This window comes from Synchiropus splendidus, chromosome 4, assembly GCF_027744825.2.
Source record: "Synchiropus splendidus isolate RoL2022-P1 chromosome 4, RoL_Sspl_1.0, whole genome shotgun sequence".
In the NCBI taxonomy this organism is placed as follows: domain Eukaryota; kingdom Metazoa; phylum Chordata; class Actinopteri; order Syngnathiformes; family Callionymidae; genus Synchiropus; species Synchiropus splendidus.
Genome location: NC_071337.1, coordinates 34,392,702 through 34,464,790, shown reverse-complemented (window position 1 = coordinate 34,464,790; position 72,089 = coordinate 34,392,702).

Here is a 72,089-nt window from a genome sequence, read left to right as displayed (position 1 = left end):
ACATTTTTATGTTTGGCGTTCCGGAACCCACCTTATCTTAAGCTGAAAACGCGTTTTCTGCATTGTGCCATAACTTTGCAGGGAGGCTTCAGAACATGAAATGTTCACCTCCCACTATAGCAGAAAGTGTCTTTCTAGTAGTTGCACATCAAATATAAGCTGTCTGAATTGTTTTTCGGAAGTTATCAACATTTTTATGTTTGGCGTTCCAGAATCGACCTTATCTCAGGCTGAAAACGCGTTGTCTGCATTGTGCCATAACTTTGCATGGAAGCTTCTGAACATGAAATTTTAACTTCCCACTATAGCAGAAAGGGTCTTTCTAGTAGTTGCACATCAAATCTAAGCTGTCTGAAGTGTTATTCGAATGTTATCAACATTTTTATGTTTGGCGTTCCAGAATCGACCTTATCTCAGGCTGAAAACGCGTTGTCTGCATTGTGCCATAACTTTGCATGGAAGCTTCAGAACATGAAATGTTCACCTCCCACTATAGCAGAAAGGGTCTTTCTAGTAGTTGCACATCAAATCTAAGCTGTCTGAAGTGTTTTTCGAAAGTTATCAACATTTTTATGTTTCGCGTTCCAGAATCGACCTTATCTCAGGCTGAAAACGCGTTTTCTGCATTGTGCCATAACTTTGCATGGAAGCTTCAGAACATGAAATGTTCACCTCCCACTATAGCAGAACGGGTCTTTCTAGTAGTTGCACATCAAATCTAAGCTGTCTGAAGTGTTTTTCGAAAGTTATCAACATTTTTATGTTTCGCGTTCCAGAATCGACCTTATCTCAGGCTGAAAACGCGTTTTCTGCATTGTGCCACACCTTTGCAGGGAAGCTCCAGAACATGAAATTTTCACGTCCCACTATAGCAGAAGGGGTCTTTCTAGTAGTTGCACATCAAATCTAATCTGTCTGAAGTGTTTTTCGAAAGTTATCAACATTTTTATGTTTGGCGTTCCGGAACCCACCTTATCTCAAGCTGAAAACGTGATTTCTGCATTGTGCCATTACTTTGCAGGGAGGCTTCAGAACATGAAATGTTCACCTCCCACTATAGCAGAAATGGTCTTTCTAGTAGTTGCACATCAAATCTAAGCTGTCTGATGTGTTTTTCCAAAGTTATAAACATTTTTATGTATGGCGTTCCAGAATCGACCTTATCTCAGGCTGAAAACGCGTTTTCTGCATTGTGCCATAACTTTGCATGGAAGCTTCAGAACATGAAATGTTCACCTCCCACTATAGCAGAAAGGGCCTTTCTAGTAGTTGCTCATCAAATCTAAGCTGTCTGAAGTGTTTTTCGAAAGTTATCTACATTTTTATGTTTGCCGTTCCAGAATCGACCTTACCTCAGGCTGAAAACGCATTTCTGCATTGTGCCATAACTTTGCATGGAAGCTTCAGAACATGAAATTTTCACGTCCCACTATAGCAGAAAGGGTCTTTCTAGTAGTTGCACATCAAATCTAAGCTGTCTGAAGTGTTTTTCCAAAGTTATCAACATTTTTATGTTTCGCGTTGCAGAATCGACCTTATCTCAGGCTGAAAACGCGTTTTCTGCATTGTGCCATAACTTTGCATGGAAGCTTCAGAACATGAAATGTTCACCTCCCACTATAGCAGAACGGGTCTTTCTAGTAGTTGCACATCAAATCTAAGCTGTCTGAAGCGTTTTTCGAAAGTTATCAACATTTTTATGTTTCGCGTTCCAGAATCGACCTTATCTCAGGCTGAAAACGCGTTTTCTGCATTGTGCCACACCTTTGCAGGGAAGCTCCAGAACATGAAATTTTCACGTCCCACTATAGCAGAAGGGGTCTTTCTAGTAGTTGCACATCAAATCTAATCTGTCTGAAGTGTTTTTCGAAAGTTATCAACATTTTTATGTTTGGCGTCCCAGAACCCACCTTATCTCAAGCTGAAAACGCGTTTTCTGCATTGTGCCATAACTTTGCAGGGAAGCTTCAGAACATGAAATTTTCACGTCCCACTATAGCAGAAAGGGTCTTTCTAGTAGTTGCACATCAAATCTAAGCTGTCTGAAGTGTTTTTCGAAAGTTATCAACATTTTTATGTTTGGCGTTCCGGAACCCACCTTATCTCAAGCTGAAAACGTGATTTCTGCATTGTGCCATTACTTTGCAGGGAGGCTTCAGAACATGAAATGTTCACCTCCCACTATAGCAGAAATGGTCTTTCTAGTAGTTGCACATCAAATCTAAGCTGTCTGAAGTGTTTTTCGGAAGTTATCAACATTTTTATGATTGGCGTTCCAGAATCGAACTTATCTCAGGCTGAAAACGCGTTGTCTGCATTGTGCCATAACTTTGCATGGAAGCTTCCGAACATGAAATTTTAACCTCCCACTATAGCAGAACGGGTCTTTCTAGTAGTTGCACATCAAATCTAAGCTGTCTGATGTGTTTTTCCAAAGTTATAAACATTTTTATGTATGGCGTTCCGGAATCTACCTTATCTTCGGCTGAAAACGCGTTTTCTGCATTGTGCCATAACTTTGCAAGGAAGCTTCAGAACATTAAAATTTCACCTCCCACTATAGCAGAAAGGGTCTTTCTAGTAGTTGCACATCAAATCTAAGCTGTCTGATGTGTTTTTCCAAAGTTATAAACATTTTTATGTATGGCGTTCCAGAATCGACCTTATCTCAGGCTGAAAACGCGTTTTCTGCATTGTGCCATAACTTTGCATGGAAGCTTCAGAACATGAAATGTTCACCTCCCACTATAGCAGAAAGGGCCTTTCTAGTAGTTGCTCATCAAATCTAAGCTGTCTGAAGTGTTTTTCGAAAGTTATCTACATTTTTATGTTTGCCGTTCCAGAATCGACCTTACCTCAGGCTGATAACGCATTTCTGCATTGTGCCATAACTTTGCATGGAAGCTTCAGAACATGAAATTTTCACGTCCCACTATAGCAGAAAGGGTCTTTCTAGTAGTTGCACATCAAATCTAAGCTGTCTGAAGTCTTTTTCGAAAGTTATCAACATTTTTATGTTTGGCGTTCCGGATTCGACCTTAACTCAGGATGAAAAATCGTTTTCTGCATTGTCCCATAACTTTGCAGGGAAGATTCAGAACATGAAATTTTCACGTCCCACTATAGCAGAAAGGGTCTTTCTAGTATTAGCACATCAAATCTAAGCCGACTGAAGTGTTTTTCGAAAGTTATCAACATTTTTATGTTTGGCGTTCCGGAACCCACCTTATCTTAAGCTGAAAACGCGTTTTCTGCATTGTGCCATAACTAAGCAGGGAGGCTTCAGAACATGAAATGTTCACCTCCCACTATAGCAGAAAGGGTCTTTCTAGTAGTTGCACATCAAATATAAGCTGTCTGAATTGTTTTTCGGAAGTTATCAACATTTTTATGTTTGGCGTTCCAGAATCGACTTTATCTCAGGCTGAAAACGCGTTGTCTGCATTGTGCCATAACTTTGCATGGAAGCTTCTGAACATGAAATTTTAACTTCCCACTATAGCAGAAAGGGTCTTTCTAGTAGTTGCACATCAAATCTAAGCTGTCTGAAGTGTTATTCGAAAGTTATCAACATTTTTATGTTTGGCGTTCCAGAATCGACCTTATCTCAGGCTGAAAACGCGTTGTCTGCATTGTGCCATAACTTTGCATGGAAGCTTCAGAACATGAAATGTTCACCTCCCACTATAGCAGAAAGGGTCTTTCTAGTAGTTGGACATCAAATCTAAGCTGTCTGAAGTCTTTTTCGAAAGTTATCAACATTTTTATGTTTGGCGTTCTGGAATCGACCTTAACTCAGGATGAAAAATCGTTTTCTGCATTGTCCCATAACTTTGCAGGGAAGATTCTGAACATGAAATTTTCACGTCCCACTATAGCAGAAAGGGTCTTTCTAGTATTTGCACATCAAATCTAAGCTGTCTGAAGTGTTTTTCGAAAGTTATCAACATTTTTATGTTTGGTGTTCCGGAACCCACCTTATCTCAAGCTGAAAACGCGTTTTCTGCATTGTGCCATAACTTTGCAGGGAAGCTTCAGAACATGAAATATTCACCTCCCACTATAGCAAAAATGGTCTTTCTAGTAGTTGCACATCAAATCTAAGCTGTCTGAAGTGTTTTTCGGAAGTTATCAACATTTTTATGATTGGCGTTCCAGAATCGAACTTATCTCAGGCTGAAAACGCGTTGTCTGCATTGTGCCATAACTTTGCATGGAAGCTTCCAAACATGAAATTTTAACCTCCCACTATAGCAGACAGGGTCTTTCTAGTAGTTGCACATCAAATCTAAGCTGTCTGAAGTGTTTTTCGAAAGTTATCAACATTTTTATGTTTCGCGTTCAAGAATCGACCTTATCTCAGGCTGAAAACGCGTTTTCTGCATTGTGCCACAACTTTGCAGTGAAGCTTCAGAACATGAAATTTTCACGTCCCACTATAGCAGAAAGGGTCTTTCTAGTAGTTGCACATCAAATCTAAGCTGTCTGAAGTGTTTTTCGAAAGTTATCAACATTTTTATGTTTGGCGTTCCGGAATCGACCTTATTTCAGGATGAAAAATCGTTTTCTGCATTGTCCCATAACTTTGCAGGGAAGATTCAGAACATGAAATTTTCCCCTCCCACTATAGTAGAAAGGGTCTTTCTAGTATTAGCACATCAAATCTAAGCTGTCTGAAGTGTTTTTCGAAAGTTATCAACATTTTTATGTTTGGCGTTCCGGAACCCACCTTATCTCAAGCTGAAAACGGGTTTTCTGCATTGTGACATAACTTTGCAGGGAACCTTCAGAACATGAAATTTTCCCGTCCAACTATAGCAGAAAGGGTCTTTCTCGTAGTTGCACATCAAATCTAAGCTGTCTGAAGTGTTTTTCGAAAGTTATCAACATTTTTATGTTTGGCGTTCCGGAATCAACCTTATCTCAGGCTGAAAACACGTTTTCTGCATTGTGCCATAACTTTGCTTGGAAGCTTCAGAACATGAAATGTTCACCTCCCACTATAGCAGAAAGGGTCTTTCTAGTAGTTGCACATCAAATCAAAGCTGTCTGAAGTGTTTTTCCAAAGTTATCAACATTTTTATATTTGGCGTTCCGGAAACCACCTTATCTCAGGGTGAAAACGCGTTTTCTGCATTGTGCCATAACTTTGCAGGGAAGCTTCAGAAAAAGAAATTTTCACCTCCCACTATAGCAGTAAGGGTTTTTCTAGTAGTTGCACATCAAATCTAAGCTGTCTGAAGTGTTTTTCCAAAGTTATCAACATTTTTATGTTTGGCGTTCCGGAATCAACCTTGTCTCAGGCTGAAAACGCATTTTCTGCATTGTCCCATAACTTTGCAGGGAAGATTCTGAACATGAAATTTTCACGTCCCACTATAGCAGAAAGGGTCTTTCTAGTATTTGCACATCAAATCTAAGCTGTCTGAAGTGTTTTTCGAAAGTTATCAACATTTTTATGTTTCGCGTTCAAGAATCGACCTTATCTCAGGCTGAAAACGCGTTTTCTGCATTGTGCCACAACTTTGCAGTGAAGCTTCAGAACATGAAATTTTCACGTCCCACTATAGCAGAAAGGGTCTTTCTAGTAGTTGCACATCAAATCTAAGCTGTCTGAAGTGTTTTTCGAAAGTTATCAACATTTTTACGTTTGGCGTTCCGGAATCGACCTTATCTCAAGCTGAAAACGCGTTTTCTGCATTGTGCCATAACTTTGCAGGGAAGCTTCAGAACATGAAATATTCACCTCCCACTATAGCAGAAATGGTCTTTCTAGTAGTTGCACATCAAATCTAAGCTGTCTGAAGTGTTTTTCCAAAGTTATCAACATTTTTATGTTTGGCGTTCCGGAATCAACCTTATCTCAGGCTGAAAACACGTTTTCTGCATTGTGCCATAACTTTGCAAGGAAGCTTCAGAACATGAAATTTTCACCTCCCACGATAGCAGAAAGGGTCTTTCTAGTAGTTGCACATCAAATCTAAGCTGTCTGAAGTGTTTTTCTAAAGTTATCAACATTTTTATGTTTGGCGTTCCGGAACCCACCTTATCTCAGGCTGAAAACGCATTTTCTGCATTGTCCCATAACTTTGCAGGGAAGATTCTGAACATGAAATTTTCACCTCCCACTATAGCAGAAAGGGTCTTTCTAGTAGTTGCACATCAAATCTAAGCTGTCTGAAGTGTTTTTCGAAAGTTATCAACATTTTTATGTTTCGCGTTCAAGAATCGACCTTATCTCAGGCTGAAAACGCGTTTTCTGCATTGTGCCACAACTTTGCAGTGAAGCTTCAGAACATGAAATTTTCACGTCCCACTATAGCAGAAAGGGTCTTTCTAGTAGTTGCACATCAAATCTAAGCTGTCTGAAGTGTTTTTCGAAAGTTATCAACATTTTTATGTTTGGCGTTCCGGAATCGACCTTATTTCAGGATGAAAAATCGTTTTCTGCATTGTCCCATAACTTTGCAGGGAAGATTCAGAACATGAAATTTTCCCCTCCCACTATAGTAGAAAGGGTCTTTCTAGTATTAGCACATCAAATCTAAGCTGTCTGAAGTGTTTTTCGAAAGTTATCAACATTTTTATGTTTGGCGTTCCGGAACCCACCTTATCTCAAGCTGAAAACGGGTTTTCTGCATTGTGCCATAACTTTGCATGGAAGCTTCAGAACATGAAATGTTCACCTCCCACTACAGCAGAAAGGGTCTTTCTAGTAGTTGCTCATCAAATCTAAGCTGTCTGAAGTGTTTTTCGAAAGTTATCTACATTTTTATGTTTGGCGTTCCGGAATCGACCTTAACTCAGGATGAAAAATCGTTTTCTGCATTGTCCCATAACTTTGCAGGGAAAATTCAGAACATGAAATTTTCACGTCCCACTATAGCAGAAAGGGTCTTTCTAGTATTAGCACATCAAATCTAAGCTGTCTGAAGTGTTTTTTGAAAGTTATCAACATTTTTATGTTTGGCGTTCCGGAACCCACCTTATCTTAAGCTGAAAACGCGTTTTCTACATTGTGCCATAACTTTGCAGGGAGGCTTCAGAACATGAAATGTTCACCTCACACTATAGCACAAAAGTTCTTTCTAGTAGCTGCACATCAAATCTAAGCTGTTCGAAGTGTTTTTCGGAAGTTATCAACATTTTTATGTTTGGCGTTCCGGAACCCACCTTATCTCAGGCTGAAAACAGGTTTTCTGCATTGTGACATAACTTTGCAGGGAACCTTCAGAACATGAAATTTTCCCGTCCAACTATAGCAGAAAGGGTCTTTCTAGTAGTTGCACATCAAATCTAAGCTGTCTGAAGTGTTTTTCGAAAGTTATCAACATTTTTATGTTTGGCGTTCCGGAATCGACCTTATCTCAAGCTGAAAACGCGTTTTCTGCATTGTGACATAACTTTGCAGGGAAGCTTCAGAACATGAAATTTTCCCGTCCCACTATAGCAGAAAGGGTCTTTCTCGTAGTTGCACATCAAATCTAAGCTGTCTGAAGTGTTTTTCGAAAGTTATCAACATTTTTATGTTTGGCGTTCCGGAATCAACCTTATCTCAGGCTGAAAACACGTTTTCTGCATTGTGCCATAACTTTGCTTGGAAGCTTCAGAACATGAAATGTTCACCTCCCACTATAGCAGAAAGGGTCTTTCTAGTAGTTGCACATCAAATCAAAGCTGTCTGAAGTGTTTTTCCAAAGTTATCAACATTTTTATATTTGGCGTTCCGGAAACCACCTTATCTCAGGGTGAAAACGCGTTTTCTGCATTGTGCCATAACTTTGCAGGGAAGCTTCAGAAAAAGAAATTTTCACCTCCCACTATAGCAGTAAGGGTTTTTCTAGTAGTTGCACATCAAATCTAAGCTGTCTGAAGTGTTTTTCCAAAGTTATCAACATTTTTATGTTTGGCGTTCCGGAATCAACCTTGTCTCAGGCTGAAAACGCATTTTCTGCATTGTCCCATAACTTTGCAGGGAAGATTCTGAACATGAAATTTTCACGTCCCACTATAGCAGAAAGGGTCTTTCTAGTATTTGCACATCAAATCTAAGCTGTCTGAAGTGTTTTTCGAAAGTTATCAACATTTTTATGTTTCGCGTTCAAGAATCGACCTTATCTCAGGCTGAAAACGCGTTTTCTGCATTGTGCCACAACTTTGCAGTGAAGCTTCAGAACATGAAATTTTCACGTCCCACTATAGCAGAAAGGGTCTTTCTAGTAGTTGCACATCAAATCTAAGCTGTCTGAAGTGTTTTTCGAAAGTTATCAACATTTTTACGTTTGGCGTTCCGGAATCGACCTTATCTCAAGCTGAAAACGCGTTTTCTGCATTGTGCCATAACTTTGCAGGGAAGCTTCAGAACATGAAATATTCACCTCCCACTATAGCAGAAATGGTCTTTCTAGTAGTTGCACATCAAATCTAAGCTGTCTGAAGTGTTTTTCCAAAGTTATCAACATTTTTATGTTTGGCGTTCCGGAATCAACCTTATCTCAGGCTGAAAACACGTTTTCTGCATTGTGCCATAACTTTGCAAGGAAGCTTCAGAACATGAAATTTTCACCTCCCACGATAGCAGAAAGGGTCTTTCTAGTAGTTGCACATCAAATCTAAGCTGTCTGAAGTGTTTTTCGAAAGTTATCAACATTTTTATGTTTGGCGTTCCGGAACCCACCTTATCTCAGGCTGAAAACGCATTTTCTGCATTGTCCCATAACTTTGCAGGGAAGATTCTGAACATGAAATTTTCACCTCCCACTATAGCAGAAAGGGTCTTTCTAGTAGTTGCACATCAAATCTAAGCTGTCTGAAGTGTTTTTCTAAAGTTATCAACATTTTTATGTTTGGCGTTCCGGAACCCACCTTATCTCAGGCTGAAAACGCGTTTTCTGCATTGTCCCATAACTTTGCAGGGAAGATTCTGAACATGAAATTTTCACGTCCCACTATAGCAGAAAGGGTCTTTCTAGTATTTGCACATCAAATCTAAGCTGTCTGAAGTGTTTTTCGAAAGTTATCAACATTTTTATGTTTGGCGTTCCGGAACCCACCTTATCTCAAGCTGAAAACGCGTTTTCTGCATTGTGCCATAACTTTGCAGGGAGGCTTCAGAACATGAAATGTTCACCTCCCACTATAGCAGAAAGGGTCTTTCTAGTAGTTGCACATCAAATCTAAGCTGTCTGAAGTGTTTTTCAAAAGTTATCAACATTTTTATGTTTGGCGTTCCGGAACCCACCTTATCTCAAGCTGAAAACGCGTTTTCTGCATTGTGCCATAACTTTGCTGGGAAGCTTCAGAACATGAAATGTTCACCTCCCACTATAGCAGAAAGGGTCTTTCTTGTAGTTGCACATCAAATCTAAGCTGTCTGAAGTGTTTTTCCAAAGTTATCAACATTTTTATGTTTGGCGTTCCGGAATCAACCTTATCTCAGGCTGAAAACGCGTTTTCTGCATTGTGCCATAACTTTGCAAGGAAGCTTCAGAACATGAAATTTTCACCTCCCACTATAGCAGAAAGGTTCTTTCTAGTAGTTGCACATCAAATCTAAGCTGTCTGAAGTGTTTTTCCAAAGTTATCAACATTTTTATGTTTGGCGTTCCGGAATCAACCTTATCTCAGGCTGAAAACACGTTTTCTGCATTGTGCCATAACTTTGCAAGGAAGCTTCAGAACATGAAATTTTCACCTCCCACTATAGCAGAAAGGGTTTTTCTAGTAGTTGCACATCAAATCTAAGCTGTCTGAAGTGTTTTTCCAAAGTTATCAACAATTTTATGTTTGGCGTTCGGGAATCAACCTTATCTCAGGCTGAAAACGCATTTTCTGCATTGTGCCATAACTTTGCATGGAAGCTTCAGAACATGAAATTTTCACCTCCCACTATAGCAGAAAGGGTCTTTCTAGTAGTTGCACATCAAATCTAAGCTGTCTGAAGTGTTTTTCGAAAGTTATCAACATTTTTATGTTTGGCGTTCCGGAATCGACCTAATCTCAGGATGAAAATGCGTTTTCTGCATTGTCCCATAACTTTCCAGGGAAGCTTCAGAACATGAAATTTTGACCTCCCACTATAGCAGAAAGGGTCTTTCTAGTAGTTGCACATCAAATCTAAGCTGTCTGAAGTGTTTTTCCAAAGTTATCAACATTTTTATGTTTGGCATTCCGGAATCAACCTTATCTCAGGCAGAAAACGTATTTTCTGCATTGTGCCATAACTTTACATGGAAGCTTCCGAACATGAAATTTTAACCTCCCACTGTAGCAGAAAGGGTCTTTCTAGTAGTTGCACATCAAATCTAAGCTGTCTGATGTGTTTTTCCAAAGTTATCAACATTTTTATGTATGGCGTTCCGGAATCGAGCTTATCTCAGGCTGAAAACGCGTTTTACGGATTGTGCCATAACTTTGCAGGGAAGCTTCAGAAGATGAAATTTTAACCTGCCACTATAGCAGAAAGGGTCTTTCTAGTAGTTGCACATAAAATCTTAGCTGTCTCAAGTGTTTTTCCAATGTTATCAACATTTTTATGTTTGGCGTTCCGGAATCTACCTTATCTCAGGCTGAAAACGCTTTTTGCTCTTTGCGCCATAAATTTGCAGGGAAGCTTCAGAAGATGAAATTTTCACCTCCCACTATAGCAGAAAGGGTTTTTCTAGTAGTTGCACATCAAATCTAAGCTGTCTGAAGTGTTTTTCCAAAGTTATCAACATTTTTATGTTTGGCGTTCCGGAATCAACCTTATCTCAGGCTGAAAACGAATTTTCTGCATTGTGCCATAACTTTGCATGGAAGCTTCAGAACATGAAATTTTCACCTCCCACTATAGCAGAAAGGGTATTTCTAGTAGTTGCACATCAAATCTGAGCTGTCTGAAGTGTTTTTCTATAGTTATCAACATTTTTACGTTTGGCGTTTCGGAACCCACCTTATCTCAGGCCTAAAACGCGTTTTCTGCATTGTGCCATAACTTCTCAGGGAAGCATCAGAAAATGAAATTTTCACCTCCCTCTATAGCAGAAAGGGTTTTTCTAGTAGTTGCACATCAAATCTAAGCTGTCTGAAGTGTTTTTCCAAAGTTATCAACATTTTTATGTTTGGCGTTCCGGAATCAACCTTATCTCAGGCTGAAAACGCGTTTTCTGCATTGTGCCATAACTTTGCAAGGAAACTTCAGAACATGAAATTTTCACCTCCCACTATAGCAGAAAGGTTCTTTCTAGTAGTTGCACATCAAATCTAAGCTGTCTGAATTGTTTTTCCAAAGTTATCAACATTTTTATGTTTGGCGTTCCGGAATCAACCTTATCTCAGGCTGAAAACGCGTTTTCTGCATTGTGCCATAACTTCTCAGGGAAGCATCAGAAAATGAAATTTTCACCTCCCACTATAGCAGAAAGGGTTTTTCTAGTAGTTGCAAGAGAGAAGAAGGATACACCAAAATGTCAAAACTGTTTGATTTATGGCCCTGGAGGTAATAAAACCCCTCCCCTTCCAGAGGTAATAAAACCAACCCCTCCCCCTTTTTATATAAAAAAGAAATTAAAATAATAACCCCTCCCCCTTTTTATATAAAAAGAAATTAAAATAATAACCCTTCCCTCGAAGGTCAAAGTCAACCTGTGTGATGCACGGGTGGGAGGCCGCTACATCCTCGCAGCCGCAACAAACGATTAGGTCTGGTAGGAGGTCAGGTAGGGTCTGCTCGAGGGAGTGGTTTGAGCGGCTCTGGAGGATTACCTTAAGAATGTGGGGGGAAAAAAAAAGAAAAAATAAGATATTGAAAATAAAACTTTAAAGTTTCAGCATTAGTCAATGTTCAAGCTGTTTCTGCATTGTAGACTAAATAATCTAAACGTGATAGTAGCTACAATATTAATTCTGCTTTAAACGTTTTAGAAGTTATTTAACATCTTATGAAACAGTTTTTCATTCTTGAAATATTTCTTAAAGATAAAACAGTAGAAAGAAAACACTTTTTTTTTTTTAGTCTTCACTAATAGTTCAAATGACACAGCTACACAACTCATGCATCATTTTTTCAAAATGTGTTTAAAACAGATATTTTATACTTGTAAAATACTTTTTAGTTTTTCAGAAAATAAGGTTGAGTGAACAAGGATAAAACAAAAGAAAGAAATACCTTTAGTTTTCAGAAAATAAGGTTGAGTGAACAAGGATAAAACAAAAGAAAGAAATACCTTTAGTTTTCAGCATTAGTTCAAATGACACAGCTATCCAATTCGCATGAGTTTCTGTTGAATTAGTCTATTTAATTTTATACCCTGTGTGAGTTTGAAACAATGCATTTTTACTTACTCAGGAAATACTTTGAAAAAATGAGGTCAACAGAGGGGGGACAACAGTCATTAGGTCTGACTCTTTCTCAGACACTGAAACAGAGTCCGTGGTAACCGGTTAATTTGCTGAGGAGATGTGAGTTCTTTCCCGGCCGGTTGAATCTTCAAAAGAGACAATCTGAAGACAGAGAGGTCTGTCTGAAGACAAACCTCATTCGTCTATCTGAAGGCAAACCTCGCTGTTCAGACTGAGTGAGCGCACACACACACACACACACACACACGCACGCACGCACGCACGCACGCAGGCAGGCAGGCACACACACACACACACACACACACACACACACAGGTCACCCGGCTGTAGACCCCTCCTTTTCAAATTGCATCATTTGACGACGGAAAAGTTTACTCCTCTGAGCTATCTAGCAAATGCTGAGCTCTTCCAACATTGTTTAATCCAAAATCAACACAGGTATCGTCTAGCCCCTACCCGCACGAATGGTGTATTTAGATGACACCGATCAGACCGCATTTTACAACGGTTCAGGGGTAACCTTTGCTGTTGACCAGGCCTTACACAACTTCATACGACACCTTTTAAAATTGCATCATTTGACGGTGGAAAAGTTTACTCCTCTGAGCTATCTAGCAAACGCTGAGCTCTTCCAACATTGTTTAATCCAAAATCAACACAGGTATCGTCTAGCCCCTACCCGCACGAATGGTGTATTTAGATGACACCGATCAGACCACATTTTACAACGGTTCAGGTGTAACCTTTGCTGTTGACCAGGCCTTACACAACTTCATACGACACCTTTTAAAATTGCATCATTTAACAACGGAAAAGTTTACACCTCTGAGCTATCTAGCAAACGCTGAGCTCTTCCAACATTGTTTTATCCAAAATCAACAAGGTATCACCTAGACCCTTCCCACGCTAAGGAGTATTTAGGTGACCATGATCCAGACCATGCTTTACATCAGTTCAGGGTAACCTTTGCTGCTGACCAGACCATCCAGAACTCCATCCAACTCCTTTTCAAACGGACTCCAATTGCGCTATGGACGCCTCCTCCTCTGCACTCCGTAGGTGAATATATCTATATGTATACAGTATATCTGTGTATCTACATATACAAGTATTATAAGAATTATATAAAACGTTATGTCATGTTTATCACATCTCTTTTCATTCACAGACGTCGTCACCCATCTGTGTGACGTTCATTTAACACAGAGTGATACAGGTAAAAACATTTAATTATTTTATAATTTGATGTTAATATCTCAATTATGTACTACAACAGCCTTTCTTCTATATTTCAGACATTATTGGCTCCTCGAATAACTTCCCTGAGAGGTTGATAGACGTTGAGGAGCTCGAGCAGTTAATGCGTCCAAGTTTTGAATACGACGGCGTCCACACGGATCCGACGGCGGTGAATCCAAGAGTGAGGATTCGAGAGAGCAGCGCTGAGGTGATTTACCCTCCCGCAGCTCCGAACACGCCGTCTATTATAATAATCGACAGCGAGGACGAGTTCACCACTCCTTGTCCGGGACCGAGTACTGGAAATCAACCGTCGGGAAGAAATTAACGCTCTCTGAGTCGTAAGCGTCGGTATAATTCATCACAGAAGGCAGGACCATTGCGAACCATCGGTGAGAAGGAGACACCAATTCTAATCATTATTACGTTAACTAGGTAAAGAATAATGGATGTGTGTGTGTGTGTGTGTGTGTGTGTGTGTGTACATGAAAAGGCCACCAGGAACCAGGAAATCAGACGCGGCTGGGAACTCGTCCGGACACCGCGGAGTCGGGTCATTCATTGGACGGGACGCTTCAACTGTTCGACGGTGCGAGCAAAACATCCAGTTCAGTCAAAATAAAATAAAAAAATTTAAAAAAAAAGTATTTTAACCACATTGTGTCGATGTGCTTTATATTTAACTTTCCTATGTTTTTTTTGTTTTATTCAACGTCTGTGCGTATGAAAACAGACGATCAGTCAGAGGTCGGAGGAGTAGTGTGTTCACTCGGCGATCCGTTCACTCACCAGACACCACAACTGATAGGAGGTGAGAAAAAAATTTTTTAGAGTGATAGTTTACGTTCACAAATGTATTTATTTATTTTTTCATGTGAAAAAACAGATACAAAGACAACGAGTACATCGCGCCCTCTACCTGTCACTTCATCGCCTTCTCCAACGTTTGGTAAGATGTGAATCTCAATTTTTTTCAACACACATCTCCACCATTCAGTATCAGTTGAATGGCTGTATGTTTGCTGTGTGTGTGTGTGTGTGTGTGTGTGTGTGTGTGTGTGTGTGTGTGTGTGTGTGTGTGTGTGTGTGTCTGTTATCTCTAATGCGGTTTGTCTATGTTCTAGCTATGTGCTTTAGACGGCGTCATTTTACTATTGAAGGTGTTTGAGTAACTGTTGCTAAGCGTCATTGTGATTTTACTACTATGCTTTAACGACGGTGGCCACTAGAGGTCGCGATTACTATTTCACACTTTGCTTTAACGACGGCGGCCACTAGAGGTCGTGATTACTATTTTATACTATGCTTTAACGACGGCGGCCACTAGAGGTCGTGATTACTATTTTATTCTATGCTTTAACGACGGCGGCCACTAGAGGTCGTGATTAGTATTTTATACTATGCTTTAACGACGGCGGCCACTAGAGGTCGTGATTACTATTTTATACTATGCTTTAAGGACGACGGCCACTAGAGGTCGTGATTACTATTTTACACTATGCTTTAACGACGGCGGCCACTAGAGGTCGTGATTACTATTTTATACTATGCTTTAACGACGGCGGCCACTAGAGGTCGTGATTACTATTTTATTCTATGCTTTAACGACGGCGGCCACTAGAGGTCGTGATTAGTATTTTATACTATGCTTTAACGACGGCGGCCACTAGAGGTCGTGATTACTATTTTATACTATGCTTTAACGACAGCGGTCACTAGAGGTCGTGATTTTACCAATTGTAATGTGCTTTAATGACAGTATACACTAGTGATTTACTATTTGTTTTTTATGCTTTAAATGTTGATCCTGAGTAGATCCCTACATTTATTTATTATTGTATTTTATTATTTATTTAATTACTATTTATTATTATTATTATTATATTTTTTTCATTTTATTTTATTTTATTTTATTTATTTTTTTTACTGCTCTTCACTATTTGCTTCTGTTGTGATGATGGTTTTCCTATGAGTATTGATAAGGATGCTACACATTTTTTTTATTATTGTCATCGCTAGAAAACAACCTGGCTTTACACAGTTATATAATTACGTAATTGTGTTTTTCTGTAGGTCGTATTTTTTTCATATTTTATTCAGCTTATTTTCATACTACTCTGCTTATATTCATATGGTAATAACTGCTATCTGGCGTCTTGCTTCGAGATTGTATTTACATTTTGTATTGTTGCTGATATTCTGTTCCAGCTCTCCCTCCTGGGTCTTGGCCTTTGTGGGAGACATCGACACCGGTTTCTACGGTTCCACTGGGTCTACTATCTGGATCGTTCCCTACCGTGGACTCACCGTCAGCATCCGGCCACCCCACACCTCCACCACCACCACCACCGTCAACATCACCAACACCAACAGCGGCCTCAGACACCCTCCGGACAGCGCCTCGGACACAGCCGGCGACTTACGGCACATCACCCCTCAACCATCCCCGGACTCTACTTCCAGACCCCGAGAGCTCTGTCGCATCGCCCCAAAACCGACCCCAGACTCCACCATCACAGCCATCACAGACCCAATTGGCATTCTATGCTACAACAACTGTAAAACAACAGCTTGAATGCCGAGTGCGTACGCTTGAACGTCGTCTAGCACTTCAAGCACGTCAAGCACGTAGATATCGACGGTTGACGAGAAATCTACGCGAAGGTAAGATTAACAACTTTTTTTTTTTCAATGAGTAATCAGCTGTGATGCATATGTCTTATATATTATTATTATCATCGTTACAGAAAACGTCAGGAAGGAGATCACAAATAAAGCGCTACTGTCTGAAATTGTGAGACTCCTAAAACTACAAGGACCTGGTGGCAACAGACGTCGTGGACTGATCTGAATGAAGTTCAGCCACAGTAAGGTCCCTTCGGAGTCTGATTATTTAAAGGCACTGCGGGTGATTGTGTTTTGAGGTTGCTGTTTGGTTTATTAAATTCTTTTAATTATTATTTCATTGTTATCGTTATTATTATTAAATTATGGCCGATCATGATGGTTTTCCTTCTGGTTCTGACCCTGAATCCACCCACAACCAGGACACTACACCACACCTCATTGACCAGAGTGCTTCACCGACACGGATGTTTCTGTCTGGCTTGTTTGACGGCATGTCTGAGGAGGAGGATGTAGAGCCGGTCTATGATCCGAGTATAAATGAAAACATGGAGTCCATTTTTTTCGCTGAGAGAGAGGATAATCGTATTTTAAATATGGTTCCTGCATCATCATGCGAGGGTAGGGTTGATACCTCTTTAGACAACGACAATTGGTTAGAAAGGTTTGTTGATAACCTACAGACGACCGATTCAGGGACACCTGCTCTTGACCCTCTGATAGACCCGTCTGACTCTAGCTGCAGCGATGACAGTGTTGATGATGACGGTGATTTTGTACAGGAAGGATGCTGTGTTGGAGGTGCCAGTATTGAATCAGAAGTCATAGAGGCTTTTAACACCGATAGGATGAGAAGGGTGCTAACACGTCCTGCTGTACCAGACACTCCTGATCTAGCTACTTTCTACAGAGGTTTGATGCAACAGGTCAGAGAGCTGGCTGATGAAGCGCAGAGACTGGCAGATCGAGAGGATGTGGTTCAGCTTGAAGTGGTTGGTGAAGGTGTTCAAGAACACGTTAATGTTGTGGTTGAAGGCGACGGGGGAAATATCTACCCCGCTTTTGAGGACCTCCTTAGCAACACCGTGCAATCCGACAGAGTCATCGCTATGGGTATGAGAATTGAATTAACGGTCCAAATTGTACATAACCCTCGAGGAGGCACTAAACGCAAACTCGAGAAGACACTGGATGCCGAAATTATCGGTAAAAAAAGACGACATCTCTATGTAGTTGATGGTGATGGAACTGATCAGCTTTGCTTCGCAATCAGCCTTTCTTGTCTCCTTAATCCTCACCGTACATATCAAGATTGTGTTGATTTGGGGAGGGAATTACAAAGCAAAGCTGGTTTAGATTCTCAAACACCTATCACATTCACAGATATACCCCTGTTTGAACGGATAGTGAGGCGTAAAATTGTTGTGTTTCATAAAACGACACCAAACCAACCATTAGCACATTATGTCACAGGTTTAGCTGATGGTTTGGATCCCTTATACTTGTTTCTACTTCAGGGACACTATTACGGGGTGAAGAATCCAAAGGGTTTTTTAGGAACACGCTACTTTTGCGTCAGCTGTCATAAGGGGTATGAAGATAAATCAAAACACATCTGCAAAGGTTATTGTAGCGTTTGTCACAATCCTGTTTGCCCTACAGAGGTTCCAGACCCTGTAACTTGCGGCGACTGTCGTCGGGTTTGTAGAACGCCATCATGCATCGTGAGACACAAAGAGATTGGCGCTAACGGGTCAAGTCTCTGTCCGAGATACAAAAAATGTGAAAAATGCGGAAGGTGTCGGTATATGCCGTTAAAAACGGGTAAACCCAACCATTGTTGCGTTGTGCTTAAATGTAACATCTGCAATGTAAAATTATCATCGACAAACGAGGTCCATCAGTGCTACATTCAGCCGGTTGCCAGGAAGACGGAGCATCCCGATCTGGTTTTTTACGATTTTGAAACGTTTACAGACGACCAGGGTAGACATGTCCCTTTTTTAGTGTGTGCAAAGACGCAGAGAGGTGAAGAACAGGTGTTTTATGGTCTCGACTGTGTTAGAGCGTTTCTTTTATATTTCAGAAAGAACCGGTTTAGAGGCTGTGTTTTTGTTGCGCATAATGCCAGGGGTTTTGACAGTGTCATTGTCTTGAGAGGTATGCTTGATGAAGGGTTAATACCAAAGAGGTTAATCATGACCGGTAGTAAGATACTTTGTCTTGAGGATCCTCACTACAAGCTAAAATTCATCGACTCTCTCTCATTCCTAACCATGCGACTCAGCTCCATGCCTAAAGCTCTAGGTTTCACCGATCAGTGCAACGGTTTTTTTCCACACAAGTTTAGCTCGAAAGACCGTCTGCATTACATTGGGGCCTATCCTCCTCCGTCAGACTACGGCGTTGAGGGCATGTCAGACCCTGAACAGAGAGATTTTTACAGCTGGTACGAATCTGTGTGTGAGAATTCTTTCAATTTCAGGAGTGAAGCTATTCACTATTGTAAAAACGATGTCGACATTCTGGCCAGAGGGTGTGTGATATTTAGAGAGGAGTTTTTTAAAGAAACAGGTGTTGATGCACTCTCGTCCGTAACAATCGCCTCTGCGTGTATGGCTGTTTTCAGGACCAACTTTTTAAAACCAGACACATTAGCCATACCATGTCCCAACAATTATGTAACAAGAGGTAACAAGAGGTTCTCAGACGCTTCCATCCAGTGGTTGCAATGGGAATCACACAGACAGGGCATTTCCATACAACATGCCTTGAACCGTGGGGAGATGGTGTTTGGTCAGTATTTTGTTGACGGTTATGCTGAAGTTGACGGTGTTAAGCAGGTCTGGGAGTTTTATGGATGTTTCTTCCACGGTTGTCCCTCATGTGTTGACCCTCATGCAGTCTGTCCGTTAAGAGGTAGACCATATGGTGAATTCTACTCTGCTACGATGGAGAGAGAGCAGGCGTTAAAGTCTGATCATGGGGTGCGTCTTATTACCATCTGGGAACACGAATGGCGTTCACTTCGACAATCGTGTGATGATCTCAGAGACTTTCTCTTAGATTTTGACACCCCTGAGCCTCTCAACCCTCGTAATGCCCTCTACGGTGGTAGAACCAGCGCTTTAAAGTTGCGTTACACGGCTAAGCCTGGTGAAAAAGTTTATTACGCTGATGTCACGTCTCTGTATCCTTATGTCAACAGCACGTGTTCCTATCCCCTAGGTCACCCCCGAATAATTCACAAGGACTTTGGGGATCCCAGACAGTACTTTGGTCTTATCAAGGCGGTTGTCTATCCTCCTAGGGGTTTATATGTACCCGTTTTACCCTACAGAGGACCAGGGGGTAAATTACACTTCACGTTATGCCGTATCTGTTCAAGTCATAATGTTCAAGACAATGGCTGTACGCATAATGATGATGAGCGTGCTTTGACAGGGGTCTGGGTCACGGTTGAGTTCAACAAGGCTCGGGACAAGGGATACAGGGTGGCCAAGATTATTGAAGTATGGCATTTTGATAGCTCTAGCGATTGTATTTTCACAGGTTACATCCGTACATTCCTGAAGGGCAAACAGGAGGCTTCTGGTTACCCTGCTGAGGCCGTTGATCAGGAAAGCCGCGACAAATACATTAAGGATTATCAAACCCATCAGGGGATTTTGCTTTGTGCTGATAAGATTTGTCACAACCCAGCAAAGAGACAGGTGGCTAAAGCTTGTCTTAATAGCCTGTGGGGCAAGTTCTGCCAGAGGCAGAACATGTCTCAGGTTTCTGTAGTGTCAGACCCTAACGAGTTTTTCAGTTTCTTGTTTTCAGGGAAATACGAGGTCAGCTACTTTAACGTGCTGGATGAGAAAAAAGTTGTGATCCAGTGGCGTTACAAGGGTCTCTACCCTCCTGGTAAAAGCAGCAATGTTTTTATCGGAGCTTTTACCACTGCTTATGCACGTCTGAAGTTGTACAGTTACATGGAGAAATTGCAGGAGAATGTTCTCTATGTTGACACAGACAGCTTGATATATGTGGTGAAAGACGGCGAGACGCCTTTAAAATTAGGTAACTATCTCGGTGATCTGACTGATGAACTCGACGGGGATAGCATCGAGGACTTTGTTTCGGCGGGTCCTAAGACGTATGCTTATAGGACCAAAGGACAGAAGAAGGTTGTGATGAAAGTTAAAGGTATCACGCAAACAAAAGAGGCTTGTCAGCAGATAAACTTTGACTCTGTCAGAGATCTTGTAGAGGGCTATTTACAGAATTCACCTGATGGGCTGCTTGAGACCCGTCAACTCAGCATTGTGAGGGATAAAAAGAACATCACTTTAAAAAACAGATCAGTTACTAAAAAACTCCGGGTCGTGGACGATAAAAGGCGTTTGTTTTCAGACGGCACAACCAAACCTTTCGGGTTCTGAGTTTTGAGTGGATGAGGGGTCATTATGGAAGAAATTCATTTCGATCCTCGTTTGAAAACACCATTTTCATGTCTAGTGGTGGGGCCATCAGGGTCAGGAAAGACCCATTTTGTAAAATGTATACTTGAAAATTGTGAACATGTTATGGATGATGCCAATGTAAATATTGTATGGATTTATACTTCTTTTCAACCGATGTACAGTGAATTGCAAAAGATGAATAAAAATATCAAATTCATTGAAGGTTTACCTGAATCTTTTGAAAATGAAGATGTATTTCCTTCTGATAGAAAACATTTGATTATTCTTGACGATGTTATTTTTGAAGCTTCTGAAAACCCTGAGGTTGTTCGCATTTTTACACAGTACAGACATCATAAAAATATGAGTGTTATAATGCTGACGCAAAACTTATTTCATCGTGGTAAATATAGTCGTACTATTAGTCTGAATAGCAATTACTTTGTACTGTTTAAGAATCCTCGCGATAAAATGCAGATAAAAGTTCTTGCTCAACAGGTTTACCCGTCTCAAAGAGCTTTCTTTCTTGAAAGCTTTGAAGATGCTGCAGCTGACGCACACGGGTACTTAATTGTTGATCTAACACCCTCATGTCCAGAACGCTACAGACTAAGGACCGGGATACTTCCTCATCAACGTCACACGGTGTACATACCAAAAACGTCTGCTTAAGTTATGTCAGCGCGTATAAAAAGAAACGCGGGTTTACTTAAGGAACTATACCATGCTCCGTCAAAGAAACGTAAAGACATTTTGATGCGTAGTTCTCGGGACTTTATTCAAGCTCTCGGTGAGATCGCCCTGAATGTTTTGAAGGGGAATGTACCATTGTCGCAGGCTCAGTTCAAAAAACTGAAAAAACAGAAGAAAAACATCAGACTCTTGGCTAATAAAAAGGCGTGCGTGAAGCGTAAACGAAGGATTCTTAAAAAGCAATCGGGAGGATTCATTTTGCCGTTGCTAGCGGCTGCCGTTCCAATCATTGGAAATCTAATAGGAGGACTTGTAAAGAAGTAAAACACCATGAAGACTGTCCAGAAAATGTATCTCGTCTCTCCTCAGCAAATTAACCGGTTATCACGTCCAACCCCCGACATCCGTGAAACTGCCGAAGATGAATTAAATGACAAGATGAGGTCCATTCTAAATGATTCTCAGTTAAACTCGTATGAGAAGATTAAAAAGTACGATGCTCTATTGCAAAGATATTTAACCTTTACAAAACAGGATCAGAGAGACCAAAGGAGAGTAACTCTGACTTTACAACGAGACGGAGTCAGCGATCATCCACACGACTCTAACAGTCGTGTCGAAAGTGTTCTAAAAACACCCTCTGTAACAGACGACTTGGGTAAGGATATTCTAAATAGCCTTCCGTCAAAAGCTCGAAGAAATGCTGAATACATTATCCAGAGGATATCCAAAAACGGTGATGGTTGGAATATGAATGGCGAATTTATGTATGAAGGAAATGCTGTAAAAGGCTCTCATGTGATTGATATATTCAAGTACCTTTCCCTACCGTATAAGAAAACGAGTTCTTCATTACCTGAGGGCTGGTCCGAGTTTCTCGTCACATTATTAAAGCTAAACATCCCTCTCACACTGCTGTCCAATCCTGAAGCGAGGGCTCAATATCAGAGACTTAAATCGAATTCTATCTCGCGAAAGAAAAGTATAGCTGAGAGCTGGTCTCCCGACCCAAAGGATCCTAAAGCGACACCTCGACGACGCTTGACACGTGTAGTGACCAAAGGGAAGAAATTGTCTCTAACACCTCGATGGTTTTCCTGAATAATTGTCTTGTACACGGTTATTGTCTTTTCATCAATAAAATGTTTTATTGAATTATTATGTGATTACAGATTTTTCTTTTAAACACACGCACAAACAAAATAAGATTAGTCACACGTTACAATAGTCTTTAAAATACAGAAGAGAACAGTTTTGTTGTTTCCACGGACAGTGTGCACATCTTTTTAGACATTTTTGATGTCCTTTCACAAAGTTGTATACCATGAGGTCGTTTTTTAGGGTATCGTCGCTGTATAGACTTAATACTTCTTCCATAGACAGACCTCTAGCACGATGACAGAGGTAGAAGACGCAATGATGACCACATACAAACGATAGAGCATGCTGTAGTTGGCCATTGTTGTACTTGATGTTGCCTGAATGTTTCTTGAGAAACTTTAAAATATTTTCAGGGTAATGTGAAAAGTACGGCCCCATTCCGAATGAGTCAAAGAAAGTTGTTCTACCGTCTTCTTCGAGAGTTAAAGCCAACCAGTGCTCTCCTGGTTTATGTGCCGGGTGTGTGTTGACGACGAAATATGCAGGCAGTCTGAGGGGTTGAGTGTATTGAGGCAACTTATCCGACGGCCATACACCGTAAAATGTGTCACCCAAGAGACCTCTCAGCAGCCTCTGTAACTGGAGACTATCCATAACTTTTTTTTAATAATAGTCCACCAACACTTGTCTTTTCGCATCAATCTCCAGAATGGAATCGTAACAAGCGTACACAATCAGTGTTACGGTGTTTGGTAAGGGTACTCTGAATCTCATCTCCAGTCTTAAATTCCCATTTGAGACAGGGGAGAGAGCGTTGTTGTCGTCGGCTGGATTGAGATTAAACGCAAACAACGAATAACCTCCGTTAAAACCTTCGCGGTCAATGCTTAGCGGTAGATCCTTCAAATGTCTTCCTGTAGCTAGAATCATGTTATAAAACTCTCTGACCGCCATACCGTTATTAAACTGAGGTTGAAAAGCTTTAGCGGGGATCTGTCGACCGTCCTGACAGAGGGCGAGATATTCGGTGTTGTAATGGTGAAAATTGAACGGGGAGAGATCTCTCCTACCGGTAAACGCCTCATGATGCACCATCCCTAAAACCACGTATTTAGGTATTGAACCCAGAAATAAATTCTCCTGGGTACATATTCTTGAGTTTTCTGGAATGGAGTATGTTTTTACGTTGACTCGTGAGAGGGGGTAGAGAGCATTTCCTTTTAACAAACCCGCTGCATGACCTATTCTCACAGCTGGCGAAACAGTGACTTTCTTCACAAACAGAGAGGCGCCGAGGATTTTCAGACGAAAGGTGGAGTCGCGGGGCCCTGTCAGACAGAAGGCATCGTTCGCCCTGGTGAGTTTAATTCTTAAATCGACTGAGTTTAATAACAGTCTCTCGCAGAAAAATATGTCGCTGTGAAGAGGACCGAGAAGGTGTACTTCTCTGGATCTGCTCGTGAACTCTGCCCGTTTATTAAGGCCAGCGTTGGGTCCGTTTACAGTGACGATCGAGTCGACCGACCCGGGTGTGTCTTGGTAAAAAAGACCGGCGCTAAACTGTGTTTTAAGAGTGTCGCCGGAAAAGTTGAGAAGTGTTTCAATCATAGCTCTGTACGGGTGAGTGGAACTGGACTGCGAAATCATCCGATCCCCCAGAACCACATCGCACTGAACAAAGATTGTGTTTAGAGGATAATTGATGAGGCCGACTGCTGCGTCGTTAGCCAGCGGGGTGCCATCGGCATTAGTAATTCTTGCACGCACGTGTAGAAGGGTGTCGTTTAGGTCTAGATACTTTTCGCCGTCTCCCGGTATAAAAAACTCAATCGGTCCTCCTTCGCTGATAGCGGCTACTGGAGCAATTTCAGTGTAAATTTTGTCTTTGATGGAAAGTTGCGTCATCGGCGGCGTGAATAAATCCAGTTCTGCCAATGTGCATTCAGTAGATTTCTGGTGTAGGAGCGCCATGTTACTGTATATAAGGTTTTTTAAAATATATCGGAGCTCCCTCTGGACTTCCTCTTGGCCCGTTTGCTTCTGTCAACTGGCTTCTTTCTTTTTTTGTTTGTACGTTTATTTGAGCTCTGTGTTACACGTCGTCCTGGTGGTCGTCTCTTTGTCCTTCGCGATAAGACGGCTATACCACCTGACCCTTCCTGTCTCTGTTGATCGCTCATTCCTCTCACGGTACGGGTGAACATATCCGAGGCTATGTTACCCACTGCTGATTTGAGATGAGGCTTTGCTATGGCAATACCTCTTTTCAACAGAGGTGATACAAACCGAAACATTTTTGAGAAGAGGGAACCGATGCCTCGTCCGTACATAACCGGGGCACCGTAGAACCCGGGTAGATCTCCGCCCACCTGTTTTTCATAATATTGTACAAATCTGTGCGGGTCGTCTCTTAAGCCTGCATGTACCATTGTGTTTGTTTATGACGTGGTCTGCAAAGGAGGGTTATCTCTCTCCGGCGTTGTGATGATGAATGGATTTCCAGACGACGATACGAGGGTTATATAATATCCTCTCAAGTAACAGGTCTAAAGTGTAGAGTCACCACCACTTTTCCAAAGGTAAAATTGACTGGTTTGTTAAGATCTGATTTAATTTGTACCTGAATATTTTCAATATGGTTCTTGGCAACTGGTAAATAGTAAGCAGGGTTAAAATGCTGTGTGATAATATCTGAGTAACGACCCTTGATTTCCACCGTTCTTAAAAGCGGTGCATATGCATCCCCTACAAGCTGAGGTCTTACAACGTCGCTGTAACAGTAAAGATGGTAAAACCCCGCTTTTAAATCAACTGGGTGGGGCGCTCTGAACTCGCAAAAATTGATCCAATGACCAGGCTCTACACCTAACATGTAAGCTAAAGGCGAGTTAAAAAGCACTAGGTTCTGCCCGTCTCCTTGAAGATCAATTTTTTGCCGTGCACCGTCAAACAGGAAGCGTATATTGTTATTGGTTTTTTTAAAGGTTTGCTCCAACTCGGTTGTAATCTGATTAATAGAGCTGTAATATCCACCCTTGAACTTCAGTTTAGAAATATCTGTTCCTGCAGTTTTGAAATGTCGATCAACCCCTCGTGATTCGTCTTTTTTCCTCTGAGGTGAGGCGCTGGCGTCAGGATCCGGAGCCCTAAGTCTCGCCATGGCTCTATGAAATTCATCTTTATGCCGCCTCGACGTGTTAGCATCTGAATCTGATCCTCTTGGGGGAGCCGTGTTTGTGTTGGAATCAGTTCCTCTAGGGTTCGGTTTCCAGTAAAATGACGCCGCATCCTCCGGAATATTATGCCACGTGTGAGGGTATGTAATCTCCGTCAAAGCCACCTCCCATTTCCCGTTTAAATCGATATGTTGTGCTAAATCAACGCGGAAAGTACCGATCGAGTTGTCTTTAAAAACTTTTGCGCTGGCGTTTGATGGTAAAGTCACATAGAAGCCAGTGTTCTTTGAGCCGTACATGATGATATGACGCCTGGTGTAAAGAAGGATCGTCTTATATATTTTTTATATCTGAAGCTTTTACCCAACTGTTGAATTTTTCAGGCCAGTTCTTCCACTGGACAAAGACCTGTCTCTCTCCTTTAACGCGGCGTTCCTTGAGAATCTTTTCAACGTGAAATACTTGATCCTTAACGAGTTGTACTTTTTGTAATTCTTGATCATAAAATGACCCCTGGATGGGTTCGCCGTCGAAATCTTTCAATTTATACACAGGCGGGTTGCGGTGAATACATTCAGTTATCGTAAATATCTCGTCTGTAAAACTCTGCTCATACTTTTTGTCAAATACACCTCGTAGTTTTGATATCCTAACATGATCGCCCTCCTTAAATTTCGGCTTCTGTCGACCTCTCGACGGTCTAATGTAAAGATTGTCAAACACTTGCAGAGTATTTTCTTTAGTTACTTCCATCGGTGTCATTTTTATACTACTGTGATAGCTGTGATTATAACTCTTTACTAGATCCTGTAAAACCTCGATGTAACGTAGAGTGTTTTTAGCTGTAAAATATCTCCACATCCGATTTTTAAGAGTGCGGTTAAATCTCTCAACCACAGAGGCCTTAACGTCACTCGCTGTTGAAAAATGATTAATACCCTTCCTTTCCATCAAAGCCCTGAAACTCTTGTTAAAAAATTCTTTCCCGTCATCCGTCTGTAGCTTTGCAGGCGTCCCGCTCTCCTCAAGCACTGATTCAAACGCCTTCATTGTCTCAATCGCAGTCTTTCTTTTTAAAACGCGTACATAGGCCTTCTTTGAAAATACATCTATAACGGTCAACAAGTAATTTTGATCGTCGTTATATCTAGCCAACGCCTGCATGTCGCATAGGTCGGCCTGGAATTGTTGAAGTGGCCTGTGAACAAATACTCTGTTTCTCGGAAAGTTTACTCTGACCGGTTTATGCAGGGTGTAAGCATCCTGTTTTGATAAAAAATCTTTAATAGATTTAGAACTGACTGGTTTTCCAGTCTCAGCCTGCACCCCTCGACGAAGGCGATCCGCACCTCCGTAGCTCCCGGGGTGAAGAGGATTGTAATAAACTCTTTTAATGATGTGTTTCACCGACATGTTAAATGAGAAATGAATGAGCCGAGATCCGAATATGCTTCTTAATGTTTTTTATTAAACAGGTTATGTCAGGATTCGTTCGTAAAGTTATACAAAGACAGTAAAAGCAAAAAAAAATATCACATACGAGGGTATCTCGTGTTTGTGACATCGTCCAGGACCGGCGTTCTATTCCAGATTCTACTTGCTGATTCCAGACGTTCAATTAGAAGATCCTCTGGCTCGTATTTGATGTATTCGTTCCAGACGCTTGATTTTGGAGACCTCATTTCGAGCAAGACTGTCTCAGCCGTAGCCTTGGTTCTCATTTTCTCCGGTTGTATGTCATTCACGGTCAAGTAGTGTTGTATAGCAGGCAGAAAGTTGTTGTTACAGAGTCTTTTCATCAACGGGTAGAAGTTAAGGCTGTAGAAATCATCCTCCATCTCTTCAAGACAGCTGTGTTGTACTTGGCTGGGATGGTCTACTTGGCAGCCGTAGCAGATCTCCCTCCAATATCTGCGCATGGTTTTACCTAGTAGATGAAATACAACTGTCTTTACAGCTTTCAGGAAGAAACCGCTTATCCATCCATCCGTTTCATCATTAGCTGCTGGTTCTTGGTCTTGCGAAGCTGAGGATGAAGCAGGCGGATGCACGCCGACAGTTTCGTTCTCAGGACTGGAGGTTGTTGCTCTCCCTACAGGTTCCTCCTCATCGTCCACGTCTTCCATTTCAGTTGCATCAGAGTCGTCTGTGTCGTCTTTGATGGTCAATGAAGGACAGGCTCCGTCCGCCATGCCGTTGTTAGAACCCTCGTACTCATGACCATCACCTGTATCGTCTTCTACCACAGGAAGTAGACGGGTCGGCGTGGGGTTGTTCATTCCGTACCCAGCACCGCCTGTAGCAGCTCCGAGGAAGATAGTGGCAATACGTCTCGGAACACCTTCGGTCCTCATCGTTGTCCTGGATGCGTTTGTTCCGCCGGGTACGTCTGCAGGGTGTCGCTCTGGAAAACACCCTCTTTTATAGCAACCGTCAGCGAGTAGGTGGTCCAAAGGGCGGGACTAAAAGGTCAGTGCTTTTTTCAACACAAGGGTATCATCCCATAAGCGGCTATGGTAGAAGAGGCCGTCGATTTTTGGAGAAATCTCGCGGATTTTTTCACTCCAAGCATCCAAAGGTATGGTTAACAGAGTACGAAATACACCGCAATCAGAATTAAAATACTCCAGGACGAAATCTTCTTCTTCTTCACTCGTGACTCCTGTTGATACTTTATGGAGGGCTCTGAAGGACCACCGTCCTGATCCTGAGATTTTAGCCAGCCATATAGCCACGAAGGACGGCTTCCTCTCCATTCGATCAGCTTTGTTAGACCCGGCTCCAGCCTTCTGACGATGTTGTTGTTGTTGTTCTTCTTCTTCAGCCCTTGGAAGATTTTCCGGCTTCACCTCTCTCAGCACACCCCAGTCGTTAGACGATAACACGGCCATCTCCGTATAGGCACTCAAGGTTTCGTCGTCATCCAGTTGGTAAATGTACAATTCAGCTGTTTCATACTTAAACACGTACCCCCATCTCCCTCGACGACCGTAAGGCTCTAGAGACCACTCATCCCGCAAAGATTCCCCGGGTGGCGCCTGCGTACGCCGTAGGTACATTACAGATTTACGGGGAGCCCCAGCACCCATCCACGGGTCCTCAATAACAGTCACAGCTGTCTCACTGATCACTGGTGATCCACGCGCCGTTGTAGGGACAGACATTGCGAGTTGGTTGTGTTTGCTGGTTCCTTGCTCCTTGTGACGGTCTGAAGGTTAAATATATATACACACAAGTCACGCAGCTGTTATAAAACAAGGGATGATAGGGTTAATTATTACCCTTCCTGTCATAAAACAAGGGGGAGGGTTATAATTTTAATTCCCTGTTGATATAAAAAAAAAGGGTGGGGTTATTATTTTAATTTCTTTTTATATAAAAAGGGGAGGGGTTATTATTTTAATTTCTTTTTATATAAAAAGGGGAGGGGTTATTATTTTAATTTCTTTTTATATAAAAAGGGGGAGGGGTTATTATTTTAATTTCTTATTATATAAAAAAGGGGAGGGGTTATTATTTTAATTTCTTTTTATATAAAAAGGGGGAGGGGTTGGTTTAATTACCTCTGGAAGGGGAGGGGTTTTATTATCTCCAGGGCCATAAATCAAACAGTTTTGACATTTTGGTGTATCCTTCTTCTCTCTGTTGCACATCAAATCTAAGCTGTCTGAAGTGTTTTTCCAAAGTTATCAACATTTTTATGTTTGGCGTTCCGGAATCAACCTTATCTCTGGCTGAAAACACGTTTTCTGCATTGTGCCATAACTTTGCAAGGAAGCTTCAGAACATGAAATTTTCACCTCCCACTATAGCAGAAAGGGTTTTTCTAGTAGTTGCACATCAAATCTAAGCTGTCTGAAGTGTTTTTCCAAAGTTATCAACATTTTTATGTTTGGCGTTCGGGAATCAACCTTATCTCAGGCTGAAAACGCATTTTCTGCATTGTGCCATAACTTTGCATGGAAGCTTCAGAACATGAAATTTTCACCTCCCACTATAGCAGAAAGGGTCTTTCTAGTAGTTGCACATCAAATCTAAGCTGTCTGAAGTGTTTTTCGAAAGTTATCAACATTTTTATGTTTGGCGTTCCGGAATCGACCTAATCACAGGATGAAAATGCGTTTTCTGCATTGTGCCATAACTTTCCAGGGAAGCTTCAGAACATGAAATTTTGACCTCCCACTATAGCAGAAAGGGTCTTTCTAGTAGTTGCACATCAAATCTAAGCTGTCTGAAGTGTTTTTCCAAAGTTATCAACATTTTTATGTTTGGCATTCCGGAATCTACCTTATCTCAGGCTGAAAACCCTTTTTGCTCTTTGCGCCATAAATTTGCAGGGAAGCTTCAGAAGATGAAATTTTCACCTCCCACTATAGCAGAAAGGGTTTTTCTAGTAGTTGCACATCAAATCTAAGCTGTCTGAAGTGTTTTTCCAAAGTTATCAACATTTTTATGTTTGGCGTTCCGGAATCAACCTTATCTCAGGCTGAAAACGCATTTTCTGCATTGTGCCATAACTTTGCATTGAAGCTTCAGAACATGAAATTTTCACCTCCCACTATAGCAGAAAGGGTCTTTCTAGTAGTTGCACAACAAATCTAAGCCGTCTGAAGTGTTTTTCCAAAGTTATCAACATTTCTATGTTTGGCGTTCCGGAACCCACCTTATCTCAGGCTGAAAGCGCGTTTTCCGCATTGTGCCATAACTTTGCAGGAAAGCTTCAAAAATGAAATTTTCACCTCCCACTACAGCAGAAAGGGTCTTTCTAGTAGTTATACGTCAAATCTAAGCTGTCTGAAGTGTTTTTCGAAAGTTATCAACATTTTTATGTTTGGCGTTCCGGAATCAACCTAATCTCAGACTTAAAACGCGTTCTACGCATTGTGCCATAACTTTGCAGGAAAGCTACAGAATATGACATTTTCACCACCCACTATAGCAGAAAGGGTCTTTCTAGTAGTTGCACATCAAATCTCAGCTGTCTGAAATGTATTTACAAAGTTATCAACATTTTTATGTTTGGCGTTCTGGTACCCACCTTATCTCAGGCTGAAAACGCGTTTTCTGCATTGTGCCATAACTTTGCAGGGGAGCTTAAGAACATGAAATTTTCAACTCCCACTACAGCAGAAAGGGTCTTTCTAGTAGTTATACGTCAAATCTAAGCTGTCTGAAGTGTTTTTCCAAAGTTATCAACATTTTTATGTTTGGCATTCCAGAATCGACCTTATCTCTGGCTGAAAACGCGTTTTCTGCATTGTGATATAACTTTGCAGGGAAGCTTCAGAACATGAAATTTTCACATCCCACTATAGCAGAAAGGGTCTTTCTAGTAGTTTCACATCAAATCTAAGCTGTTTGAAGTGTTTTTCCAAAGTTATCAACATTTTTATGTTTGCCGTTCCGGAATCGACCTTATCTCAGGCTGAAAACGCGTTTTCTGCATTGTGCCATAACTTTGCAAGGAAGCTTCAGAACATGAAATTTTCACGTCCCACTATAGCAGAAAGGGTCTTTCTAGTAGTTGCACATCAAATCTAAGCTGTCTGAAGTCTTTTTCGAAAGTTATCAACATTTTTATGTTTGGCGTTCCGGAATCGACCTTAACTCAGGATGAAAAATCGTTTTCTGCATTGTCCCATAACTTTTAAGGGAAGATTCAGAACATGAAATTTTCACGTCCCACTATAGCAGAAAGGGTCTTTCTCGTATTAGCACATCAAATCTAAGCTGTCTGAAGTGTTTTTCGAAAGTTATCAACATTTTTATGTTTGGCGTTCCGGAACCCACCTTATCTCAGGCTGAAAACGCGTTTTCTGCATTGTCCCATAACTTTGCAGGGAAGATTCTGAACATGAAATTTTCACGTCCCACTATAGCAGAAAGGGTCTTTCTGGTATTTGCACATCAAATCTAAGCTGTCTGAAGTGTTTTTCGAAAGTTATCAACATTTTTATGTTTGGTGTTCCGGAACCCACCTTATCTCAAGCTGAAAACGCGTTTTCTGCATTGTGCCATAACTTTGCATGGAAGCTTCAGAACATGAAATGTTCACCTCCAACTATAGCAGAAAGGGTCTTTCTAGTAGTTGCACATCAAATCTAAGCTGTCTGAAGTGTTTTTCGAAAGTTATCAACATTTTTATGTTTCGCGTTCCAGAATCGACCTTATCTCAGGCTAAAAACGCGTTTTCTGCATTGTGCCACAACTTTGCAGGGAAGCTTCAGAACATGAAATTTTCACGTCCCACTATAGCAGAAAGGGTCTTTCTAGTAGTTGCACATCAAATCTAAGCTGTCTGAAGTGTTTTTCGAAAGTTATCAACATTTTTATGTTTGGCGTTCGGGAATCGACCTTATCTCAGGATGATAAATCGTATTCTGCATTGTCCCATAACTTTGCAGGGAAGATTCAGAACATGAAATTTTCACGTCCCACTATAGCAGAAAGGGTCTTTCTAGTATTAGCACATCAAATCTAAGCTGTCTGAAGTGTTTTTTGAAAGTTATCAACATTTTTATGTTTGGCGTTCCGGAACCCACCTTATCTTAAGCTGAAAACGGGTTTTCTGCATTGTGCCATAACTTTGCAGGGAGGCTTCAGAACATGAAATGTTCACCTCCCACTATAGCAGAAAGGGTCTTTCTAGTAGTTGCACATCAAATCTAAGCTGTCTGAAGTGTTTTTCTAAAGTTATCAACATTTTTATGTTTGGCGTTCCGGAACCCACCTTATCTCAGGCTGAAAACGCGTTTTCTGCATTGTCCCATAACTTTGCAGGGAAGATTCTGTACATGAAATTTTCACGTCCCACTATAGCAGAAAGGGTCTTTCTCGTATTAGCACATCAAATCTAAGCTGTCTGAAGTGTTTTTCGAAAGTTATCAACATTTTTATGTTTGGCGTTCCGGAACCCACCTTATCTCAGGCTGAAAACGCGTTTTCTGCATTGTCCCATAACTTTGCAGGGAAGATTCTGAACATGAAATTTTCACGTCCCACTATAGCAGAAAGGGTCTTTCTGGTATTTGCACATCAAATCTAAGCTGTCTGAAGTGTTTTTCGAAAGTTATCAACATTTTTATGTTTGGTGTTCCGGAACCCACCTTATCTCAAGCTGAAAACGCGTTTTCTGCATTGTGCCATAACTTTGCATGGAAGCTTCAGAACATGAAATGTTCACCTCCAACTATAGCAGAAAGGGTCTTTCTAGTAGTTGCACATCAAATCTAAGCTGTCTGAAGTGTTTTTCGAAAGTTATCAACATTTTTATGTTTCGCGTTCCAGAATCGACCTTATCTCAGGCTAAAAACGCGTTTTCTGCATTGTGCCACAACTTTGCAGGGAAGCTTCAGAACATGAAATTTTCACGTCCCACTATAGCAGAAAGGGTCTTTCTAGTAGTTGCACATCAAATCTAAGCTGTCTGAAGTGTTTTTCGAAAGTTATCAACATTTTTATGTTTGGCGTTCGGGAATCGACCTTATCTCAGGATGATAAATCGTATTCTGCATTGTCCCATAACTTTGCAGGGAAGATTCAGAACATGAAATTTTCACGTCCCACTATAGCAGAAAGGGTCTTTCTAGTATTAGCACATCAAATCTAAGCTGTCTGAAGTGTTTTTTGAAAGTTATCAACATTTTTATGTTTGGCGTTCCGGAACCCACCTTATCTTAAGCTGAAAACGGGTTTTCTGCATTGTGCCATAACTTTGCAGGGAGGCTTCAGAACATGAAATGTTCACCTCCCACTATAGCAGAAAGGGTCTTTCTAGTAGTTGCACATCAAATCTAAGCTGTCTGAAGTGTTTTTCTAAAGTTATCAACATTTTTATGTTTGGCGTTCCGGAACCCACCTTATCTCAGGCTGAAAACGCGTTTTCTGCATTGTCCCATAACTTTGCAGGGAAGATTCTGTACATGAAATTTTCACGTCCCACTATAGCAGAAAGGGTCTTTCTAGTATTTGCACATCAAATCTAAGCTGTCTGAAGTGTTTTTCGAAAGTTATCAACATTTTTATGTTTGGTGTTCCGGAACCCACCTTATCTGAAGCTGAAAACGCGTTTTCTGCATTGTGCCATAACTTTGCAGGGAAGCTTCAGAACATGAAATTTTCACGTCCCACTATATCAGAAAGGGTCTTTCTAGTAGTTGCACATCAAATCTAAGCTGTCTGAAGTGTTTTTCGAAAGTTATCAACATTTTTATGTTTGGCGTTCCAGAATCGACTTTATCTCAGGCTGAAAACGGGTTGTCTGCATTGTGCCATAACTTTGCATGGAAGCTTCAGAACATGAAATGTTCACCTCCAACTATAGCAGAAAGGGTCTTTCTAGTATTTGCACATCAAATCTAAGCTGTCTGAAGTGTTTTTCGAAAGTTATCAACATTTTTATGTTTCGCGTTCCAGAATCGACCTTAGCTCAGGCTGAAAACGCGTTTTCTGCATTGTGCCACAACTTTGCAGGGAAGCTTCAGAACATGAAATTTTCACGTCCCACTATAGCAGAAAGGGTCTTTCTAGTAGTTGCACATCAAATCTAAGCTGTCTGTAGTGTTTTTCGAAAGTTATCAACATTTTTATGTTTTGCGTTCCGGAATGAACCTTATCTCAGGATGATAAATCGTTTTCTGCATTGTCCCATAACTTTGCAGGGAAGATTCAGAACATGAAATTTTCACGTCCCACTATAGCAGAAAGGGTCTTTCTAGTAGTTGCACATCAAATCTAAGCTGTCTGAAGTGTTTTTCGAAAGTTATCAACATTTTTCTGTTTGGCGTTCCGGAACCCACCTTATCTCCAGCTGAAAACGCGTTTTCTGCATTGTGCCATAACTTTGCTGGGAAGCTTCAGAACATGAAATGTTCACCTCCCACTATAGCAGAAAGGGTCTTTCTAGTAGTTGCACATCAAATCTAAGCTGTCTGAAGTGTTTTTTGAAAGTTATCAACATTTTTATGTTTGGCATTCCGGAATCGACCTTATCTCAGGATGAAAATGCGTTTTCTGCATTGTCCCATAACTTTCCAGGAAAGCTTCAGAACATGAAATTTTGACCTCCCACTATTGCAGAAAGGTTCTTTCTAGTAGTTGCTCGTGAAATCTAAGCTGTCTGAAGTGTTTTTCGATAGTTATCAACATTTTTATGTTTGGCGTTTCGGAACCCACCTTATCTCAGGCTGAAAACGCGTATTCTGCATTGTGCCATAACTTCTCAGGGAAGCATCAAAAAATGAAATTTTCACCTCCCACTATAGCAGAAAGGGTTTTTCTAGTAGTTGCACATCAAATCTAAACTGTCTGAAGTGTTTTTCCAAAGTTATCATCATTTTTATGTTTGGCGTTCCGGAATCAACCTTATCTCAGGCTGAAAACACGTTTTCTGCATTGTGCCATAACTTTGCAGGGAAGCTTCAGAAAAAGAAATTTTCACCTCCCACTATAGCAGAAAGGGTCTTTCTAGTAGTTGCACATCAAATCTAAGCTGTCTGAAGTGTTTTTCGAAAGTTATCAACATTTTTATGTTTGGCGTTCCGGAATCGACCTTATCTCAGGATGATAAATCGTTTTCTGCATTGTCCCATAACTTTGCAGGGAAGATTCAGAACATGAAATTTTCACGTCCCACTATAGCAGAAAGGGTCTTTCTAGTATTAGCACATCAAATCTAAGCTGTCTGAAGTGTTTTTCGAAAGTTATCAACATTTTTATGTTTGGCGTTCCGGAACCCACCTTATCTTAAGCTGAAAACGGGTTTTCTGCATTGTGCCATAACTTTGCAGGGAGGCTTCAGAACATGAAATGTTCACCTCCCACTATAGCAGAAAGGGTCTTTCTAGTAGTTGCACATCAAATCTAAGGTGTCTGAAGTGTTTTTCTAAAGTTATCAACATTTTTATGTTTGGCGTTCCGGAACCCACCTTATCTCAGGCTGAAAACGCGTTTTCTGCATTGTCCCATAACTTTGCAGGGAAGATTCTGTACATGAAATTTTCACGTCCCACAATAGCAGAAAGGGTCTTTCTAGTATTTGCACATCAAATCTAAGTTGTCTGAAGTGTTTTTCCAAAGTTATCAACATTTTTATGTTTGGTGTTCCGGAACCCACCTTATCTGAAGCTGAAAACGCGTTTTCTGCATTGTGCCATAACTTTGCAGGGAAGCTTCAGAACATGAAATTTTCACGTCCCACTATAGCAGAAAGGGTCTTTCTAGTAGTTGCACATCAAATCTAAGCTGTCTGAAGTGTTTTTCGAAAGTTATCAACATTTTTATGTTTCGCGTTCCGGAACCCGCCTTATCTCCAGCTGAAAACGCGTTTTCTGCATTGTGCCATAACTTTGCTGGGAAGCTTCAGAACATGAAATGTTCACCTCCCACTATAGCAGAAAGGGTCTTTCTAGTAGTTGCACATCAAATCTAAGCTGTCTGAAGTGTTTTTTGAAAGTCATCAACATTTTTATGTTTGGCATTCCGGAATCGACCTTATCTCAGGATGAAAATGCGTTTTCTGCATTGTCCCATAACTTTCCAGGGAAGCTTCAGAACATGAAATTTTGACCTCCCACTATTGCAGAAAGGTTCTTTCTAGTAGTTGCACGTCAAATCTAAGCTGTCTGAAGTGTTTTTCGATAGTTATCAACATTTTTACGTTTGGCGTTTCGGAACCCACCTTATCTCAGGCTGAAAACGCGTATTCTGCATTGTGCCATAACTTCTCAGGGAAGCATCAAAAAATGAAATTTTCACCTCCCACTATAGCAGAAAGGGTTTTTCTAGTAGTTGCACATCAAATCTAAACTGTCTGAAGTGTTTTTCCAAAGTTATCATCATTTTTATGTTTGGCGTTCCGGAATCAACCTTATCTCAGGCTGAAAACACGTTTTCTGCATTGTGCCATAACTTTGCAGGGAAGCTTCAGAAAAAAAAATTTCACCTCCCACTATAGCAGAAAGGGTTTTTCTAGTAGTTGCACATCAAATCTAAGCTGTTTGAAGTGTTTTTCCAAAGTTATCAACATTTTTATGTTTGGCGTTCCGGAATCAACCTTATCTCAGACTGAAAACGCGTTTTCTGCATTGTGACATAACTTTGCTGGGAAGCTTCAGAACATGAAATGTTCACCTCCCACTATAGCAGAAAGGTTCTTTCTAGTAGTTGCACATCAAATCAAAGCTGTCTGAAGTGTTTTTCCAAAGTTATCAACATTTTTATGTTTGGCGTTCCGGAACCCACCTTATCTCAGGCTGAAAACGAGTTTTCTGCATTGTGCCATAACTTTGCAGGGAAGCTTCAGAAAAAGAAATTTTCACCTCCCACTATAGCAGTAAGGGTTTTTCTAGTAGTTGCACATCAAATCTAAGCTGTCTGAAGTTTTTTTCCAAAGTTATCAACATTTTTATGTTTGGCGTTCCGGAATCAACCTTGTCTCAGGCTGAAAACGCGTTTTCTGCATTGTGCCATAACTTATAAGGAAGCTTCAGAACATGAAATTTTAACCTCCCACGATAGCAGAAAGGGTCTTTCTAGTAGTTGCACATCAAATCTAAGCTGTCTGATGAGTTTTTCCAAAGTTAGCAACATTTTTATGTCTGGCGTTCCGGAATCGACCTTATCTCAGGCTGAAAACGCGTTTTACGCATTGTGCCATAACTTTCCAGGGAAGCTTCAGAAAATGAAATTTTCACCTCCCACTATAGCAGAAAGGGTCTTTCTAGTAGTTGCACATCAAATCTAAGCTGTCTGAAGTGTTTTTCAAAAGTTATCAACATTTTTATGTTTGACGTTCCGGAACCCACCTTATCTCAAGCTGAAAACGCGTTTTCTGCATTGTGCCATAACTTTGCTGGGAAGCTTCAGAACATGAAATGTTCACCTCCCACTATAGCAGAAAGGGTCTTTCTAGTAGTTGCACATCAAATCTAAGCTGTCTGAAGTGTTTTTCCAAAGTTATCAACATTTTTATGTTTGGCGTTCCGGAATCAACCCTATCTCAGGCTGAAAACGCGTTTTCTGCATTGTGCCATAACTTTGCAAGGAAGCTTCAGAACATGAAATTTTCACCTCCCACTATAGCAGACAGGTTCTTTCTAGTAGTTGCACATCAAATCTATGCTGTCTGAAGTGTTTTTCCAAAGTTATCAACATTTTTATGTTTGGCGTTCCGGAATCAACCTTATCTCAGGCTGAAAACGCGTTTTCTGCATTGTGCCATAACTTCTCAGGGAAGCATCAGAAAATGAAATTTTCACCTCCCACTATAGCAGAAAGGGTTTTTCTAGTAGTTGCACATCAAATCTAAGCTGCCTGAAGTGTTTTTCCAAAATTATCAACATTTTTATGTTTGGCGTTCCGGAATCAACCTTATCTCAGGCTGAAAACACGTTTTCTGCATTGTGCCATAACTTTGCAAGGAAGCTTCAGAAAATGAAATTTTCACCTCCCACTATAGCAGAAAGGATTTTTCTAGTAGTTGCACATCAAATCTAAGTTGTCTGAAGTGTTTTTCCAAAGTTATCAACATTTTTATGTTTGGCGTTCCGGAATGAACCTTATCTCAGGCTGAAAACGCGTTTTCTGCATTGTGCCATTACTTGGCAAGGAATCTTCAGAACATGACATTTTCACCTCCCACTATAACAGAAAGGGTCTTTCTAGTAGTTGCACATCAAATCTAAGCTGTCTGAAGTGTTTTTCGAAAGTTATCAACATTTTTATGTTTGGCGTTCCGGAATCGACCTCATCTCAGGATGAAAATGCGTTTTCTGCATTGTGCCATAACTTTCCAGGGAAGCTTCAGAACATGAAATTTTGACCTCCCACTATAGCAGAAAGGTTCTTTCTTGTAGCTGCACATCAAATCTAAGCTGTCTGAAGAGTTTTTCGAAAGTTATCAACATTTTTGTGTTTGGCGTTCCGGAACCCACATTATCTCTGGCTAAAAAAGCGTCGTCTGCATTGTGCCATTACTTTACATAGAAGCTTCCGAACATGAAATTTTAACCTCCCACTATAGCAGAAAGGGTCTTTCTATTACTTGCACATCAAATCTAAGCTGTCTGATGTGTTTTTCCAAAGTTATCAACATTTTTATGTTTGGCGATCCGGAATCTACCTTATCTCAGGCTGAAAACGCTTTTTGCGCTTTGCGCCATAACTTTGCAGGGAACCTTTAGAACATGAAATTTTCACCTCCCACTATAGCAGAAAGGGTTTTTCTAGTAGTTGCACATCAAATCTAAGCTGTCTGAAGTGTTTTTCCAAAGTTATCAACATTTTTATGTTTGGCGTTCCGGAATCAACCTTATCTCAGGCTGAAAACGCGTTTTCTGCATTCTGCCATAACTTTGCAAGGAAGCTTCAGAACATGAAATTTTCACCTCCCACTATAGCAGAAAGGGTTTTTCTAGTAGTTGCACATCAAATCTAAGTTGTCTGAAGTGTTTTTCCAAAGTTATCAACATTTTTATGTTTGGCGTTCCGGAATGAACCTTATCTCAGGCTGAAAACGCGTTTTCTGCATTGTGCCATAACTTTGCAAGGAAGCTTCAGAACATGACATTTTCACCTCCCACTATAGCAGAAAGGGTTTCTCTAGTAGTTGCATATCAAATCTAAGCTGTCTGAAGTGTTTTTCCAAAGTTATCATCATTTTTATGTTTGGCATTCCGGAATCAACCTTATCTCAGGCTGAAAACACGTTTTCTGCATTGTACCATAACTTTACAAGGAAGCTTCAGAAAATGAAATTTTCACCTCCCACTATAGCAGAAAGGGTTTTTCTAGTAGTTGCACATCAAATCTAAGCTGTCTGAAGTGTTTTTCCAAAGTTATCAACATTTTTATGTTTGGCGTTCCGGAATCAACCTTATCTCAGGCTGAAAACGCGTTTTCTGCATTGTGCCATAACTTTGCTGGGAAGCTTCAGAACATGTAATGTTCACCTCCCACTATAGCAGAAAGGGTCTTTCTAGTAGTTGCACATCAAATCAAAGCTGTCTGAAGTGTTTTTCCAAAGTTATCAACATTTTTATGTTTGGCGTTCCGGAATCAACCTTGTCTCAGGCTGAAAACGCGTTTTCTGCATTGTGCCATAACTTTGCAGGGAAGCTTAAGAACATGAAATTTTCACCTCTCACGATAGCAGAAATGGTCTTTCTAGTAGTTGCACATCAAATCTAAGCTGTCTGATGTGTTTTTCCAAAGTTAGCAACATTTTTATGTCTGGCGTTCCGGAATCGACCTTATCTCAGGCTGAAAACGCGTTTTACGCATTGTGCCATAACTTTGCTGGGAAGCTTCAGAACATGAAATGTTCACCTCCCACTATAGCAGAAAGGGTCTTTCTAGTAGTTGCACATCAAATCTAAGCTGTCTGAAGTGTTTTTCCAAAGTTATCAACATTTTTATGTTTGGCGTTTCGGAACCCACCTTATCTCAGGCTGAAAACGCGTTTTCTGCATTGTGCCATAACTTCTCAGGGAAGCATCAGAAAATGAAATTTTCACCTCCCACTATAGCAGAAAGGGTCTTTCTAGTAGTTGCACATCAAATCTAAGCTGTCTGATGTGTTTTTCCAAAGTTAGCAACATTTTTATGTTTGGCGTTCCGGAATCGACCTTATCTCAGGCTGAAAACGCGTTTTACGCATTGTGCCATAATTTTGCAGGGAAGCTTCAGAAAATGAAATTTTCACCTCCCACTATAGCAGAAAGGGTCTTTCTAGTAGTTGCACATCAAATCTAAGCTGTCTGAAGTGTTTTTCAAAAGTTATCAACATTTTTATGTTTGGCGTTCCGGAACCCACCTTATCTCAAGCTGAAAACACGTTTTCTGCATTGTGCCATAATTTTGCAGGGAAGCTTCAGAACATGAAATTTTCACGTCCCACTATAGCAGAAAGGGTCTTTCTAGTAGTTGCACATCAAATCTAAGCTGTCTGAAGTGTTTTTCGAAAGTTATCAACATTTTTATGTTTCGCGTTCCAGAATCGACCTTATCTCAGGCTGAAAACGCGTTTTCTGCATTGTGCCACAACTTTGCAGGGAAGCTTCAGAACATGAAATTTTCACGTCCCACTATAGCAGAAAGGGTCTTTCTAGTAGTTGCACATCAAATCTAAGCTGTCTGTAGTGTTTTTCGAAAGTTATCAACATTTTTATGTTTTGCGTTCCGGAATCAACCTTATCTCAGGATGATAAATCGTTTTCTGCATTGTCCCATAACTTTGCAGGGAAGATTCAGAACATGAAATTTTCACGTCCCACTATAGCAGAAAGGGTCTTTCTAGTAGTTGCACATCAAATCTAAGCTGTCTGAAGTGTTTTTCGAAAGTTATCAACATTTTTCTGTTTGGCGTTCCGGAACCCACCTTATCTCCAGCTGAAAACGCGTTTTCTGCATTGTGCCATAACTTTGCTGGGAAGCTTCAGAACATGAAATGTTCACCTCCCACTATAGCAGAAAGGGTCTTTCTAGTAGTTGCACATCAAATCTAAGCTGTCTGAAGTGTTTTTCGAAAGTTATCAACATTTTTATGTTTGGCATTACGGAATCGACCTTATCTCAGGATGAAAATGCGTTTTCTGCATTGTCCCATAACTTTCCAGGGAAGCTTCAGAACATGAAATTTTGACCTCCCACTATTGCAGAAAGGTTCTTTCTAGTAGTTGCACATCAAATCTAAGCTGTCTGAAGTGTTTTTCGATAGTTATCAACATTTTTACGTTTGGCGTTTCGGAACCCACCTTATCTCAGGCTGAAAACGCGTATTCTGCATTGTGCCATAACTTCTCAGGGAAGCATCAAAAAATGAAATTTTCACCTCCCACTATAGCAGAAAGGGTTTTTCTAGTAGTTGCACATCAAATCTAAGCTGTCTGAAGTTTTTTTCCAAAGTTATCAACATTTTTATGTTTGGCGTTCCGGAATCAACCTTGTTTCAGGCTGAAAACGCGTTTTCTGCATTGTGCCATAACTTTGCAGGGAAGCTTCAGAAAATGAAATTTTCACCTCCCACTATAGCAGAAAGGGTCTTTCTAGTAGTTGCACATCAAATCTAAGCTGTCTGAAGTGTTTTTCAAAAGTTATCAACATTTTTATGTTTGACGTTCCGGAACCCACCTTATCTCAAGCTGAAAACGCGTTTTCTGCATTGTGCCATAACTTTGCTGGGAAGCTTCAGAACATGAAATGTTCACCTCCCACGATAGCAGAAAGGGTCTTTCTAGTAGTTGCACATCAAATCTAAGCTGTCTGAAGTGTTTTTCCAAAGTTATCAACATTTTTATGTTTGGCGTTCCGGAATCAACCCTATCTCAGGCTGAAAACGCGTTTTCTGCATTGTGCCATAACTTTGCAAGGAAGCTTCAGAACATGAAATTTTCACCTCCCACTATAGCAGACAGGTTCTTTCTAGTAGTTGCACATCAAATCTAAGCTGTCTGAAGTGTTTTTCCAAAGTTATCAACATTTTTATGTTTGGCGTTCCGGAATCAACCTTATCTCAGGCTGAAAACGCGTTTTCTGCATTGTGCCATAACTTCTCAGGGAAGCATCAGAAAATGAAATTTTCACCTCCCACTATAGCAGAAAGGGTTTTTCTAGTAGTTGCACATCAAATCTAAGCTGCCTGAAGTGTTTTTCCAAAATTATCAACATTTTTATGTTTGGCGTTCCGGAATCAACCTTATCTCAGGCTGAAAACACGTTTTCTGCATTGTGCCATAACTTTGCAAGGAAGCTTCAGAAAATGAAATTTTCACCTCCCACTATAGCAGAAAGGATTTTTCTAGTAGTTGCACATCAAATCTAAGCTGTCTGAAGTGTTTTTCCAAAGTTATCAACATTTTTATGTTTGGCGTTCCGGAATGAACCTTATCTCAGGCTGAAAACGCGTTTTCTGCATTGTGCCATTACTTGGCAAGGAATCTTCAGAACATGACATTTTCACCTCCCACTATAACAGAAAGGGTCTTTCTAGTAGTTGCACCTCAAATCTAAGCTGTCTGAAGTGTTTTTCGAAAGTTATCAACATTTTTATGTTTGGCGTTCCGGAATCGACCTCATCTCAGGATGAAAATGCGTTTTCTGCATTGTGCCATAACTTTCCAGGGAAGCTTCAGAACATGAAATTTTGACCTCCCACTATAGCAGAAAGGTTCTTTCTTGTAGCTGCACATCAAATCTAAGCTGTCTGAAGTGTTTTTCGAAAGTTATCAACATTTTTGTGTTTGGCGTTCCGGAACCCACATTATCTCAGGCTAAAAAAGCGTTGTCTGCATTGTGCCATTACTTTACATAGACGCTTCCGAACATGAAATTTTAACCTCCCACTATAGCAGAAAGGGTCTTTCTATTACTTGCACATCAAATCTAAGCTGTCTGATGTGTTTTTCCAAAGTTATCAACATTTTTATGTATGGCGTTCCGGAATCAACCTTATCTCAGGCTGAAAACGCATTTTCTGCATTGTGCGATAACTTTGCAAGGAAGCTTCAGAACATGACATTTTCACCTCCCACTACAGCAGAAAGGGTATTTCTAGTAGATGCACATCAAGTCTAAGCTGTCTGAAGTGTTTTTCTAAAGTTATCAACATTTTTATGTTTGGCGTTCCGGAATCGACCTTATCTCAGGATGAAAAATCGTTTTCTGCATTGTCCCATAACTTTCCAGGGAAGCGTCAGAACGTGAAATTTTGACGTCCCACTATAGCAGAAAGGGTCTTTCTAGTAGTTGCACATCAAATCTAAGCTGTCTGAAGTGTTTTTCGAAAGTTATCAACATTTTTATGTTTGGCGTTCCGGAACCCACCTTATCTCAAGCGGAAAACGCGTTTTCTGCATTGTGCCATTACTTTGCATAGAAGCTTCCGAACATGAAATTTTAACCTCCCACTGTAGCAGAAAGGGTTTTTCTTGTAGTTGCACATAAAATCTAAGCTGTCTCAAGTGTTTTTCCAAAGTTATCAACATTTTTATGTTTGGCGATCCGGAATCTACCTTATCTCAGGCTGAAAACGCTTTTCGCGCTTTGCGCCATAACTTTGCAGGGAACATTTAGAACATGAAATTTTCACCTCCCACTATAGCAGAAAGGGTTTTTCTAGTAGTTGCACATCAAATCTAAGCTGTCTGAAGTGTTTTTCCAAAGTTATCAACATTTTTATGTTTGGCGTTCCAGAATCGACCTTATCTCAGGCTGAAAACGCGTTTTACGCATTGTGCCATAACTTTGCAGGGAAGCATCAGAAAATGAAATTTTCACCTCCCACTATAGCAGAAAGGGTTTTTCTAGTAGTTGCACATCAAATCTAAGTTGTCTGAAGTGTTTTTCCAAAGTTATCAACATTTTTATGTTTGGCGTTCCGGAATGAACCATATCTCAGGCTGAAAACGCGTTTTCTGCATTGTGCCATAACTTTGCAAGGAAGCTTCAGAACATGACATTTTCACCTCCCACTATAGCAGAAAGGGTTTCTCTAGTAGTTGCACATCAAATCTAAGCTGTCTGAAGTGTTTTTCCAAAGTTATCATCATTTTTATGTTTGGCATTCCGGAATCAACCTTATCTCAGGCTGAAAACACGTTTTCTGCATTGTACCATAACTTTACAAGGAAGCTTCAGAAAATGAAATTTTCACCTCCCACTATAGCAGAAAGGGTTTTTCTAGTAGTTGCACATCAAATCTAAGCTGTCTGAAGTGTTTTTCCAAAGTTATCAACATTTTTATGTTTGGCGTTCCGGAATCAACCTTATCTCAGGCTGAAAACGCGTTTTCTGCATTGTGCCATAACTTTGCTGGGAAGCTTCAGAACATGTAATGTTCACCTCCCACTATAGCAGAAAGGGTCTTTCTAGTAGTTGCACATCAAATCAAAGCTGTCTGAAGTGTTTTTCCAAAGTTATCAACATTTTTATGTTTGGCGTTCCGGAATCAACCTTGTCTCAGGCTGAAAACGCTTTTTCTGCATTGTGCCATAACTTTGCAAGGAAGCTTAAGAACATGAAATTTTCACCTCTCACGATAGCAGAAATGGTCTTTCTAGTAGTTGCACATCAAATCTAAGCTGTCTGATGTGTTTTTCCAAAGTTAGCAACATTTTTATGTCTGGCGTTCCGGAATCGACCTTATCTCAGGCTGAAAACGCGTTTTACGCATTGTGCCATAACTTTGCTGGGAAGCTTCAGAACATGAAATGTTCACCTCCCACTATAGCAGAAAGGGTCTTTCTAGTAGTTGCACATCAAATCTAAGCTGTCTGAAGTGTTTTTCCAAAGTTATCAACATTTTTATGTTTGGCGTTTCGGAACCCACCTTATCTCAGGCTGAAAACGCGTTTTCTGCATTGTGCCATAACTTCTCAGGGAAGCATCAGAAAATGAAATTTTCACCTCCCACTATAGCAGAAAGGGTCTTTCTAGTAGTTGCACATCAAATCTAAGCTGTCTGATGTGTTTTTCCAAAGTTATCAACATTTTTATGTTTGGCGTTCCGGAATCGACCTTATCTCAGGATGAAAATGTGTTTTCTGCATTGTCCCATAACTTTCCAGGGAAGCTTCAGAACATGAAATTTTGACCACCCACTATAGCAGAAAGGGTTTTTCTAGTAGTTGCACATCAAATCTAAGCTGTCTGAAGTGTTTTTCCAAAGTTATCATCATTTTTATGTTTGGCGTTCCGGAATCTACCTTATCTCAGGCTGAAAACGCTTTTTGCGCTTTGCGCCATTAATTCGCAGGGAAGCTTCAGAAAATGAAATTTTCACCTCCCACTATAGCAGAAAGGGTCCTTCTAGTAGTTGCACATAAAATCTAAGCTGTCTTAAGTGTTTTTCCAAAGTTATTAACATTTTTATGTTTGGCGTTCCGGAATCTACCTTATCTCAGGCTGAAAACGCTTTTTGCGCTTTGCGCCATAAATTTGCAGGGAAGCTTCAGAAAATGAAATTTTCACCTCCCACTATAGCAGAAAGGGTTTTTCTAGTAGTTGCACATAAAATCTAAGCTGTCTGAAGTGTTTTTCGAAAGTTATCAACATTTTTATGTTTGGCGTTCCGGAATCGACCTTATCTCAGGATGAAAATGCGTTTTCTGCATTGTCCCATAACTTTCCAGGGAAGCTTCAGAACATGAAATTTTGACCTCCCACTATAGCAGAAAGGTTCTTTCTAGTAGTTGTACATCAAATCTATGCTGTCTGAAGTGTTTTTCCAAAGTTATCAACATTTTTATGTTTGGCGTTCCGGAATCAACCTTATCTCAGGCTGAAAACGCGTTTTCTGCATTGTGCCATAACTTCTCAGGGAAACATCAGAAAATGAAATTTTCACCTCCCACTATAGCAGAAAGGGTTTTTCTAGTAGTTGCACATCAAATCTAAGCTGCCTGAAGTGTTTTTCCAAAATTATCAACATTTTTATGTTTGGCGTTCCGGAATCAACCTTATCTCAGGCTGAAAACACGTTTTCTGCATTGTGCCATAACTTTGCAAGGAAGCTTCAGAAAATGAAATTTTCACCTCCCACTATAGCAGAAAGGATTTTTCTAGTAGTTGCACATCAAATCTAAGCTGTCTGAAGTGTTTTTCCAAAGTTATCAACATTTTTATGTTTGGCGTTCCGGAATGAACCTTATCTCAGGCTGAAAACGCGTTTTCTGCATTGTGCCATTACTTGGCAAGGAATCTTCAGAACATGACATTTTCACCTCCCACTATAACAGAAAGGGTCTTTCTAGTAGTTGCACATCAAATCTAAGCTGTCTGAAGTGTTTTTCGAAAGTTATCAACATTTTTATGTTTGGCGTTCCGGAATCGACCTCATCTCAGGATGAAAATGCGTTTTCTGCATTGTGCCATAACTTTCCAGGGAAGCTTCAGAACATGAAATTTTGACCTCCCACTATAGCAGAAAGGTTCTTTCTTGTAGCTGCACATCAAATCTAAGCTGTCTGAAGAGTTTTTCGAAAGTTATCAACATTTTTGTGTTTGGCGTTCCGGAACCCACATTATCTCTGGCTAAAAAAGCGTTGTCTGCATTGTGCCATTACTTTACATAGAAGCTTCCGAACATGAAATTTTAACCTCCCACTATAGCAGAAAGGGTCTTTCTATTACTTGCACATCAAATCTAAGCTGTCTGATGTGTTTTTCCAAAGTTATCAACATTTTTATGTTTGGCGATCCGGAATCTACCTTATCTCAGGCTGAAAACGCTTTTTGCGCTTTGCGCCATAACTTTGCAGGGAACCTTTAGAACATGAAATTTTCACCTCCCACTATAGCAGAAAGGGTTTTTCTAGTAGTTGCACATCAAATCTAAGCTGTCTGAAGTGTTTTTCCAAAGTTATCAACATTTTTATGTTTGGCGTTCCGGAATCAACCTTATCTCAGGCTGAAAACGCGTTTTCTGCATTCTGCCATAACTTTGCAAGGAAGCTTCAGAACATGAAATTTTCACCTCCCACTATAGCAGAAAGGGTCTTTCTAGTAGTTGCACATCAAATCTAAGCTGTCTGAAGTGTTTTCCCAAAGTTATCAACATTTTTATGTTTGGCCTTCCAGAATCGACCTTATCTCAGGCTGAAAACGCGTTTTACGCATTGTGCCATAACTTTGCAGGGAAGCATCAGAAAATGAAATTTTCACCTCCCACTATAGCAGAAAGGGTTTTTCTAGTAGTTGCACATCAAATCTAAGTTGTCTGAAGTGTTTTTCCAAAGTTATCAACATTTTTATGTTTGGCGTTCCGGAATGAACCTTATCTCAGGCTGAAAACGCGTTTTCTGCATTGTGCCATAACTTTGCAAGGAAGCTTCAGAACATGACATTTTCACCTCCCACTATAGCAGAAAGGGTTTCTCTAGTAGTTGCATATCAAATCTAAGCTGTCTGAAGTGTTTTTCCAAAGTTATCATCATTTTTATGTTTGGCATTCCGGAATCAACCTTATCTCAGGCTGAAAACACGTTTTCTGCATTGTACCATAACTTTACAAGGAAGCTTCAGAAAATGAAATTTTCACCTCCCACTATAGCAGAAAGGGTTTTTCTAGTAGTTGCACATCAAATCTAAGCTGTCTGAAGTGTTTTTCCAAAGTTATCAACATTTTTATGTTTGGCGTTCCGGAATCAACCTTATCTCAGGCTGAAAACGCGTTTTCTGCATTGTGCCATAACTTTGCTGGGAAGCTTCAGAACATGTAATGTTCACCTCCCACTATAGCAGAAAGGGTCTTTCTAGTAGTTGCACATCAAATCAAAGCTGTCTGAAGTGTTTTTCCAAAGTTATCAACATTTTTATGTTTGGCGTTCCGGAATCAACCTTGTCTCAGGCTGAAAACGCGTTTTACGCATTGTGCCATAACTTTGCAAGGAAGCTTAAGAACATGAAATTTTCACCTCTCACGATAGCAGAAATGGTCTTTCTAGTAGTTGCACATCAAATCTAAGCTGTCTGATGTGTTTTTCCAAAGTTAGCAACATTTTTATGTCTGGCGTTCCGGAATCGACCTTATCTCAGGCTGAAAACGCGTTTTACGCATTGTGCCATAACTTTGCTGGGAAGCTTCAGAACATGAAATGTTCACCTCCCACTATAGCAGAAAGGGTCTTTCTAGTAGTTGCACATCAAATCTAAGCTGTCTGAAGTGTTTTTCCAAAGTTATCAACATTTTTATGTTTGGCGTTTCGGAACCCACCTTATCTCAGGCTGAAAACGCGTTTTCTGCATTGTGCCATAACTTCTCAGGGAAGCATCAGAAAATGAAATTTTCACCTCCCACTATAGCAGAAAGGGTCTTTCTAGTAGTTGCACATCAAATCTAAGCTGTCTGATGTGTTTTTCCAAAGTTAGCAACATTTTTATGTTTGGCGTTCCGGAATCGACCTTATCTCAGGCTGAAAACGCGTTTTACGCATTGTGCCATAATTTTGCAGGGAAGCTTCAGAAAATGAAATTTTCACCTCCCACTATAGCAGAAAGGGTCTTTCTAGTAGTTGCACATCAAATCTAAGCTGTCTGAAGTGTTTTTCAAAAGTTATCAACATTTTTATGTTTGGCGTTCCGGAACCCACCTTATCTCAAGCTGAAAACACGTTTTCTGCATTGTGCCATAATTTTGCAGGGAAGCTTCAGAACATGAAATTTTCACGTCCCACTATAGCAGAAAGGGTCTTTCTAGTAGTTGCACATCAAATCTAAGCTGTCTGAAGTGTTTTTCGAAAGTTATCAACATTTTTATGTTTCGCGTTCCAGAATCGACCTTATCTCAGGCTGAAAACGCGTTTTCTGCATTGTGCCACAACTTTGCAGGGAAGCTTCAGAACATGAAATTTTCACGTCCCACTATAGCAGAAAGGGTCTTTCTAGTAGTTGCACATCAAATCTAAGCTGTCTGTAGTGTTTTTCGAAAGTTATCAACATTTTTATGTTTTGCGTTCCGGAATCAACCTTATCTCAGGATGATAAATCGTTTTCTGCATTGTCCCATAACTTTGCAGGGAAGATTCAGAACATGAAATTTTCACGTCCCACTATAGCAGAAAGGGTCTTTCTAGTAGTTGCACATCAAATCTAAGCTGTCTGAAGTGTTTTTCGAAAGTTATCAACATTTTTCTGTTTGGCGTTCCGGAACCCACCTTATCTCCAGCTGAAAACGCGTTTTCTGCATTGTGCCATAACTTTGCTGGGAAGCTTCAGAACATGAAATGTTCACCTCCCACTATAGCAGAAAGGGTCTTTCTAGTAGTTGCACATCAAATCTAAGCTGTCTGAAGTGTTTTTCGAAAGTTATCAACATTTTTATGTTTGGCATTACGGAATCGACCTTATCTCAGGATGAAAATGCGTTTTCTGCATTGTCCCATAACTTTCCAGGGAAGCTTCAGAACATGAAATTTTGACCTCCCACTATAGCAGAAAGGGTTTTTCTAGTAGTTGCACATCAAATCTAAGCTGTCTGAAGTTTTTTTCCAAAGTTATCAACATTTTTATGTTTGGCGTTCCGGAATCAACCTTGTCTCAGGCTGAAAACGCGTTTTCTGCATTGTGCCATAACTTTGCAGGGAAGCTTCAGAAAATGAAATTTTCACCTCCCACTATAGCAGAAAGGGTCTTTCTAGTAGTTGCACATCAAATCTAAGCTGTCTGAAGTGTTTTTCAAAAGTTATCAACATTTTTATGTTTGACGTTCCGGAACCCACCTTATCTCAAGCTGAAAACGCGTTTTCTGCATTGTGCCATAACTTTGCTGGGAAGCTTCAGAACATGAAATGTTCACCTCCCACGATAGCAGAAAGGGTCTTTCTAGTAGTTGCACATCAAATCTAAGCTGTCTGAAGTGTTTTTCCAAAGTTATCAACATTTTTATGTTTGGCGTTCCGGAATCAACCCTATCTCAGGCTGAAAACGCGTTTTCTGCATTGTGCCATAACTTTGCAAGGAAGCTTCAGAACATGAAATTTTCACCTCCCACTATAGCAGACAGGTTCTTTCTAGTAGTTGCACATCAAATCTAAGCTGTCTGAAGTGTTTTTCCAAAGTTATCAACATTTTTATGTTTGGCGTTCCGGAATCAACCTTATCTCAGGCTGAAAACGCGTTTTCTGCATTGTGCCATAACTTCTCAGGGAAGCATCAGAAAATGAAATTTTCACCTCCCACTATAGCAGAAAGGGTTTTTCTAGTAGTTGCACATCAAATCTAAGCTGCCTGAAGTGTTTTTCCAAAATTATCAACATTTTTATGTTTGGCGTTCCGGAATCAACCTTATCTCAGGCTGAAAACACGTTTTCTGCATTGTGCCATAACTTTGCAAGGAAGCTTCAGAAAATGAAATTTTCACCTCCCACTATAGCAGAAAGGATTTTTCTAGTAGTTGCACATCAAATCTAAGCTGTCTGAAGTGTTTTTCCAAAGTTATCAACATTTTTATGTTTGGCGTTCCGGAATGAACCTTATCTCAGGCTGAAAACGCGTTTTCTGCATTGTGCCATTACTTGGCAAGGAATCTTCAGAACATGACATTTTCACCTCCCACTATAGCAGAAAGGGTCTATCTAGTAGTTGCACATCAAATCTAAGCTGTTTGAAGTGTTTTTCCAAAAGTTAACACCATTTTTATGTTTGGCGTTCCAGAAACAACCTTATCTCAGGATGAAAACGCGTTTTACGCAATTTGTCATAACTTTGCAGGAAAGCCTCAGAACATGAAATTTTCACCTCCCACTATAGCAGAAAGGGTCTTTCTAGTAGTTGCACATCAAATCTAAGCTGTCTGAAGTGTTTTTCGAAAGTTATCAACATTTTTATGTTTGGCGTTCCGGAACCCGAAGTGACATTCCATGTCCCAAGAGCCAGAGAATGTCCACACGAACCAGGTCGTCGGGCCCCCCTGCCTCGACTGCTACCTAGTTCTCTATGCACCCGACCCCTATGACTCCCTCTGTGGGTGGTGGGTCCGCAGGAGGGACGGCCCATGTCATTCGTTCGGGCTTGGCCCGGCCGGGCCCCATGGGCAGAGGCCCGGCCACCAGGCGCTCGCATTCGAGCCCCAACCCCAGGCCTGGCTCCAGGGTGGGGCCCCGGCTGCGCCATGCCGGGCGACGTCACGGTCCTCGATGTTTTTGGTTTTGTCATCGGGGCTTCTGAACTGCTCTTAGTCTGACCCGTCACCTAGGACCTGTTTGCCATGGGAGACCCTACCAGGAGCATAACGCCCCCGACAACATAGCTCCTAGGATCATTCAAGGTACACAAACTCCCCCACCACGATAAGGTTGCAGTTAAGAAAGGGGACCGGAGGGTGTGTTCCAACTATAGGGGGATCACACTCCTCAGCCTCCCTGGAAAGGTCTATTCCAGGGTACTAGAGAGGAGACTTCGGCCAATAGTCGAACCTCAGATCCAGGAGGAACAGTGTGGTTTTCGTCCCGGTCGTGGAACACTGGACCAGCTCTATACCCTCCACCGGGTGCTCGAGGGTTCATGGGAGTTCGCCCAACCAGTCCACATGTGCTTTGTGGATTTGGAGAAGGCGTTCGACCGTGTCCCTCGCGATGTCCTGTGGGGGGTGCTCCGGGAATATGGGGTGCGGGACCCTCTGCTAGGGGCTGTCCGCTCCTTGTATGACCGGAGCAGGAGCATGGTTCGCATTGCCGGCAGGAAATCAGACCTGTTCCCGGTGCATGTTGGTCTCCGCCAGGGCTGCCCTTTGTCACCGGTTCTGTTCATCACTTTTATGGACAGAATTTCTAGGCGTAGCCAGGGGGCGGAGGGGATCCGGTTCGGGAACCACAGAATTTCATCTCTGCTATTTGCGGACGATGTTGTTCTGCTGGCCTCATCGGACCGGGACCTTCAGCATGCGCTGGGTCGGTTTGCAGCCGAGTGTGAAGCGGCCGGGATGGGGATCAGCACCTCCAAGTCTGAGGCCATGGTTCTCGACCGGAACACGGTGGTTTGCTCTCTTTAGGTTGGTGGAGAGTTCTTGCCTCAAGTGGCGGAGTTTAAGTATCTCGGGGTCTTGTTCTCGAGTGAGGGAAAAAGGGAGCGTGAGATTGATAGACGGGTTGGTGCAGCGGCAGCAGTGATGCGGTCGCTGTATCGGACCGTCGTGGTGAAGAGAGAGCTGAGTCACAAGACAAAGCTCTCGATTTACCGATCGATCTACGTTCCCACCCTCACCTATGGTCACGAGCTTTGGGTAGTGACCGAAAGGATGAGATCGCGGATACAAGCGGCTGAGATGAGTTTCCTCCGCAGGGTGGCTGGGCGCACCCTTAGAGATAGGGTGAGGAGTTCGGTCATCCGGGAGGAGCTCGGGGTGGAGCCGCTGCTCCTCCACATCGAGAGGAACCAGCTGAGGTGGCTCGGGCATCTGATCCGGATGCCCCCTGGACGCCTCCCTGGGGAGGTGTTCCGGGCATGTCCTACCGGGAGGAGACCCCGGGGAAGACCCAGGACTCGCTGGAGAGATTATGTCTCCGGTCTGGCCTGGGAAAGCCTCGGGATCCCCCGGGAGGAGCTGGAGGAGGTTTGTGCGGACCGGGAAGTTTGGGCTTCCTTGCTCCGAATGCTGCCTCCGCGACCCGACCCCGGATAAGCGGCAGAAGAAGGTGAAGGTGAAGGTGTGACGTTCCGGAACCCACCTTATCTCAGGCTGAAAACGCGTTTTCTGCATTGTGCCATAACTTTGCAGGGAAGCTTCAGAACATGAAATTTTCACATCCCACTATAGCTGAAAGGGTCTTTCTAGTAGTTCCATATCAAATCTAAGCTGTCTGAAGTTTTTTTCGAAAGTTTTCAACATTTTTATGTTTGGCGTTCCGGAATCGAGATTATCTCAGGCTAAAAACGCGTTTTCTGCATTGTGCAATACCTTTGGAGAAAAGCTTCAGAACATGACATTTTCAAATCCCACTATAGTAGAAAAGGTCTTTCTAGTACTTGCACATCAAATCTAAGCTGTCTGAAGTGTTTTTCGAAAGTTTTCAACATTTTTATGTTTGGCGTTCCTGAATCGACCTTATCTCAGGCTGAAAACGCGTTTTCTGCAATGTGCCATAACTTTGCAGGGAAGGTTCAGAACATGAAATTTTCAAATCCCACTATAGCAGAAAGGGTCTTTCCAGTAGTTGCACATCAAATCTAAGCTGTCTGAAGTGTTTTTTCAAAGTTAACAACATTTTTATGTTTGGCTTTCCGGAATCAACCTTATCTCAGGCTGAAAACGCGTTTTCTGCATTGTGCCATAACTTTGGAGGCAAGCTTCAGAACATGAAATTTTCACCTGCCACTATAGCAGAAAGGGTCTTTCTAGTAGTTGCACATCAAATCTAAGCTGTCTGAACTGTTTTTACAAAGTTATCAACACTTTTATGTTTGCCGTTCCGGATTCGACCTTATCTCAGTCTCAAAATGCGTTTTCTGCATTGTGCCATAACTTTGCAGGGAAGCTTCTGAACATTAAAGTTTAACCTCCCACTATAGCACAAAGGGTCTTTGTAGTAGTTGCACATCAAATCTAAGCTGTCTGAACTGTTTTTACAAAGTTCTCAACATTTTTATGTTTGGCGTTCCGGAATCAACCTTATCTCACACTGAAAACGCATTTTCTGCATTTTGCCATCACTTTGCAGGAAAGCTGCAGAACATGAAATTTTCACCTCCCACTATAGCAGAAAGGGTCTTTCTAGTAGTTGCACAACAAATCTAAGCTGTCCGAAGTGTTTTTCCAAAGTTATCAACACTTTTATGTTTGGCGTATCGGAATTGACCTTATGTGAGGCTGAAAACGCGTTTTCTGCATTGTGACATAACTTTGCAGGGAAGCTTCAGAACATGACATTTTCACGTCCCACTATAGCAGAAAGGGTCTTTCTCGTAGTTGCATATCAAATATAAGCTGTCTGAAGTGTTTTTCGAAATTTTTCAACATTTTTATGTTTGGTGTTCCTGAATCGACCTTATCTCAGGCTGAAAACGCGTTTTCTGCCTTGTGCCATAACTTTGAAGGGAAGCTTCAGAACATGACATTTTCACATCCCACTATAGCAGAAAGGGTCTTTCTAGTAGTTGCACGTGAAATCTAAGCTGTTTGAAGTTTTTTTCCAAAGTTATCAACATTTTTAAGTTTGGCGTTCCGGAATCGACATTATCTCAGGCTGAGAATGCGATTTACGCATTGTGCCAGAACTTTGCAGGAAAGCTTTAGAACATGAAATTTTCAACTCCCACTATAGCAGAAAGGGTCTTTCTAGTAGTTGCGCATCAAATCTAAGCTGTCTGAAGTGTTTTTCCAAAGTTATCAACATGCTTATGTTTGGCGTTCCGGAATCGACCTTATCTCAGGCTCAAAACGCGTTTTATGCATTGTGCCATAACTTTGCAGGGATGCTTTAGAACATGATATTTTCACTTCCCACTATAGCAGAAAGGGTCTTTCTCGTAGTTGCACATCAAATCTAAGCTGTTTGAAGTGTTTTTCCAAAGTTATCAACATTTTTATGTTTAGCGTTCCGGAATCAACCTTATCTCAGGCTGAAAACGCGTTTTCTGCATTGTGCCATAACTTTGCAGGGAAGCTTCAGAACATAAAATTTTCAACTCCCATTATAGCAGAAAGGGTCTTTCTCGTAATTGCACATCAAATCTAAGCTGTCAAAAGTGTTTGTCCAAGGTTATCAACATTTTTATGTTTGGCGTTCCGGAATCAACCTTATCTCAGCCTGAAAACGCATTTGACGCATTGTGCCATAACTTTGCAGGAAAGCTTCAGAACATGAAATTTTCACCTCTCACTATAGCAGAAAGGGTATTTCTAGTGGTTGCACATCAAATCTAAGCTGTCTGAAGTGTTTTTCGGAAGTTATCAACATTTTTATGTTTGGCGTTCCGGAACCCGCCATATCTCAGGCTGAAAACGCGTTTTCTGCCTTGTGCCATAACTTTACAGGGAAGCTTCAGAACATGACATTTTCACATCCCACTATAGCAGAAAGGGTCTTTCTAGTAGTTGCACATGAAATGTAAGCTGTTTGAAGTGTTTTTCCACAGTTATCAACATTTTTATGTTTGGCGTTCCGGAATCGACCTTATCTCCGACTGAAAACGCGATTAACGCATTCTGCCATAACTTTGCAGGGAAGCTTCAGAACATGAAATTTTAACCTCCCACTATAGCAGAAAGGGTCTTTCTAGTAGTTGCACATCAAATCTAAGATGTCTGAAGTGTTTTTCCAAAGTTATCAAGATTTTTATGTTTGGCGTTCTGAAATCAACCTCATCTCAGGCTGAAAACGAATTTTACGCATTGTGCCATAACTTTGCAGCGAAGCTTCAGAACATGAAATTTTCACCTCCCACTATAGCGGAAAGGGTCTTTCTCGTAGTTGCACTTCAAATCTAAGCTGTCTGAAGTGTTTTTCGAAAGTTTTCAACATTTTTATGTTTGGTGTTCCTGAATCGACCTTATCTCAGGCTGAAAACGCGTTTTCTGCATTGTGACATAACTTTGCAGGAAAGCTTCAGATCATGAAATGTTCATTTCCCACTATAGCAGAAAGGGTCTTTCTTGTAGTTGCACATCTAATCTAAGCTGTCTGAAGTGTTTGTCTAAATTTATCAACACTTTTATGTTTGGCGTACCGGAATCGACCTTTTCTCAGGCTGAAAACACGATTTACGCATTCTGCCATAACTTTGCAGGGAAGCTTCAGAACATGAAATTTTCATATCCCACTATAGCAGAATGGGTCTTTCTAGTAGTTGTACAACAAATCTAAGCTGTCTGAAGTGTTTTTCCTAAGTTATCAACATTTTAATGTTTGACGTTCCAGAACCCACCTTTTCTCAGGCTGAAAACGTGTTTTCTGCCTTATGCCTTAACTTTGCAGGGAAGCTTCAGAACATGACATTTTCACATCCCACTATAGCAGAAAGGGTCTTTCTAGTAGTTGCACATCAAATCTAAGCTGTTTGAAGTGTTTTTCCAAAGTTATGAACATTTTTATGTTTGGCGTTCCGGAATCAGCCTTATCTCAGACTGAAAACGCTTTTTCTGCATTGTGCCATAACTTTGCACGGAAGCTTCAGAACATGAAATTTTCACCTCCCACTGTAGCAGAAAGGGTCTTTCTAGTAGTTGCACATCAAATCTAAGCTGTCTGAAGTGTTTTTCCAAAGTTATCAACATTTTTATGTTTGGCGTTCCGGAATCAACCTTATCTCAGGCTGAAAACGCGTTTTCTGCATTGTGCCATAACTTTGCAGGGAAGCTTCAGAACATAAAATTTTCAACTCCCATTATAGCAGAAAGGGTCTTTCTAGTAGTTGCACATCAAATCTAAGCTGTCTGAAGTGTTTTTCCAAAGTTATCATATTTTTTTGTTTGGCGTTCCGGAACCCACCTTATCTCAGGCTGAAAACGTGTTTTCTGCATTGTGCCATAACTTTGCAGGGAAGCTTCAGAACATGAAATTTTGACCTCCCACTATAGCATAAAGGGTCTCTCTAGTAGTTGCACATCAAATCTAAGCTGTCTGAAGTGTTTTTCCAAAGTTATCAACATATTTATGTTTGGCGGTCCGGAACCCACCTTTTCTCAGGCTGAAAACGCGTTTTCTGTATTGTGCCATAACTTCTCAGGGAAGCTTCAGAACATGACATTTTCACCTCCCACTATAGCAGAAAGGGTCTTTCTAGTAGTTGCACATCAAATCTAAGCTGTCTGAAGTGTTTTCCCAAAGTTATCAACATTTTTATGTTTGGCGTTCCGGAATCGACCTTATCTCAGGCTGAAAACGCGTTTTACGCATTGTGCCACAACTTTGCAGGGAAGCTTCAGAAAATGAAATTTTCACCTCCCTCATTAGCAGAAAGGGTCTTTCCAGTAGTTGCACATCAAATCTAATCTGTCTGAAGAGTTTTTCCAAAGTTATGAACATTTTTATGTTTGGCGATCCGGAATCAACCTTATCTCAGGCTGAAAAGGCGTTTTCTGCATTGTGCCATAACTTTGCAGGGAAGCTACAGAACATGAAATGTTCACCTCCCACTATAGCAGAAAGGGTCTTTCTTGTAGTTGCACACCAAATCTAAGCTGTCTGAAGTGTTTTTCCAAAGTTATCAACATTTTTATGTTTGGCGTTCCGGAATCAAGCTTATCTCAGGCTGAAAAGGCGTTTTCTGCATTGTGCCATAACTTTGCAGGGAAGCTACAGAACATGAAATGTTCACCTCCCACTATAGCAGAAAGAGTCTTTCTTGTAGTTGCACATGAAATTTAAGCTGTCTGAAGTGTTTTTCCAAAGTTATCAACATTTTTATGTTTGGCGTTCCGGAATCGACCTTATGTCAGGCTGAAAACGCGTTTCACGCATTGTGCCATAACTTTGCAGGGAAGCTTCAGAACATGAAATGTTCACCTCCCACTATAGCTGAAAGGGTCTTTCTAGTAGTTGCACATCAAATGTAAGCTGTCTGAAGTGTTGTTCCAAAGTTATCAACATTTTTACGCTTGGCGTTCCAGAACCCTCCTTATCTCAGGCTGAAAACGCTTTTCTGTATTGTGCCATAACTTCTCAGGGAAGCTTCAGAACATGAAATGTTCAAGTCCCACTATTGCAGAAAGGGTCTTTCTAGTAGTTGCACATCAAATCTAAGCTGTCTGAAGTGTTTTTCCAAAGTTATCAACATTTTTATGTTTGGCGTTCCGGAATCGACCTTATCTTAGTCTGAAAACGCGTTTTACACATTGTGCAATAACTTTGCAGGCAAGCTTCAGAACATGAAATGTTCACATCCCACTAAAGCAGAAAGGGTCTTTCTAGTAGTTGCACATCAAATCTAAGCTGTCTGAAGTGTTTTTCGAAAGTTATCAACATTTTTATGTTTGGCGTTCCGGAATCGACCTTATCTCAGGCTGAAAACGCGTTTTACGCATTGTGCCATTACTTTGCAGGGAAGCTTCAAAACATGAAATGTTCACCTCCCACTATAGCAGAAAGGGTCTTTCTAGTAGTTGCACATCAAATGTAAGCTGTCTGAAGTGTTTTTCCAAAGTTATGAACATTTTTATGTTTGGCGTTCCGGAATCAACCTTATCTCAGGCTGAAAAGGCGTTTTCTGCATTGTGCCATAACTTTGCAGGGAAGCTTCATAACATGAAATTTTCACCTCCCACTATACCAGAAAGGGTCTTTCTTTTTTTGTAATATTTTATTTTACATTTTACATAATAGAAAACACAAATCACATTGCAGTATATAATTCACTCGAGTGTGGTCTCTAGTATACGTTTATATAACTGACAAACCACAAATTATAATACACATCTGTATATATATACCACAGGACAACAATGAAAACATGATAAACAAAAAACAAAGACAAAAACAACCACCCAAAAAAAAAAAATAAAATAAAAAAAGTTGCTGCACTTTAGATTAAGTGATCTATTTATTCTTTGACGATCATCCATGACAGACATCTAGACGAGTTACACAGATGTCTTTACTGGGATGAAAGGTAATCAAAAAAAGGTTGCCACACTTTCTTAAACGTCCTAATTTTCCCAAGTCTTTCAAATCTTATTTCTTCTATATGCAACAGATTAGCCATGTCAATTAGCCATAAGTCAACTGATGGTGCTGCTTCCTTGTTCCACATCATCAATATATTTTTCTTCGCAATAATACTTCCGTACCAAAATGCACGGGTCTTAAGACGGCCTAGGTCTGCAAGTTGTTCTGACCAGCCTAAGATTGCAGCTTTGGGATCAGGTTCTATATTGCATCTCAAAATCTCAGAATGAATTTGAAAAATACGGGTCCAAAAATTCCCCAAAAATACGGGTCCAAAAAATTTGTGCAGGACCAAAACATGTGGGTCAGTGTACCATCACTCTGATGACACTTAATACATCTTGGGGAGGAATCTGGGTAAAACGAATGTAATCTAACCCGAGAGTAATGCAATCTATGAATAACTTTAAATTGGATTAATTGATGTCTGGAATTTATTGAGCATGTGTGCATAGCCTGCAGACACTTCAGCCAGGTCTCATCTGATATCTCTATCCCTATTTCAGTTGCCCATGATGTTCTTTGATGTTGTGTCGACGTATCTGGCTGTTCTGAAAATGCATTGACGAAGCGAGAGACCAGGCATTTTGCATCCGGCTTGCTCATCATCAGTGACTCTATGCAGTGAGGGGGATCATCGGTTTCAAAATTAGTTATGTGAGTTTTAACATAATTTCTAATTTGTAAATATCTGAAGAAGTGCGATGCCAGAAGTGAGAATCTATCTTGGAGCTGGGTGAATGATGAGAATATATTATCAACATATAAGTCCCTAATGTTAACCAGTCCTTTACTTTTCCAAATCAGAAACACAGGATCTGAGAGTGAGGAAGGGAATGCATGATTATAACAAATGGGGGCGGCTCGGTTGAATTGCTTTACATCCAGGGCTTTCTTTATTTGCTGCCATACCTTCAAAGAGTTTTCGATAATGAAACCATATTTTTTGGAAGAGCCTGTATTCCCCTTTGGAGCATACAGCAAAGCTGGGAGGGAAGTTCCTTTAATGTTTTGTTCAATGGTCAGCCACGATGGGGTTAAATGCGTTGGAGCTTCAGGAAATGCTTTCTGCCAGTAAGTCAGCGCACGACATATTGCGGCCCAGTAGTAATGCTGAAATATTGGGTGTGCGAGGCCTCCCAAATGCCTTGCTTTGCATAGATGTTTTTTCCCAATTCTGTGGGTTTTATAGCCCCAAATGAAGGGAAGAATTATTGAGTCAATTTTTTTAAAGAATGTTTTAGGTAAAAATATAGGTATATTTTGAAATATGTATAGAAATCTTGGCAATGAAATCATTTTTATTGCTGCAATTCTTCCAATCATTGATACTGGAAGTGTCCGCCAGTATTCAATATCATTTTTCAGTTTATCCACTAAATTAGCATAATTATTTTTGAATAAAAGATTTGGATCTTTGGTAATTGAGGTGCCAAGATATTGTATTTGCGTTGATATTTTAAATGGAAGATTTTTTATAAACTCTTTGTTTTATCCACTTCCCAAAGGCATAAATTCAGATTTCTGCCAGTTGATGGTATATCCTGAAAACTTCCCAAAGTTTTTTATGAGATTTAACAGGACTGGCATTGCTTGCTCTGCCTGAGAAAGGAACAAAACAACATCATCAGCATACAGGGAGATATTATGATTTATATTGCCGAGGTGTATCGGAACAATTTCCGGTGTGTTTCTGATGCTGGCAGCTAAAGGTTCTATACATAAAGCGAACAGAAGAGGGCTGAGGGGGCACCCTTGTCTTACTCCACGCTCAAGGATAAAAGGGGGAGATTTCTGTGAGTTAGTGATGATTGATGCTACCGGGCAAAGATAGAGCATTGTTGCAAGTTGCTACCCAGGCCAAACTCCTTGATCACCATCCGCATAAACCTCCACTCTATCTGGTCGAACGCTTTTTGGGCATCGAGAGCAAGAACTGCAGCTTTTGACTGCTTATCCCATTTGTGATATACTATATTCATCAGTCTGCGCACATTAAAAAATGAGAACCGTCCAGGGATAAACCCCACTTGATCTGGATGTATAAGCGTGGAGATGTGCTCATTTAATCTATTGGCTAATATCATGGGGAATATTTTGAAGTCGCAGTTCAGCAATGATATTGGTCGATACGATGACATGTCAGTGTTGTCTTTATCTTTTTTTAGTACGAGTGAAATATTGGCCCTATAGAGTGATTCTGGTAGTTTTTTATTCTTAATTGACTCCTTGTACATTCTAAGAAGAAGGGGTGCTAAATCATCTGCAAATGTTTTATAAAATTCTATACCAAAGCCATCGGGACCTGCTGCCTTACCATTTGGGAATGGCTTTATAGCTGTAAGAACCTCTTGTAGGGTTAGTTCAGCATTTAGTTGACATTGTCTGTGAGCATCTAATTTTGGAAGAAATTGGGACTGCAAAAAACTAAGAATGTCTTGATCAGTCCTATCATGTTGGGAGGAATATAACTGTGCATAATACTTTTTAAAACATTCATTAATCTTATGATGATCAGTGATCAGGTATCCTGCAGAACATTTGATTTTATGGATTGCTCGGCTGGCCTGTGCACCTCTAAGCTGTCGAGCCAGTAGTGAGCTAGGCTTGTCGCCTAGTTCAAATTGCTTGTGTTTTATTTTCAGCAAGAGAGTGCTAACGTGTTTGGAAAGAATACTGTTATATTCTTGTTTTAATCTAGCAACCCTTTTTAAATTTTCACATGATACTGTCTCTCTGTACTGCTTTTCAGCTTGTTTTAGTTCCCGGTCTATTTCCGTGAGTCGAGCTGTTTTCACTTTCTTTTGCATGGCTTCGTATGCTATTATGACACCTCTCGTCACTGCCTTGAAGGCCTCCCATATTACTGAGTCTGAGACGCTGCCTGTGTCATTAAATTCTAAATAATCACGAATACTGCCTGAACAACTCTCCACAAATGTTTCATCATTAAGCAGATTGGGGTTAAAGCGCCAAGTGTAAGGTGCCCGTTTCCAGCCCACATCTATATTGATGATTATTGGACTATGGTCTGAGATTAATATGTTTCCATATTTGGATGAGGCAACTTCAGTCATCAATTTGCCATCAATGAGGAAGAAGTCAATTCTTGTATATGTTTTATGGACAGGAGAGAAGAATGAGTAGTCTCTCCCATCCGGGTGATGTGCCCTCCATATATCAACTAGGTTATATGTTTTCATTATATTATTTAATACAATGGTGGAGTCCGATGGTTTGCTCTGACGAGTTGAGGATCTGTCCATGTTAGTGTCAAGTACACAGTTGAAATCCCCACCAACTATCAGATTAGTTGATGATATATGTAAAATATTATTGAACACACCTCGGAAAAATCCTGGATTATCAAAATTCGGGGCATAAATGTTGAGTAGAGTTACATGTAATGCTAGAATCCTTCCGGTTATGATTAGGTAGCGGCCATTTGGGTCATTTTGTGTTGAAATATGCTGAAAGGGAATATCCTTACCAATTAGTATTGCTACACCGCGGGATTTGGCCGAGAATGTGGATTGGAAAATATGACCGTTCCATCTATGTTGTAACTTCAAGAAATCTTTGTGTACTATATGGGTTTCTTGGAGAAAAACGATGTCACTGCGTAAGGATTGTATGTGGGAAAATACTTTGGCTCTTTTTGTTGGGTTGTTTAAACCTTTGACATTCCAGGAGCATATATTTATATTGTTCTTTGTGGCTGAAACTACATCTGGTCTCGTCATGTCAACACAAATGTTTCCGTGTCAAAATGTTGATCTTGATCAATAAAGACATCCTATTAGTGCAACATCTCAATGAAAAAAAAAAGAAAAAAACAAACAGAATTCCCCAACGTCTCCCTCCCCAGAACATAACAAACATCCATTTTACAAGACACATTGGATTCAGCCTGACTGCAGCTCTCTAAAGTCAAGAGTAACAACTAACAAATACAGAACTCAAGCCTCTCCACTTCGATTAAATATCTATTAGCATAGTCTCCAATATTCATGTTATTTTCATGAATTATCAAGTTCTTTAGATGGTACATGAAGTTAAAAAAAATTAATAAATAAAGAACGAGAGGCCAAAGAAAAAAAAAAAAAATAAAATAAAGAAAAGGCAGCATAAATGCAGCAACGTGGCATTACTGGTTATAAACAAGGATAGAACAATGTATCTGGAACCGACCCAACAAAACAGCATTATAAAACTCAGAACAGGCAATATCACGATTATTATAACTCGTCAAATAGTAATTTCGTGACACACACGTATGCGAAGAGATACTCACGCCAGTATTACCAACTTAAACTGTCCACTTTATATTCTACCGCTCTTCATTGCTGACATGTCGCAGAAGTGTTCTCCGTCGATGTCTGTCGTGGCTGAATGTGCTTATCGACATACTCCTCGGCCTCAGTGCTGGAGTTAAATATCTTGGTGTCACCGTGGTGCGTGAGAATTAAACGAGCCGGAAAAAGAAATCCGTGTCTTAGTCCAGCTTGTCTCAAAACTCGTCGGATTCCATCGAATTCCTTTCGGTCTTTGATCACTTCTGCAGGCAGGTCCGGGAAGATGCTGATCCAATGTCCCTCGTAACTCAGCAGCGTTTTGGACCGAGCCATTTGCAGCACTCGCTCTTTCACTGGGTCGTGGTGTAGTTTCGCGATAATGATGCGAGGTTTGCTGGACAGTCGGCCCACGCGATGCGCTCGGTCAATCTTAATCCCGTGAGGAAAGTTGTCCGTTCCCAGTAATAGTTCTGTGACAAACGCCGTCGGGGAGCCGTTTTCTGCCTTTTCCGGGATTCCCATTATTTTTATGTTCTGTCTCCTCGATCGAGCCTCTAAATCACAGAGTTTCGTGTTCAAGCTCCGGTTAAGCGACGTCAGCCGTTCACAAGTTCCCTCCAAGTCAGCAATGCGTGTCTCGTGGTCGTCCCGAGCGCCCTCCAGTCCGGTTATTCGGGCTGAGTTTTCAGATAATGCTGCTTTTACGGCATTCAGTGACAACATCAATCCATGGAATCTGTTGTCCATCTTTTTGTCCATCTGTCTAATTGCTTCAAGTATAGATGACGAAGTATTTTGCGACGTGGCCTCATGAGCCGGCGAGCCCTGTGGGCTAACGCTGGCTAGCTCGTCAGAGTGGCGCTCCTCTTCATCTCTCAAGTGCACGTCCGACTCAGCAGGCAACTTTTTCTTGCCTTTGACCATCTTGTCTGCCTCTTTTTTGTATTGTATTAAATGGTGGAGATATGTATTTTATCTAAATATGCAAAGTGGAGGAGCCGAGGAAAAACACGACTTACGCCATAGCCTGCTCAGTAGCGCCCCCCAGAAAGGGTCTTTCTAGTATTTGCTCATCAAACCTAAGCTGTCTGATGTGTTTTTCCAAAGTTATCAACATTTTTATGTTTGGCGTTCCGGAATCGACCTTATCTTAGGCTGAAAACGCGTTTTACGCATTGTGCAATAACTTTGCAGGGAAGCTTCAGAACATGAAATGTTCACCTCCCACTATAGCAGAAAGGGTCTTTCTAGTAGTTGCCAATCAAATCTAAGCTGTCTGAAGTGTTTTTCCAAAGTTATCAACATTTTTATGTTTGGCGTTCCGGAATCAACCTTATCTCAGGCTGAAAACGCGTTTTCTGCATTGTGCCATGACTTTGCAGGGAAGATTCAGAAAATGAAATTTTCACCACCCACTATAGCAGAAAGGGTCTTTCTGGTAGTTGCACATCAAATCTAAGCTGTCTGAAGTGTTGAAACAAAGTTATCAACATTTTTACGCTTGGCGTTCCGGAACCCACCTTATCTCAGGCTGAAAACGCGTTTTCTGTATTGTGCCATAACTTCTCAGGGAAGCTTCAGAACGTGAAATGTTCACGTCCTACTATAGCAGAAAGGGTCTTTCTAGTAGTTGCACATAAAATCTAAGCTGTCTGAAGTGTTTTTCGAAAGTTTTCAACATTTTTATGTTTGGTGTTCCTGAATCGACCTTATCTCAGGCTGAACGCGTTTTCTGCATTGTGCCATAACTTTGCAGGGAAGCTTCAGGACATGAAATTTTCACCTCCCACTATAGCAGAAAGGGTCTTTCTAGTAGATGCACATCAAATCTAAGCTGTCTGAAGTGTTTTTCGAAAGTTATCAACATTTTTATGTTGGGCGTTCCGGAACCCACTTTATCTCAAGCTGAAAACGCGTTTTCTGCATTGTGCCATAACTTTGCAGGGAAGCTTCAGAACATGACATTTTCACGTCCCACTATAGCAGAAAGGGTCTTTCTAGTAGTTGCACATCAAATCTAAGCTGTCTGAAGTGTTTTTCGGAAGTTATCAACATTTTTATGTTCGGCGTTCCAGAATCGACCTTATCTCAGGCTGAAAACGCGTTGTCTGCATTGTGCCATAACATTGCATGGAAGCTTCCGAACATGAAATTTTAACCTCCCACTATAGCAGAAAGGGTCTTTCTAGTAGTTGCACATCAAATCTAAGCTGTCTGATTTGTTTTTCCAAAGTTATCAACATTTTTATGTATGGCGTTCCGGAATCTACCTTATCTAAGGCAGAAAACGCGTTTTACGCATTGTGCCATAACTTTGCAGGGAACCTTTAGAACATGAAATTTTCACCTCCCACTATAGCAGAAAGGGTCTTTCTAGAAGCTGCACATCAAATCTAAGCTGTCTGAAGTGTTGTTCCAAAGTGATCAACATTTTTACGTTTGGCGTTCCGGAACCCACCTTATCTCAGGCTGAAAACGCGTTTTCTGCATTGTGCCATAACTTTACAGGGAATCTTCAGAACATGAAATTTTCACCTCCCACTATAACAGGCAGGGTCTTTGTAGTAGTTGCACATCAAATCTAAGCTGTCTGAATTGTTTTTCGAAAGTTATCAACATTTTTATGTTTGCAGTTCCGGAACCCACCTTTTTTCAGGCTGAAAACGCGTTTTCTGCATTGTGCCATAATTTTGCAGGGAAGCTTCAGAACATGAAATTTTAAACTTGCGCTATAGCAGAAAACGTCTTTCTAGTAGTTGTACATCAAATCTAAGCTGTCGAAAGTATTTTTCCAAAGTTATCAACATTTTTATTTTTTGCGTTTCGGAATCGACCTTATCACAGGCTGAAAACGCGTTTTCTGCATTGTGCCATAACTTTGCAGGGAAGCTTCAGAACATGAAATTTTCACCACCCACTATAGCAGAAAGGGTCTTTCTAGTAGTTGCACATCAAATCTAAGCTGTCTGAAGTGTTTTTCGAAAGTTTTCAACATTTTTATGTTTGACGTTCAAGAATCGACCTTATCTCAGGCTGGAAACGCGTTTTCTGCATTGTGCCATGACTTTGCAGGGAAGCTTCAGAACATGAAATTTTCACCTCCCACTATAGCAGAAAGGGTCTTTCTAGTAGTTGCACATCAAATGTAAGTGGTCTGAAGTGTATTTCAAAAGTTATCAACTTTTTTATGTTTCGCGTTCCGGAATCGACCTTATCTCAGGCTGAAAACGCGTTTTCTGCATTGTGCCATAACTTTGCAGGGAAGCTTCAGAACATGAAATTTTCACCTCCCACTATAGCAGAAAGGGTCTTTCTAGTAGTTGCACATCAAATCTAAGCTGTCTGAAGTGTTTTTCCGAAGTTATCAACATTTTTATATATGGCGTTCCGGAATTGACCTTATGTGAGGCTGAAAACGCGTTTTCTGCATTGTGACATAACTTTGCAGGGAAGCTTCAGAACATGAAATTTTCACCTCCCACTATCGCAGAAAGGGTCTTTCTAGTAGTTGCACATCAAATCTAAGCTGTCTGAAGTATTTTTCCAAAGTTTTCAACATTTTTATGTTAGGCGTTTCGGAACGCACCTTATCTCAGGCTCTAAACGCTTTTTTTGCATTGTGCCATAACTTTGGAGGGAAGCTTCAGAACACAAAATTTTAACCTCCCACTATAGCAGAAAGGGTCTTTCTAGTAGTTTCACAACAAATCTAAGCTGTCTGTAGAGTTTTTCGAAAGACATCAACATTTTTATGTTTGGCGTTCCGGATCGCACTTTATTGAAAATGCGTTTTCTGCATTGTGCCATAACTTTGCAGGGAAGCTTCAGAACATGAAATTTTCACCTCCCACGGTAGCAGAAAGGGTCTTTCTAGTAGTTGCACATCAAAACGAAGCTGTCTGAAGTGTTTTTCCAAAGTTATTATATTTTTATGTTTGGAGTTCCGGAACCCACCTTATCTCAGGCTGAAAACGTGTTTTCTGCATTGTGCCATAACTTTGCAGGGAAGCTTCAGAACAGGAAATTTTCACCTCCCACTGTAGCAGAAAGGGTCTTTATAGTAGTTGCACATACAATCTAAGCTGTCTGAAGTGTTTTTCCAAAGTTTTCAACATTTTTATATTTGGTGTTCCTGAATCGACCTTATCTCAGGCTGAAAACGCGTTTTCAGCATTGTGCCATAACTTTGCTGGGAAACTTCAGAACATGAAATTTTCAACTCCCACTACAGCAGAAAGGGTCTTTCTAGGAAATGCACATCAAAACGAAGCAGTTTGAAGAGTTTTTCCAAAGTTATCAACATTTTTATGTTTGGCGTTCCGGAATCGACCTTTTCTCAGACTGAAAACGCGATTTTCGCATTCTGCCATAACTTTGCAGGGAATGTTCAGAACATGAAATTTTCATATCCCACTATAGCAGAAAGGGTCTTTCTAGTAGTTGCACATCAAATCTAAGCTGTCTGAAGTGTTTATCGAAAGTTTTCAACATTTTTATATTTGGTGTTCCTGAATAGACCTTATCTCAGGCTGAAAACGCGATTTACGCATTCTGCCATAACTTTGCAGGGAATCTTCATAACATGAAATTTTCATATCCCACTATAGCAGAAAGTGTCTTTCTGCTAGTCGCACATCTAATCTAAGCTGTCTGAAGTGTTTTTCCAAAGTTATAAACATTTTTATGTTTGGCGTTCCGGAATCGACCTTATCTCTGGCTGAAAACACGTTTTCTTCATTGTGACAGAACTTTGCAGGGAAGCTTCAGAACATGACATTTTCACATCCCACGATAGCAGAAAATGTCTTTCTCGTAATTGCACATCAAATCTAAGCTGTCTGAAGTGTTTTTCCATAGTTGTCAACATTTTTAAGTTTGGCGTTATGAAATCAACCTCATCTCAGGATGACAACGAGTTTTACGCATTGTGCCATAACTTTGCAGCGAAGCTTCAGAACATGAAATTTTCACCTCCCACTATAGCAGAAAGGGTCTTTCTCGTAGTTGCACATCAAATCTAAGCTGTCTGAAGTGTTTTTCGACAGTTTTCAACATTTTTATGTTTGGTGTTCCTGAATCGACCTTATCTCAAGCTGAAAACGCGTATTCTGCATTGTGCCATAACTTTGCAGGGAAGATTCAGAACATGAAATTTCCACCTCCCACTATAGCTGAAAGGGTCTTTCTAGTCGTTGCACATGAAATCTAAGCTGTTTGAAGTGTTTATCCTAAGTTATCAACACTTTTATGTTTGGCGTTCCTGAATCGACCTTATCTCAGGCTGAAAACGCGTTTTATGCATTGTGCCATAACTTTGCAGGGAAGCTTCAGAACATGAAATTTTCATATCCCACTATAGCAGAAAGGGTCTTTCTAGTAGTTGCACATCAAATCTAAGCTGTCTGAAGTGTTTTTCCAAAGTTATCCACATTAAACGTTTGGCGTTCCGGAACCCACCTTATCTCAGGCTGAAAACGCGTCATCTGCACTGTGCCATAACTTTGCAAGGAAGCTTCAGAAAATGAAATGTTCACCTCCCACTATAGCTGAAAGGGTCTTTCTGGTAGTTGCACATGAAATCGAAGCTGTTTGAAGTGTTTTTCCAAAGTTATCAAGATTCTTATGTTTGGCGTTCCGGAATCAACCATATCTCAGGCTGAAAACGTGTTTTCTGCATTGTGCCATAACTTTGCAGGGAAGCTTCAGAACATGAAATTTTAACCTCCCACTATAGCAGAATGGGTCTTTCTAGTAGTTGCACCTCAAATCTTAGCAGTCTGAAGTGTTTTTCCAAAGTTCTCAACATTTATATGTTTGGCGTTCTGAAATCAACCTTATCTCAGGCTGAAAACGCGTTTTAGGCATTGTGCCATAACTTTGCAGGGAAGCTTCAGAACATGAAAATTTCACCTCCCACTAAAGCAGAAAAGGTCATTCTAGTAGTTGCACATCAAATCTAAGCTGTCTAAAGTGTTTTTCCAAAGTTATCAATATTTTTATGTTTGGTGTTCCGGAATCGACCTTATCTCAGGCTGAAAACGCATTTCCTGCATTGTGGCATAACTTTGCAGGGAAGCTTCAGAACATGAAATTTTCACGTCCCACTGTAGCAGAAAGGGTCTTTCTAGTAGTTGCACATCAAATCTAAGCTGTCTGAAGTGTTTTTCCAAAGTTATCAATATTTTTATGTTTGGCGTTCCTTAACCCACCTTATCTCAGGCTGAAAACACGTTTTCTGCATTGTGCCATAACTTTGCAGGGAAGCTTCAGAACATGACATTTAAACATCCCAATATAGAAGAAAGGGTCTTTCTAGTAGTTGCACATCAAATCTAAGCTGTCTGATGTGTTTTTCGAAAGTTATCAACATTTTTATGTTTGGAGTTCCGGAATCGACCTTATCTCAGGCTGAAAACGCGTTTTACGCATTGTGCAATAACTTTGCAGGGAAGCTTCAGAACATGAAATTTTCACCTTCCACTATAGCAGAAAGGGTCTTTCTAGTAGTTGCACATGAAATCGAAGCTGTTTGAAGTGTTTTTCCTAAGTTCTCAACACTTATGTTTGGCGTTCCGGAATCGACCTTATCTCAGGCTGAATACGCGTTTTCTGCATTGTGCCATAACTTTGCAGGGAATCTTCAGAACATGAAATGTTCACCTCCCTCTATAGCAGAAAGGGTCTTTCTAGTAGTTGCATATCAAATCTAAGCTGTTTGAAGTGTTTTTCCAAAGTTATCAACATTTTCATGTTTGGCGTTCCAGAATCAACCTTATCTCAGGCTGAAAACGCAATTTACGCATTGTGCCCTAACTTTGCAGGAAAGCTTCAGAACATGAGATTTTCAATTCCCACTGAAGCAGAAAAGGTCTTTCTCCTACTTGCACATCAAATATAAGCTGTCTGAAGTGTTTTTCGAAAGTTTTCAACATTTTTATATTTGGCGTTCCTGAATCGACCTTATCTCTGGCTGAAAACGCGTTTTCTGCATTGTGATATAGCTTTGCAGGGAAGCTTCAGAACATGAAATTTTCAGCTGCCACTATAGCAGAAAGGTTCCTTCTAGTAGTTGCACATCAAATCTAACCTGTCTGAAGTGTTTTTCCAAAGTTATCAACATTCCTATGTTTGGCGTTCCGGAATCAACCTTATCTCAGGCTGAAAACGCATTTTCTGCATTGTGCCATCACTTTGCAGGAAAGCTGCAGAATATGAAGTTTTCACCTCCCACTATAGCAGAAAGGGTCTTTCTAGTAGTTGCACAACAAATCTAAGCTGTCTGAAGTGTTTTTCGAAAGTTATCAATATTTTTATGTTTGGCGTTCCGGAATCGACCTTTTCTCAGGCTGAAAGCACGATTTACGCATTCTGCCATAACTTTGCAGGGAAGCTTCAGAACATGAAATTTTCATATCCCACTATAGCAGAAAGGGTCTTTCTAGCAGTTGCACATCAAATCTAAGCTGTCTGAAGTGTTTTTCCAAAGTTATCAACATTTTTATGTTTGGCGTTCCGGATCGCACCTTATTGAAAACGCATTTTCTGCATTGTGCCATAACTTTGCAGGGAAGCTTCAGAACTTGAAATTTTCACCTCCCACTATAGCAGAAAGGGTCTTTCAAGTAGTTGCATATCACATCTAAGCTGTCTGAAGTGTTTTTCCAAAGTTGTAAACATTCTTATGTTTGGCGTTCCGGAATCGACCTTATTTCAGGCTGAATGCGCGTTTTCTGCATTGTGCCATAACTTTGCAGGGAATCTTCAGAACATGAAATTTTCACCTCCCACTATAGCAGAAAGGTTCTTTCTAGTAGTTGCACATCAAATCTAAGCTGTTTGAAGTGTTTTTCCAAAGTTATCAACATTTTTATGTTTGGCGTTCCGGAACCCACCTTATCTCAGGCTGTAAACGCGTTTTCTGCATTGTGCCATAACTTTGGAGGGAACCTTCACAACATGAAATTTTAACCTGCCACTATAGCAGAAAGGACTCTTCTAGTAGTTGCACATCAAATCTAACCTGTCTGAAGTGTTTTTCCAAAGTTATCAACATTCTTATGTTTGGCGTTCCGGAACCCACCTTATCTTAAGCTGAAAACGCGTTTTCTGCATTGTGCCACAACTTTGCAGGGAGACTTCAGAACATGAAATGTTCACCTCCCACTATAGCAGAAATGGTCTTTCTAGTAGTTGCACATCAAATCAAAGCTGTCTGAAGTGTTATTCGAAAGTTATCAACATTTTTATGTTTGGCGTTCCAGAATCGACCTTATCTCAGGCTGAAAACACGTTGTCTGCATTGTGCCATAACTTTGCATGGAAGCTTCAGAACATGAAATGTTCACCTCCCACTATAGCAGAAAGGGTCTTTCTAGTAGTTGCACATCAAATCTTAGCTGTCTGAAGTGTTTTTCCAAAGTTATCAACATTTTTATGTTTCGCGTTCCAGAATCGACCTTATCTCAGGCTGAAAACGCGTTTTCTGCATTGTAACATAACTTTGCATGGAAGCTTCAGAACATGAAATGTTCACCTCCCACTATAGCAGAACGGGTCTTTCTAGTAGTTGCACATCAAATCTAAGCTGTCTGAAGTGTTTTTCGAAAGTTATCAACATTTTTATGTTTGGCGTTCCGGAATCGACCTTATCTCAAGCTGAAAACTCGCTTTCTGCATTGTGACAAATTTTGCAGGGAAGCTTCAGAACATGAAATTTTCCCGTCCCACTATCGCAGAAAGGGTCTTTCTCGTAGTTGCACATCAAATCTAAGCTGTCTGAAGTGTTTTTCGAAAGTTATCAACATTTTTATGTTTGGCGTTCCAGAATCGACTTTATCTCAGGCTGAAAACGGGTTGTCTGCATTGTGCCATAACTTTGCATGGAAGCTTCAGAACATGAAATTTTCACCTCCCACTATAGCAGAAAGGATCTTTCTAGTAGTTGCACATCAAATCTAAGCTGTCTGAAGTGTTTTTCCAAAGTTATGATATTTTTTTGTTTGGCGTTCCGGAATCGACCTTTTCTCAGGCTGAAAACGCGTTTTCTGCATTGTGCCATAACTTTGCAGGGAAACTTTA